General features: G+C 34.5%; 5 protein-coding genes across 5 annotated transcripts in view; all 5 read right to left on the bottom strand.

Moving 5' to 3' along the window:
* Nucleotides 1-2,649: 2,649 nt before the first annotated feature.
* LOC104905425 (AT-hook motif nuclear-localized protein 22) lies at nt 2,650-4,638 on the bottom strand. Its single transcript, XM_010693971.4, has one exon. It carries the CDS (start codon nt 3,807-3,809, stop codon nt 2,805-2,807), a length of 1,005 nt encoding a protein of 334 aa, XP_010692273.1. The 5' UTR covers nt 3,810-4,638; the 3' UTR covers nt 2,650-2,804.
* A 23,177-nt stretch (nt 4,639-27,815) lies between these two features.
* Nucleotides 27,816-32,522, bottom strand: LOC104905424 (NADH dehydrogenase [ubiquinone] 1 alpha subcomplex subunit 2). The gene is made up of 4 exons (XM_010693970.4): nt 32,358-32,522; nt 32,104-32,202; nt 31,860-31,966; nt 27,816-28,241 (listed from the first exon to the last, which is right to left on the bottom strand). Exons 2-4 carry the CDS (start codon nt 32,187-32,189, stop codon nt 28,138-28,140), a joined length of 297 nt encoding a protein of 98 aa, XP_010692272.1. The 5' UTR covers nt 32,190-32,202; nt 32,358-32,522; the 3' UTR covers nt 27,816-28,137.
* Nucleotides 32,523-36,773: 4,251 nt separating this feature from the next.
* Nucleotides 36,774-37,848, bottom strand: LOC104905423 (probable calcium-binding protein CML23). Its single transcript, XM_010693969.4, has one exon. It carries the CDS (start codon nt 37,538-37,540, stop codon nt 36,878-36,880), a length of 663 nt encoding a protein of 220 aa, XP_010692271.1. The 5' UTR covers nt 37,541-37,848; the 3' UTR covers nt 36,774-36,877.
* Nucleotides 37,849-43,800: 5,952 nt separating this feature from the next.
* On the bottom strand, nt 43,801-58,499 carry LOC104905422 (brefeldin A-inhibited guanine nucleotide-exchange protein 2). Its single transcript, XM_010693968.4, has 11 exons — nt 56,858-58,499; nt 52,868-53,185; nt 52,374-52,719; nt 51,433-51,855; nt 51,053-51,342; nt 49,767-50,040; nt 48,731-49,230; nt 48,327-48,648; nt 47,210-47,591; nt 45,939-46,621; nt 43,801-44,745 (listed from the first exon to the last, which is right to left on the bottom strand). The coding sequence occupies exons 1-11, from the start codon at nt 58,084-58,086 to the stop codon at nt 44,137-44,139; spliced, it is 5,376 nt and encodes a 1,791-aa protein (XP_010692270.1). The 5' UTR covers nt 58,087-58,499; the 3' UTR covers nt 43,801-44,136.
* A 13,483-nt stretch (nt 58,500-71,982) lies between these two features.
* LOC104905421 (LOB domain-containing protein 18) overlaps nt 71,983-72,089 on the bottom strand; it is a 6,214-nt gene continuing 6,107 nt past the window's right edge. Inside the window, exon 2 of the mRNA XM_010693967.4 lies at nt 71,983-72,089. This exon is cut by the window's right edge and continues 553 nt beyond it. The gene's annotated coding sequence lies outside the window, so the exon portion shown is untranslated.

Consider the following 72,089-nt stretch of genomic DNA (forward strand, 5'->3'; position numbering starts at 1 on the left):
TTTAACTACTTATAACCCAAATTTGTCACTCTCTTCGAAAACCCTCCTTTTTTTTTTCCCTTTCTTCCAAATATTCTTGATAAGGGACAAAATTTTAATTTATTCATAACTTTGAGACATTTGAAACACCCTGGTTTCTAGTTACTCTATTTTGTCATTACATTTATTGCTTATATTTATTTTATTTTCACAATCTTATTTACTTTAAAACTAATAATCCAAATTAACAATATCACGGTCAAAGAAATTTTTTTCCCATCAAGTTAATTAATATAGCATGTTACTCCCTTGATTTCACCCTATATTATTTATGCTTAATTGATAAAATCAAGCAAATTGGGGAGTGTTTTTATAACTTTTTCCCGGTAAAATTAAAATTGAGGAGTGTTTAGTATTTGGCGAATAGTTGTATATAGTAAATATATATCATTACGTGAAATTATGTATATATGATTATCAATTGTATTAAGTAAAAACAAGCATTATTAAAGTAACAAAATATTGAAAATATGCTAGGATAATTTATATAGCTTTAAGGGTTATGTATATATATACAAGCTACAAGCAAAAAGAAACAAATAGTAAACATTTTGGTAGTGAGCAAATAATTATATCAAAAGGACGAAAATATATCAAAAATCAAAAAATTGTATTTAACACTTATATAGAAATATATTGTCCCAAACACTATTTCAAACCATCTTACTACACTACAAAAAGGCTAAGTACCCACAATGGTTCTATTATAGGACTAGCTTGCAATTTCCAAAAACTTGGAGCTAGTAGCTCAACCATTAAAGGAAAAAGTAATTGATAGCTTTGGCATGATCTACAAAACTAGTAGCTTTGCTTTATCTTGGTTGACCCCAAAGCAATTTTACAGAAACTTTTGGCTGAAAAATGAATCTAAGAACCACGAGTGGAGGAACATATCAAAAAAATCACGAGTGATTTCACTAAGAGAGATTATAACTTGAAAATGTTGTACGTAACTTGAAAATCTGATGTGCCAAACAAAGTTACAGTAATATAATGTCTCTAGTGACAATCAAAGTGAGTATATTTAATTTTGAGACAAAAACAGTAGTAATAATAAGCTTTCATCCTGAGAGCCTCTCAATAGCAAACAACTAGGTCAGTAGTAAAGATGGTAAAAGGGACACAAATTCTGCATAAAGATTTAGTTATTAAGTGCTTAGCTGTTAACTTTGTTCAGGCTGTTGGGTGTTTTATACTAGCCTTGAAAAGGAACTATTATTATAATTATATCTTTCTGTTTTCTAATTATCTCTTCTCTCCTTATATATTGTTTGTTCATCACTTGGGATTGACGTGAGTAGTCAAGAGTCTCTCGTTCTTAACCAAGGTCTTGGGTTTGAACTTTGGATATGAAAAAAATTCCAGTTGGAAGAGATGTTACCCTTTGAGATACCCATGTAAACTCCCGCAGAGGATTAGTCCACTCATCGAAAATAGTAGCAAACTCCTAAAAAAAAATATTGTTTGTTCAGACGTTCAGAGTAACAGCGCACGTGTAATCCTTCAGTCACCAATATATTCACTCATCACTCTTTTTATCTTCTTCTATGCTTCCAACTTTCTCCAATCTTCACTCTAACTCATCCAACTAAATAAAAATAGAAAGTAAAAATAGAAAAATAAAAATAATTTGCCACTATCTAATATTATATAATTGTATATTGTGTCATGCTGCATGTCCATACCTGTTTGTCTACCATATTGATGCTAATTTCTATGATTATGGGCATGTAACTAACTTAAGCTTATACTTAACACAATGGCACATAATAATAATAATAATAATAATAATATAGTGGTATTATTTTTCTAATTAAAGCGAAGTTATGGGATTGAATGATGATAATGCGTGCAATGAGAAAAAGTTGGTGGGCGCTGAGTTGCATGTGAAGTAAGTACAAAGAAAGTGATCAAAGGCTTTCCCTACTTTTACTCTGCTCATTCATCATTTTCTAAATTAATAGCTACTATATGTTTACTGGTTTTTGTAAGACAGTATACAGTATGTTTTAAGGTTTCAGATGAAGCAAATTCTTTAGAAAAGTTGGATACTTACGAATATAATTCAACAAAAATCAGGTAATTTTTTTTTAAACAAGAAATTTCATTAATTAAAGGCCAAATAAAAGCAGGTAAAAATTTAAATAGCTATATAAACATATTCGAAAATATGTAAAATTTAAGTTGTTTGACCGAATATTTGGATAAATGACCTTCCTCTTTTTAGGATGAAAAAAGTTGATAAAAATAAGTATACTAGCTAGAAGAACATAAAAGTGGTAAAAAAATAAGTATACTACCTAGAAGAACATGAAATCTAACCTATAAGAATAAGAATTACCTTGGATGCTTGGAGGTATTGGAGGGAGTTTACTTCTTTCATCATATTCTTATATGAGTTTGAGAATATCATAAAATGAAAAATTGTAAAATTTTATGCATATAGAGTATTTACTTATTGATACTTTGTGAATTTGTTAATAATGCTTTAATTTGTCACAAGATAAAACCAAAACAATGATAATAATTGACATCCAAACTCCAAAGAAATGCAAGATTAAGGAAAGGAAAAATAATGTTGAAGCAAGCATATATAGGCCCAATGAAGAGTAGAAAAAAAAAGAGAGGGAATTGATTAAGAAAGCAGAAGATGATGATGATGAGAAGGATAAACTTTCTCTTGCAAATTTCTTCAAACAAAAGAAAAAACATTCATTTATAATCCATCCAAGATTCCAAGTAGTAAAATGTACTAGGTGATTTGATCAATAAGGAGTTCGATTAGGAGTACCCCAAAAAGCTTCAGGTGGTAAAGAATTCAACAAGTTTGGAGGTAACCCTTGTAGTAATCCTCCAGATCCTGAACCTGATCCTCCTCCTGATCCATTAGTACCCGGATCTATTACTTGTCCGGGTACTCCTCCAGGTGGCGGTGATCCTAAGGCACCGCCACCTGAAGTTACTCCTGGCATCGGGGCCCCAGGTCCCTCTTGATCTTCATCAAGAGGTAACCTTTCATAGGCCGCGTTCCCAAAGGACGCGGCCATAACAACTACAGGCCCCGATGCCAAAAGGGGTCCTACAACCCCGCCTCCTACGACCTGGCCTTGGCCTCCCGCTAGATAAATGGTGAGGCCAGAGGCTGCAGGGGGCGCAGGAGGCGGTAAAAAGGACCCTGATAGCGAAAGTATTTCAAACCTTCCATGTAGGGTTACTACCGCCCCTGGAGCACCAGGTTGACGAAGAGTAACATTTGCAACTGTTCCTGTACCATTCAAGATACAAACCCCTCTTTGTCTACGCCGTGCAAAGTTTGTTATGCTTTCCATTATATCACATCCATTTGCTACTTCCATCACATGAGATCTAAGTGCATTAGCACTATCCCTTGTGATAATGATAGGTGGCTTTGGTTTGTTCTTCGATCCAGCTGGCCGACCTCTAGGCCTTCTTTGGATCTCTCTATCACCACCATCTCCGCTTCCTCTTTCGCCGCCTTCGTCTTTGCTGTCAGCTGCACCTGACTCATCTCTTTCTCTCTTCAGACTTGATTTTAGATCGCTGCTACTTCCACTTTGCTCAGCTTCTGAGCTATTATGATGTTGCTGTTGTTGTAGCTGAAGATGTTGTTGTTGTTGTTGCTGTTGTTGTTGTTGTTGTTGCTGATGTTGTTGCTGAAAGTGGTGAAACTGATGATGAGGGTTAAGATGAAGATTATTAGAATGAAAAGGAGGTGGTAGAGGTCTTCCATGAGCTGTTACTTGATCCATTTTTCGAAGCTCGAAATCAATTTCTTCTTCACGTATTATTCTTTGGAATTGATCATGAATGAATCTTCATATTGTTCGCTGTTAATTAGATACAATTATTTTGGTTTTTGAGTTAATAGGATCTTTAGTTTAGTTTTGGTGAACTCACGTAAGTTTTGCTAGCTAGCTAAAGAAAGAACTGAGGTTTTAGGTTGATATTGAGTTTCTCTCTCTTTTGTTTTTGTTGGTGAGGGTTTGGGAGAGAGAAAGAGGAAAGAGGTTGAAGATTGGGTTTGGAAATAAAAGAGGGAATAATAATAACTAATAAGAGAGTTTTTTTTTTTTTTTTTTTTTTTGGTGGGGGTAAGAAAAGGGGGGGAAATTATGAGAGGTGGGTTAGGGTTAGGTCTTAATTTTTTTTTCTTTTGCTTTTTAAGGTTAAGGAGACAGAGTGGTTAGAAGATGGGTTTTGAGATTTTGTGTAAGAGAAGGGGAGAAAGGCAGCATGCGCATTGGGGTATGAGAATGGGGAGAAATTATGAGCTGTTGAAGGATTTTCATTATTTGTGTTCTACCTATAAATACAATAGCGTTTATGTGGGTCAATAACAAGTCGATAATAGGTGGCTCAGTATAATAGAAGAGTAATAATTAGTATTTATAGAAATTAAACCATACGTAGATGTTTTATTATCATCATATTTTTCACATTTTACAAAATTATTGGACTATATATATATAGTTAGGATTTCGTATTGGCTTCTGTAGTACTCTTTTAAAGATCATGTACAACAGAGCTCTTATCCCTTATAAACTCTTTAAAGTTGAACAGATCCTCAAACATATTTGGCTACCTTATGATATTTTTTCTAGATATGTGATTAGTAAAAACAATGCTATTGATATTGCATACAATAACTTATTTATTAGAATTATATATTAAGATCGTAATGGAAAGACTTTTTTTTTTTATAGAGATTGTAATGGGAATACTTAATGCATTTACAAGGTTGCTAATGATAATGGATGTATAGGGTTGTTATTCATAATTTGAATATGCGATGTGTCACACGTGAGGTATGCTATAACTTTACAGGAGCTTGCAACTCTATATATACAATTGTATATTTTCGAGGGGATTTATTTATGATATTTGTATATATGGCAATTTTATAGTTTTTATGAAATGATATGTTAGGGCATTATACAAGTTTTATTGAGAAAATGAACAAATTCTTTAAATTTATATTAACCTTTTTTATCACATAAGTTTGAAATTTTGTCCTAAAATCATGAGCTTTTGAAAGGGTAACATAAGACATGATTATTATGTGATATTGAAATTTTGATATTCATTTATGCAAGAGTACAATATATACTCAATTGAATCTATGAATTAATTGAATTTTGTTATACTCCCTCCATTTCCTAAAGATCTTCCCTCTTTCCGTTTAAGGGTGTTTCCAAAAGATCTTCCCTCTTTTGCTTTATTCCTTATTTGGCAAAACAAATTTCCCTATTTACCCTCTCATGTCACTATCATATGGTCCACCATTACATTATTAATCCAATTTTACTTCCTTCTCTCTCCTACTTTAACCCCTTTTATTTGTTTATTTATCTTAACACCTTTCTCTCTCCTACTTTACTCACACCATGCCCCACACAACTTGATTTTTCTTGGTATCTGTAGGAACAGTAAGTGGGAAGATCTTTAGAAAACGGAGGGAGTATGATTGAAATTTGAATTATTTATATGTAAATGAATTTTTGAACATGCTATTTGACTGTTAGAAAAAGTCAATTATGTGATTTTTTTTTTTTGGTTCAAAAAAAAGTATTTATTACTCCCACCGTTTCTTTTTAATTGTTAAACTTACACTTTTCACACATGTCAATGCAAAACTTTGAGGATATACTCCCTCCGTTTCCTAAAGATCTTCCTTGTTACTATTCCTACAGATACCAAGGAGGATCCATTTGTGTGGGGTGTGGGGTGGGTAAAGTAGGACTGTAGGAGAGAGGAAGGGGTTAAGATAAATAAACAAATAAAAAGGGGTTTAAGTAGGAGAGAGAAAGGGAGTAAATTGAATTAATAATGTAATGGTAGACCATATGATAGGGACATGAGAGAGTAAAAAGAGAAAAAAAATCCAAATAAGGAATAAAGTAAAAGAGAAAAGATCTTTTGGAAACGCACTTAAATGAAAAGAGGGAAGATCTCTAGGAAATGGAGAGAGTATGTCTCTAATTTTGTATTTGTAAAAATTATAAAAAGTACACATACTTATAAAATACAAGCTAAGACGAATCTAACAAGATGCCACATAATTATGTTTTTATTCACATATAAATCACAAACGAGGGTCAAAGTGCAATTTATGAATAGTGTAAAATGTCAGTGATGTAACAATTAAAAAGAGACGAGGTGCTATATCTATACAAATATATTAAAAGGCGTACATAAACAACAAACTGTGCCACATGGAAATTCCGTAATATAGGGGTTTGATCCCGAGACTTCAAGTATATATACTAAAGGTTTAAGCACTAAACTAAGTTATATTTAGTGTTATTATCATAAAATATTATATTAATAAATAAATTTTTTCTTACCCGGGACATAACCCGGACCTAATAATTAGTTACCCAATAAAAACAAACACTAATAATTATGTAATTAATTAAACAATGTGCCCCTCAACCCTCTATGGAATGGGTCCCTCCCACATACTCCAAAATTGTCCCTATCTTGATATTTGTTGAATGATTGTTGGATTGTTGACCCATATTATATTACTTTGACAACCCTTTTCTTCTTTTGAATTCTTTTGATTTTATGTGTTATTAGTTAATTTGGATTATAATTAATCACATTTAAATTATTCTTTTTAATTGCAAATTAATTAAATAAAAATTATTGCCTTTTTCCCCTCCTAATTGGTCTATTGTATGGAACCATTTTAAGTACTCAACTCAGTAAAAATATTTTCCAATATCTCAACAATCCATCCTCTGCCTTTCAACTAGTAAAAACTCTTCACACGAATGATACAAGAGAATGACCAGAGTAAAACCTATATAAATCTGATGCCTAATATATAGCAACTACCTCACATCCCCAAAGAAATTTTTTCCTTTTCACTCTTCGTTATAGGTCTTGTTAATCAATGAGCTTGTGTCTTACATGAGCTACTTAGAGCAACAATATACATCATATAACACTTAGTAAGTTCCCAAGATTTGCACCACACATATACTTTGAGCTATGTAACAAATTAAACTCTCTTGTGTGCTAGTTTAATTTTAATCTCGTGATTTTAGGACTTGTTGTGCATGGTCGACAATTATCAGGTCTTCCTATTAAAATATAAGATCAACATCGCATATAATTTCTAATATAGATTCTATTTAATCTGATCGACCTATAAAGTTACATCTATCCAATAGATACACTAGCTACTCACTTCTTACTGACTATTAAAATATAAATGTTGTTGAATTAATTTCACCGTCTATCGAATCCTATTAACTCTAGGCATTCTCGTGCTGAATAGATCGATTTTTTTCTCTCTTCAATTGAGAGCATATACATAAAATAGGCGTCGTTACAAGCTAATAAAGGTTTATATAAGCATTTTTTCAATAGAACGATATATGTTTCCTAAATTCCCTCAAAAAAATAATAAATAAGTTTCCTAAATGATCAAAACACACATGAGTGGAGCTCTTACAAGAAGATGACCTTATCTAGAAAAGATATAGTCCAAACTCATTGAAAACAATAAAACAGAAAGGATAGGCGTTACTTCATACATTTCCAGATTTAGAGGGGAAACTTGTGCACTTTTTATTTTCCTTTTTGTTGGGGTGGTGATAAATTAGAACAAAATATTGACGTTTCACAGTGAGATGTTAAAATGATATTTCAACACAAAAAGATAATTTTTTTTTTTATACCAAAGCTAAGTCAAAGTAGTATCAAAATAGAATAAGGGTTTGTTCTTTTCGGCATAAAACAGCTGAACTGAACTGTACTGAACTGAACTTAACTTAACTGAAAATGAGCTGGGGAGAACAGACCCTAAGTATTTTGGTACCAACTCTATTTTGGTATTAATTTTCAATTTGATACCGAGATTATATTTTGGTACTAATACTTTGACTTGATTTTAATATCAAATTTTTTTATCTTTTTGTATGAGATATTATTTTAACATCTTACCATGAAACGCCTATACCACCTAAATTAGATGGGTGATGAAGTTGTATTGCAGAAAGAGGGTAATGCATGTGAGGGAAGAAAGAGGATGGATGGGTGGATGGGTGGGCGTGTGATCATGGGAAATTGGAGCAAAGGACTCGTCTTTGGGTCTGGACAGAGTCAGGGCGTGTCTTATGGGGGTCTCTCTTAATTATGTGCGGCCTTTAAGGGTCCCACAATCAACACAATCAGCATATCATATGCTCACCACGTGTCTCTTTTCCCTAAGACACTTCCAGATTATATTGATCGTATTCGTATGGCCCTATCGCCAACTAGGGAATGTTGTCGCTATCAGATCTTCACTTTGGGTAAATTAAAAGATTGAGGTAGTACTAGTACTACCATGGTCAAAGATTTGTTTTTAAAGATAGGGAAAAAAAACTGAATTAGAGTAAAATATGGTGAGACGAAAGGAGTAGAAAAAATTATAGTTAGTTGATATCATTCGAGAAAAATGAGAGTAGGAATGTTAATGGGATGAATGAAATAGAATCCTGGCCACATCCTCGCTCTAGGTTTGGTGGGGATCAAGCGGAAATGAGATTGACAATGAAAACTTGACATAGGTGATAAAGTGGGGTTGGATTTTAGGTTGTATTCGGTTCAATCCCCCGCCCCCATCCCATCCCATTTCATCGATCTCCATCACGTTTTTATATTAAATAAAGAATAGTTCTTATTTATTTTGAATTACATAATTACATGTTGAGTGTTGTGTAAATTGAACCCTATTAGAATGTCTTTAGTTTTTGTCTAAAATGTATAATGTACTACTTTTGTACCATCTTATTTTATTTTCTTAAGGCGGGTATTAGATAGTGATGTGCATGGTGGGAATTAGGTGGCTATATATATCCAGGCAGGTGGTGGGGTAGAGATGATTTTACATAAATTTCTCATCGGGGCATAGATGGGGATGGATTTCAGACCTATGGTAGGGAAGGAGATGAGGATGGGAATGAAAATATTAGGTGAAGTTGGAAAAGGGAAAGGTAATATCCGCTCTCTCGCCTCATCGATATCCCAAATTGGGAAAGATGAATTTGAACATTTGGCCGAGACTTGATACCATATACAAGTTATCTTTCCTCAAATTAAACTCTTAACAAGCATATAGGAAAAAGGAATAATATTAAAATAAAACATGTTTTAATTTAAGTGTTAACTAATATTATCTTCGACTATTCCACAAAATAATTTTATCTTATATGTTTTCTTAAATTAAAAATCACTATGTCGCATAAATAATATTATCATATTATATTGAAAATACTCATATACATTGTATTTAACATTATAAATATTTTATTTTTAGAATAACAAAGAGGAAAAGTAATTTAAAAATAAAATTGATGGTCAAACATCAAAATATAACCTAAAATTTTTGCAAAAAGTTGAATAGCTTTCACTTTATGCCACGTAGATGGACAGCATTTATGTATAGGATTCAGGTGGTACGTGGTACTCCCTCCGTCCCATAATATAGTGCCTATTTCATTTTTGGTGGTCAAATTTTAAAATCTTTGACCGAATATTCTCATTTGTATATATAAAAAAACATATTCATGTAGGATCTTGTTAGATTCGTCTCAATGTGTAGTTTCATAATATCAACTTTTTATATTTTTTATTAATAAGGAATTGAAGAAATTAAAGGTCAAAGTTACGTTTTGAAGACCGTGAAAAAAGAAACAAGCACTATATTATGGGACGGAGGGAGTATTAGTTACAAAAAACAGTGAGGTTATTTATTACCCATGCACGTGCTTTAAGGATAGGGTAAAGTACTTGCAAAAAAAAAAAAATAGGGTAAAGTAAGTTAAAGCGCTGCGCATTAAACAGTATCACGCCCTTTCTTAGCTGTTTACGTTGCGTTTTGATCGCAGCATGGACGGGTCTGTCTGATCACTGATTCGCTGATGCATTGCATTTGCAATCTTTTTCACCTCGTCAATGTCTGTTATTACACGCTGCTTTACAAGCAAATACATCCAATGATGTTTTTCTTACTAATTTCTTTCTTCCATATACTTCCTTTGTTTTATATTACTCGATACACTTATCAATTCACGAATTTTTAGATAATTTTTGAAAAAGAGAGTTAGTAAAGAGTAAAAAGAAAACGGACACATGTGAGAGGAGAGAGATAAAGAGAGTTTATTGCCCAAAAAAAAGTATAGCAAGTAATATAAAACTTCCCACAATAGAAAGTGTAGCGAGTATTGTAAAATGGAGGAAATAATGTGTTATTGTGAAGTATTTTGTTTGGAACATATATAAGGAGCTATATCATGTTATAGCCTAGTGGTATGAACATTACTTTCGATCTCAATAATCGTGGGATCGAGTCTCACTTCATGCAAGGAGAAATTCTCAATTTTCCCTGGCCTCTACTTGCAATCCTCAATTTTCCCCTATTTACAAGAGACTTCATAACACCTTATTAAAAAAAATGTAAAAAGATTTTTTAAAAAAGTAAGTCTCCGTATAGGGCTGACAAAAACTGATCCAACCTGATAACTCGACCTGAAATTGACCTGAAAATTTCAGGTCTGGGTTGAGATTTTCGACCTGAAAAAAAAAAAATGGGTCGACCCAACCCGACCTGAAAATATAATGGGTTAGGTTCAGGTTGACCTTTTCAACCTGAAAATAACCCGAAATGACCTGATTTAAAAATAACTTATATTATGTTAGGTTAGCCTTTAGCCGCTTAAGTTATAATATTGGGCCAAGCCCAACTCACTTCAACCTGAAAATTCCGGCTTTGAATGTTGAAATTTAAATATATTACTTGTACATTAGCTTTTTGAATTAAGTTGACAGTTTTTTGATCATTGGGTATTTAGATTTTTATTTCAGGTCATTTTGGGTCGGTTTCGGGTCAACCCGAAAAATATAAGGTCGGGTTTGGGTTGAGATTTTCAACCTGAAATATAAATCAGGTCGGGTTTGGGTCAGGGGTAAGTAACTTGAAATACAAATCAGGTCAACCTGAAACTGACCCAACCCGACCTGATTGCCAGCTGTATCTCCGTAAAACTAGATATAAATCTACTTCATGTCTCATAATAATAAACCAGTGTGGAACTGTCCTATATTAGATTTACAATTAATAAGTCTTTCGCTAGTTCATTATATATACACTATAACAAAAATCTCTTTAAGTGACTAACAAAATTTTGGTTAGTGAAATAGTTCATTCTTTTCAATTTATTTTTGCTTATTATAACTTATTAGACCTTATCTAAATTTATTAAACTATCGTATTAGTGGATGTGTGCCAACCGTTATTTTTGTTTAAATCTGCTGAACTAAACTTAATTATTTGTACTAATTGCTACTTAGACCGTATTCATAATTATCAGAACTTATTCGTACTTGCTTATCTAAACTTACTTGATTTTTTTATAAAGACTGCAAATAAGATGAAAAAATACACCCAAATGCATGTGTTATTTGTGACCGAAGGAGACTAATGGACGCTGTATATAATTATATATCGATACATAATTTTTTATTGTTGATAATTTATATATACGTGAACAAAGGACAATTACTTCAAATATTATTTTTTCGTTATTTCAGTTCGTCACTTTATTATTAGTAAGATCATAATATTGTCTATCCATAACCTTGGATATCATCCAAGCCTTATATCTAGTCTATACAAATATATTAAAAGGCGTGCGAAAACAAGAAACTATGTCACGTGGCGCTCTCCATAGAGAGTTTTAGTTCATGTAATTCATGTACAATAAAAAAAATAAGAAATTGCATAGTATAGGATCTGATCCCAAGACCTCAAATGCATATACTAAAGTTCTAACCACTAAGCTAAGTTGTATTTAATGTTATTATCATAAAATATTACATTAATGAATGAATTTTTTTCTTACCCGAAGCATAACACGGGCTTAATAACTGGTTAGTATGTTAAATGTTGTGGTCTAGTACAAGTCTTTTTTGTGCGTTGTATATTTAGAGTACTTTCATATGGGAATTTTCTCTCAAGATTTTGAGGAAATTATAGCATCAATGATTTTCAACTACAACCATCATATAATAAAAAGTCTCACTACTATATTTTGAAATTTCAAAATGTATATTAACCTATACAAATTCATATTGCATAATACATTAGCTCATAAAGGTAATAAAATTACAAAGAACTAGCAAATGTTTTCCATTGATTCTCCTACTACTCCACATCAATATTTTCTTAAAGAGTATAATAATCAATAATGAGACAAACAATCGTTTTCAAGAAAGCAGTCAACGCCTCAACGGTGCATCTCATACATCTTTCCGCTAGCCTATAGTTGCTGAAATTCATGCCACATTTTATTTTTCATTATTGCTCTTTTTTAATTATACTTAGCTTTATCCTGTCAAAAGAAATTATAATTATACTTAACTTTATGCTTCTGAGTTAATGTCCCATGGTGGTGCCGTTGTGGAGTATTTCTATGATTCTTACGCCTACAATCTAGTACCCACATACATGCCACATTTTTCTTTTCATCACACATTTTTCTTTTCATCATTATATACAAAAGTTACCATTTTTCTCCCTAACCCGGTTCACCGGAGCTCTGCTCCGACTACATCCGAGTTCGACCAGAGTCGCACATCTGACTTTGGTTGGTAAGTCTCCCAACAAAAGTTTGGGCATACAGTGAGGCTCGAACTCGAGACCTTCCTGAAGCGACATCAATCTGCTTACCACTTGAGTCAACTCTTGTTGGTACATGTTAGAGGACCAACTCAACCAAAAGTTTAAGCTCGTGGTTGAGGCTCCGTGAATAGATTTGTACTCTATACATCACGCCCCCTCACGCAAGAGCCCTTTGCGCTTGAAGTGTGGATACAACACTAGCCTCCCTCATACCTAGTGCTAAATATTCAACTGAGAAAGGAAGGATGGATGAGATTCGGATCCATGACGACGTTTTTTGTCATGCTGGCAATTGATACCATGTCAAATGACCAACTCAACCAAAAGTTTAAGTGATGGTTGGAGTACCAACAATAGGTTTATACTCTATGACAAAAAGGTCACGGGTTCGAATTAATCTCATCCACCTCCTTTCTCATTGGAATATTCAGCGCCAGGTATGAGGGAGACCTGCGCTGCATCCACACTTCAAGCCCAATGAATAAATTTATACTCTATTAGTACAAAAGCTACAATATGGTAATATATTTGACAAACGAAATATGTTAATTTTTGTTTATTTAGGGTTTAGGCCACATTTTTTTATATGTCTTTTCTGACCTCTCACTTGAATCACTTTATATAAACAGATAAGAAACTATTGTTAATATGTTTCGAATTAGATACAACTAAGTATATAATAGTAATTGTCAATTACACATTTATATTAAGGTACTCACTTCTTTGTTTCTTAGTTTCTTTGATCAAACGCATTGTAACAAGTTCAACTTTAAGGTGCCACCATACTTGATTGTAACAATTGATTTTTGTCAAATTGGAGAGGCAAACAAGTATATAATGTATTTTGTCCAGCTAATTTATCAAGTGAGATATGTTTATCTTGAATTTATACTACAAGAAGTATATTTAAAAAGTACGAGTACATGTCATCTACTTTAATTGATAATGTCTTACCAAAGACATGAGATTAAATCTTATCTAATTGAGATTTCATACATAAATGCTCAAATCCAAGACTGTTTGCTTCTTATCACATGTTTCAAATATCAATCTGATGATGTATTATTAATTTATTAGTTTTTGAAACTAATTAATTATATATTAACTAGTGTGAGCTATCTTTGGGAGTGAAAAGTCTAAAGCCACTATTTTAAACCTTATAGTGTTATACGCTCACAGCCAAATTCCTATCACAACCTCTTTTCATATACCTGATACCCCCTCATATCCGTAACCATTAGCGTCAATGTGATGTTATCAAGCCTTCGTAACAGACTAACAGTACAAGTATTATCACTATGTACTAACTACAACATTATGTGATCTTTTGCTATATTATATACTACCTACATTTTATATTATTTACAACAATTCGACATAAAATGTAAGTAGAAAATCTCTAATCGTCGCAAATAATATGAAACGGAGGAAGTAACTTATAAATGATTCTATCACACGATCTGACGATTAGATTAGGCCTTTAGATAAACAAATAAATACATAGACAAATATTATCCCTAATAAAAAGGTATACATAATCCATGAAGTTTAAAACTTACACACGGATATTACAAAGTCAAGCAACATACATGTTAAAGTCAATAATTAGTCCGAAAATATTTTGTCAGACAGTCTGACACAAGACCGAGACCTATGTACGATAACCCTAGAAAGTAACCATTGATGATGAAAAGAGACACCAATATCTTTAACTTGGAGTTGATTATTGCCGACAAATGACAATACATGCAACTAATGCGTGGATACGTTATAGCTTATTATTGATACTGATTTTTGCTTTTTCAGAAAAAAACTCAAGTTTCCTCCATCTGAAATTTGAGAAAATACTCTCTTTAACACTAGCTTCACATATGGTTATTTCTCAATATGAAAAAATAAATAAATAAAAATAACTAAAAGAGGGAGGGGGTATATATGGAGAGAACTAGCAGCATAATTTTAGATGGAACTAATCTAGTTTGTGATATATAGCTATAAGTTCACATAAGTTTTGGTGATTTTAGCTGAGAATTTTATGGAGAGAACTAGCAGCATAGTTGTTGAAACTAAATTGCAACTCTGTTGGAACTTTTTTATAGAAAGTTTCCATTAATCTTCACTTAATTTAACTTCTTTTTTTTTGTTTAGTTAGTAATGGTCCGGCTACTGTCTCATACAAAAAGTTGTATAAAAGTATTACTTTGATAATATTTTCACTTCTCTCTCATTATAAGGATTCTGATCTCTTAAATATTACACTAGTTTTTTTTTATGCACGCTATTTTAGGCATAATTATTACTCAATAGTACCAAAAAACGAAAGTCCGTATCTAATTTCACCTCTATTTTGCGAATAAGAAAGATTGATATACTTACAAATAGTATTTAAAAGTACATTAATAAATAAGAATACGTAATGAAATTGCATTTCTAACTAATGTTTTTTGTCAAAACTCTAAACAACTTCATGAACCATGACAAAAAGAGAGAAATAATACATTTCTTTTTCTCTCTCTTCAATTCTTAGCTTCTCTCCCAATTCCCAAACCCATCTCTCAACTTTACGCAATTCTTTTTCCCTCTTTATTTAATTGAAATAATGCAGTTGTCACTTTTTCTCTCATTTTCATCATCTTTGTCAATTTCTCCCAAATCAAACCACACACTCGATTCTCATTTTTAGCTAAACATCTAGATCTCAATCTTCGCTTCTGCGGACTTCGAAGAGAAGCATTGAGTTTCTCAGTGAGTTCTAGCCGAGTTTAGCTCCCAAGTCGTCGAGTTCACTTTCATGAGACATTCGATTGTGATAGTGTCATCATTGGAGCTGAGTTTGGCTATCATGGTGATGCTCTTCATGTCGTCGATAAGGTATTTTTTAAATATCGAGTTGATGGGCTTAAATTCGATTATAGGGATAAATTTTTGATAGATTTTAATATATGGGTTGAAGTATTTTTTCTCTCAATTATTTTTAATATCTGGGCACAAAAACATGTCGTGTTGAAGTATTTTGTCTCAATTTTTGAAAAAGTTGGGCACAAATTTGTAGATGTTTTGACGAAAATTTGATTTTATTTCCTGTCATTTATGATGTAATTTTAATTAGAATCTCAACTATATTTGAATGAAATTTTAAATAAACTGTAATTTGAGTTTAACTTTTTTTTTTAAAAAAAAATCTAACACAACACATATTCGTAAGATTATTTACTGTAATATGAATTTAAATTTACTCGAACATAGTACATATTTTTAAGATTTATTGAACATAGAACATTACACGTACTTTTATTTTCAATAACAAATTGAGTACCTGATTAACAGTAAAGTATCCGCAAATTTGAGAATGTCATATTTGAAAATGTCGTGAAGCTCCAATCTATAAAGAGAACTAATTTTTTTTTTTAATTTGAAGTTTGTGTTTGTAATCGAGTTTGTGTTATAGAAAAATATATTTAAATTTGAATTTAAGTTGTCTCTTTAATGAGAATGTCATGTATTTTTTTTTGTTATTGTATGTAGTATTATGTGATAAATCTTGAATTTTTTTTATTGGCAAGTTTATGTGATTGAGTTGATTGGATTTAATAGAGCTTTGATTGAATTTTTTTTCCGCAAGTTTATGCATGAAATTGGTTTTGATTAATTGTTAGAGGTTGTATTTGGAAATTTGAAATGTAATATTTATGTTGTGGAGGGGCAATTAAGTGAAATACTAAGGGGACAAACACCATTGTTACCCCTTTGGCTTATATAATAATAGAGATTTTCATTCATTTCAATATGTCACTAAATTTTACGTGGCATGTTTTCTCTTTAAACTTATCTCATTTACCGTTAGCCTTATATACCATCTACTTTTAGTTCATATACGAGATACGGTCTAATACGCCTAATATTTGGAAGAGAACGAATCACATTTTCTGAATATGATGACTCGTTTAATCTATTTAGTAACCAATTGATCAATCTATTCAGTGACTAGCTAGTTTACTCCATTCAATTTTCATGTTCTTTAATTTGTTTAGTAACTATCCATTTAGTGACTAATCTAATCCATTCAATAAATTAGTTGTCGGTTTAGCTTTGAAAAATGTATGTTGTACATCAAAGGGAAACAAAGGGGGAGAACAGACAACTAAATTATTACAAGATGTCTAGGGATAATGTTGCATTAGAGTGTGATGTAATATATAGGCTTGTATTTATCTAATTTTATGTTAAATGACAGCATATTCTAATAATTAGTGTTTCATCTATAAAAGTATATGCTCTTTCTAGATCTTTCTAGGAGAGTTATCAAACCTAAAACTTCACCAAGCAAGTATTTTGAGGTAAAAGACTACCCTAATTTGTGTCTTTATCAACTTCCCTTTCATTGATCAAGAATTCTCAACTTTATTCTAATTTTTTTGATAATTATCTTCATAAGAGTGAAGAATAAGAAATCAAAGCCCATACTCCACTTGCCAGATAATAAATAAAAATTATGAATTGAAAGCTACTTTATCTTGTGCAAAGATACATATATATTGGACCACCTTAAGCATAAAAACACAAAAATAAGTTGACATGTGATGAGCACCTAATTAAGGTCCCTAGAATCTCGCATAATGTTGCATGTTCTTTACTACTTTCTTTAAATTAATTCTTGGCTGGAAAGTGAGTTTTGAGGTTGTTCCAAATTTCCCGCCCTTACCACTTATCCTCCAATTGAAAGACTTAAACTCAAAGTTGTCCTTTAATTAATTAACAAGGACCTTAATTAATTTTAATTTAATGAAAGTAAGGAATAATTTAATGTGCACTTGCGTTGAAGATTGTGAATAATTAAACAAGTAAACAACCGACCAAAGTTAAGGTGATGAGGTCTCCATGTGATAGATAACGATGGGATTAATTGGAATCATTCTAATCACACCTTCAACTACTACTTTATTCTTAAATAAACTAATTACTTCTATTTTATCAAGTTGATATTTGCTTCCGCAACTAGCTGCTATTTTGTCAACGAAAATTGTTGGAAACTTATCATAGATTCTTTTGTCGTCATCTTTATGTTTATAACAATTGCGTATAACAATTTAGGTCCATGTTAGAGTGAATTTTTGGCTTCAAAACTGTTTTTAACACTAGTGGAAAAATGAAGAAGGGTTGCGCTGAAAAAGGCCTGTAGGGCTGCGCTTTTTGATAACAGCCCTTTCAATAGCAGCCCTTCACATTTTTAGTAGGGCTGCGCTATGCTTTTTGACAGCAGCCCTTTCAATAGCAGCCCTTCACATTTTTAGTAGGGCTGCGCTAGAAAAGCACAACCCTTCACTGTGAAGGGTCGCGCTTTTTAGGTAAAAGCGCAACCCTTCATAGCTAGAAGGGCTGCGCTTTTACCTAAAAAGCGCATCCCTCCCTACCAAAAAAAAAAATAATTTTTTTTTTTGACATTTTTTACTCATAATCTCACATTTTCTGAAATTATACAGATGAGAAGAGAAACGAAACGAAAATAAACCCAAAACAAAAAAAAGAACGAAACGAAAATGAAAAAAAGGAACAAAAACTAATATACAGAAGAGAAGAAATTATAGATCTGAAAATACAAGAACATTAATCAAAACGAATATGAAAATACAAGAACATTAATCAAAACAAAGAGAAGTATGCAAGAACATTAAATCAAAACAAAAAGAAGTATACAAGAACATTAATCAAAACAAAGAGAAGTATACAAGAACATTAATCAAAACAAAGAGAAGTATACAAGAACATTATTAAAATCAAAGAACTACCTCCAAACATAACCTAATAATGTTTAAATACATAAAACAAAACCCTAATACATAATTAAGGAAAAAAAAATTCGAAAATACTTAAAATGCCTATTTGGAGGCTTAAACGAACTCGGATGGCTTAAAAAGCCTAAACGTCACGGCATGATTCGTGCAAATCATTTCAGGCTTTTTGTCGCGTTTGTCACATTTTCTGGGAGTTTTTGAGAGAGAAGAGAGGATGAGAGAGAAGGAGGAAAGGGAGGAGGGTCGTGAGAGAGGAGAAAGAAGGAGGAAAATGGATGAGGGACGTGAGAGAGGAGAGAGAATGAGGGATAATATATCTGAAGCCCGCTCAATATTTCAAAGCCTGCGATTTTTTTATTTCAATTTTTTTTAAGAAGGGCTGCGTTTTTCTTCAAAAGCGCAGCCCTTCACTAGTAGGGTTGCGCTTTTGTAGGGCTGCGCAACCCTTCCTTTTTTCCCCCTAGTGTAAGGATTCAAATGCCCGTTAAATTTGGCTCTTCAAACATGTGAATTAGGGCATGTTTTCCTCATCTTATTTTCAGTTCAGTTTAGTTCAGCTCTGGACAATACTTTGACTCTCACATATCAATATATCACTATTCATTTCAGTTCAGTTCAGCATGCCGAAGAGAACATGCACTAACAAGGGAAAAAACTATTATCTTGCCCCTCTACAGCTTTACTCATGGATTAGTCCACACATTATTTGTAAACCATGTAAACTTTGCTGAGTATTTATTCTTTTTATTTTTCTTATTAATTTCGTCATAACATGTAGCTTATCTATGGAGTATTGAGTACAAACTTACCATATGAAATTGTATTCAAATATAATCCCATTTTTCATCTTAAGGTTTAGGAATCAAACTTCATGAGATTTATTTGAGAAATTCCCTATCCTATCAAGTGAGACCCTTCATATAATTGGTAGATGACACTTTCTATATACAATGACCATATAAATTTTAATTACTATATATATTTGTTTTTTATTTATCCAAAATTACTATATACAATTGTAGTTCACCTTTAAGCTTTACATCCATGGCTACATTACCAATATAGCATTTCTTTGGAACCCTTAGAGCATTGCCAATGGTTGAACCCCAAGAGGTTTATGAGGAGAGAGAGTCTGAAAATATTAATAAAAAAAGAGGAAAGGAAGAAAAGAGAGGAAAGAGAACCATAAACAGTTCTTCCTCATAGACCGTTTATGGAGGTTTTGCAAAAAAACAAAAGTTGACAATTTGGGGAGGAGATAACATGTGGCATGATGCCATTGGGTATTGGGAGGATATATAAGGAGAGAGAAAATAAGAGAGATAATTGATGATCCTAAAAATAAGTCTAACCATTGGGATTTAAAAAAGTGAAAGTATTGGGTCAGACCGTCTGACCTAACATTTTCCGTCGGACGAAGCCGCGAGAACGGCACCGCTTCTCCTTCTTCATCTTCTTCCTCCGTCGCCGCCGGTGAAAAACCAAAACTGAGCACAACCATTCATCATCATCCATTTTCATTCATCTTCCATCACACTCAAAATTCTTACACATACATACATACAATTTTTCCAGAAAATATAAACTTCATTTAGGAGAGGAAAAAACAACAATGGATACAGCAGGTGGTAAAGGAAAGAAAGGTGCAGCAAGAAGAAAAAAGGGTGGAGGTCCTAGAAATTTGATTGAAGTTGATGAAATTTTGCCGCATTACTTGAAAAGGACCCGACTAAGGAGAAGAATGTTGATATCAGACAATTCGAATTTGGTTTACTTTCAATTCGAAGGATGGTGAGAATGTGGTGAGTGGTGATTCCTTGCTTATAGCAATGCCATGGTTGTTTTTATCAATTCGAAGGATGGTTGTTTTCAGGTTAGTTTTCTTTTCAGTTGGACTTTCTTTTCTTTCAGTTGGACTTTCTTTTCTTTCAGTTAGACTTTCTTTTCTTTCAGTTAGACTTTCTTTTCTTTCAGTTGGACCAACTGAAAGAAATAATGGGCCAACTGAAAGAAATAATGGACTAACTGAAACAAAATGAAGACTACCTGAAGAAAAATATAGACTACCTGAAAAAGAATAAAGACCAACTGAAACCCAAGTAAATCTTACTGAAGCACAAAAACCCACTGAAAAACAAAGAAGACTAACTGAAAACAAAATGAAGACTACCTGAAAAAAAATTGGAACCACCTGAAAAAAAATGAAGACTACCTGAAAAAAAATTGGAACCACCTGAAAGTCGTCCGACCAAGATTATGGTCGGACGAGTCCGACACAATACGTTCTCTTTAAAAAATATGGTCTTTTAAGTAAGTTGGGCATACGTGATATGAAGGAGAGAGAAAGTAATTAAATAATTGATGACCCCCAAAAAGAGTCCAACCATTGACAAGTATATCATTAAGGCTATTATAGTACATCCTTTGCTTTTCAGTACTTGCTTGCATTGCAATCATTTGACTTTCGTACTTGCTAATGCTCATGTTCTACCGTTAATATCCTTAATTATTTGATATTTGAAAAAAAAAAACATTTTACCTAATAATATTTTTGTTTTATACATAATAAAGAATTATAGTAAAAGTTATTGGATAAATTATGCAAAAGTTAGAGAGGAAATTACAAACAATGCATCTACAAAAAAACAATTATATATATATATATATATATATATATAATATATATATAATATATATATATTATATTATATATATATATATATATATATATATATATATATATATATATATATATATTATATACTTCCTCTTTTTTTTATGCAATATTTGATTTTGATGAGAATTTGAGGGAGAAAATATTACATCTAAAAAAATAGAGAAGTATATATGACAATAAAATATGAGAAGCAATGTGATTTGTTATCTAACAAATTAAGAAGAATGTGCTATAAAAATTAATGAAGAATGTAAGATGGCGTTGGAAGGATCGGAGACAGAATGCAAGGTAGAATACTGTCTAATTAGTTATGTATCAAAGAAATTAACATTATTATTAATATTTCTATTATATAAGAGAAGAGGGGAGGATTTGACATCCGTCTAAATTACAAATATACCATCAACTAAAAACAATTAAACTCATCTTTGCAAAAAAAAAAAAAAAAATTAAAAAAAGGTCAAATCATAAGGCAATTCTATCAAATACCAAGGCAGATTCTCTTTAATGCTTGCATATAAGATTACTATTTCCTCACTAAAGAATATTATATCTCATAAAAAATATTCGTTTGTTGCATTTAAAACAAAACGGATGAAATATATTATTTAAGTGAGTAGGGAAGAAATATAGTCTCCCACATGTCGCCCCCTCTTTGTCAAAGGATTAGATGATGTCATGTCACCTCACAATTTTTTTTCTTAAGTTAATAAGATGAAAGGATCCAGATTTTCAGGTCAAACTTACCCCAACTCCAATAAGCCTTTAGTGAAATTTGATCCCATGACCTTAAAGTCATGAGGCCAAATCATTACCACTAGGCTAAACCTTGCTTGATATGTCACCTCACAAATGAAGTTAATGTTTATAAGAGTTTTTTACCTTTTAAAATAATATTTTTTGATACTCATAAATAAAGCAAACGTTTACAAGATTTTTAAAACGAGGGATAGGTGGTATCTCATTGGAGTACCATCTCGAATTCCAAGATATTGTCCGGGATTAGAATATTCATTCGAACAATATGTTGGTGAATGTACTTTTGGGTTGTTTAGCAATTAGCCTTATACCCAGTCTATGAGTTGGTGTACCCTGTAGGCTAGTAGTCTATCAGAGGTTGGTTTTCCGACCAATTATCTTTTCTAGTAAAAAAAACAAGATTTTTAGAACGGTTGTCCTCTAACTTTGTAAGTTATTATATGACCACCAAATTATGACTTGTACTTATAACAAAATATTAAACTTAAACAATTTAAAATATCATATTTGTCTAATTAAATTATCTGGAGCATTGCTCAAGCCCAACATTACTTATAAAAGCTAGTGTCATATTAGATATATGTTTTAATTTTTGGAACAATTGAAGAGTTTAATTGGGGGATAAGGGATATACTAAATTTTTATCAGGAAAATGTTGTGCAATCCGATACTACTAGTATGTATAAATAGCTGACACAATTACTGCTTGCACTTGGGGATCTTATCTTACTCCCTGAATTTTCATACTATAGGTTGCCAATTGCTCAAGTATATATGATCAATTGTGGTGTTTTAGGATCTGTTATGTTCAACTTATTTAAACTTAGTTCAGAAAAAATAAGATAAGATAAATTCAGATAAGATGAGATAAGATAAAATAAGGGTATGTTATCTTCGACATAAAACAATTAAACTGAACTGAAATGAACTGATTGCAACTAAACTGAATTGAAATGAATTGATTGCAACTAAACTGAATTGGTTGCAACTACTGAATTGAACTGAATTGAAATAAATTAAATTATAATACAAATGATAATTGAAGTTGAACTGAACGGATTGCAACTGAAATGAACTGAACTGAATTGAATTGAACTGGAAATAAATTGGGGGAGAACAGACCTAAGTTGAATCAAATGTATCCTTAGTTGTTGCATTGTAATTAAAACTGACTAGTAAATGTATTGGGGTAATTCAAACCAACAAATGTAATGGTAAATGCATCTCAAATGACTTATAATATCGAAACAAAAGTATTAGCTAAGTGATCAAATAATATGGAACTAGATGCAATACTGTTATGAAAAACACTAACAATTTGTTCGTAAAATAACGTAGGAGGAATCGGAATGAGAGAGGAAAGATGGAGCTCCATTTTCCTTTCAAATTTCTCCAATTTGGGGGAGATTATGTTTATTGAAGAAGGGAAAATAGATCCTTCCTTCCCCAATCCCTTTTCCATACAAGGAAAATAGATCCTTCCTTGCCCTCCCTTTCCCTTCCTTCTAGAGATGACCAACAATGTGCGTCAATCCAGCCCAACCAGCCTCGTGTGTCGTCTGAGTCGAATTCATAAAAAGCTTGATCCAGACCGACTTGACAAGTGAAATTTGTGTGGGGTTGTGGGTCGAATTTTTTGAATCCAACCCTTGAAAGCCTGCTACTAAAGCCGTCCAACCCGGACCACGAATCAGTCCAGCCCGACTTATGAATTAGACCAGCCCAACCCAAGTAATTATTCAACCAAATTGTCTATATATTAATCAAATTATATATATCTTAATCAAATTACATAAATTATAATTCAATCAAATTTAAATTATGAAATTATTCATTAATATTATTATTTATATATATTTTAATTAATTTTGTAGGTTTTATGTAACAATAATAATGAATAATTTCAATGACTAAATAATTTTGAAAAAAAAGCAAATCTTTTGCCGGCCCGCCAATTCGATCTAGCCCGTTAAGCCCACAAATCACCAGATTCGCTTCTCGAACCGTGAAAATCGATACGAGATCGGTGTGGGTCAAGATTTTTCAACCCGCAGACCAGCCCGTCCAACCCTAATTCACGGTCCAATCTTGAGCCGTGAAATCTCAGCCCGTCCCGCTAGGATCCACGTTCTGGCCCGCACGAGTGGCCTATCACAATTTCCTTTCCTTTCTCTTAATTTCCTCCCATCCAAAATAAGTATTAATTACCTTACGAGATAGACAATTCAATATTTTATGTTTGTGATCATTTGAACAGTACTAGTTGTTAACTTCCCATTATTAATTAGTTAGCTAGCTGTTCATACTTCATACTATATCAGTCCACAGTTTAGTTACATTAAGATTAGACAACTTATCTAATATAGAGTTCCTACTTATATGGAAGTGTTGAAGCCTTTGGAACCTTCCATTAATATAAGATGTATCCTATATGCATACATGCATTTTCCAAGCAATTAATTATGCAGTTAGGCATAATATATATAGGCAGACCTAGCGACAACTTTATATAACTTATTAAGAGTACGTTATATTTGTCCAATATTTTACCAAAAAAACAATTATTTTCCTCTGAAAAGTACTACAATTAGATGAACAAGTGATGTCTCTAAGCCATCAATATTCTAACAATGGATAAAGGTTAATCATTACCTTTGACAATTGATCAAAGTGTTAATTAATTGAATTGTATATCTTAGAAAGAGAGCCAATATTAATCAAATTCTTTATACATCTTATCAAAATTACAAAATAAAGGAGCTTGATCTAGTCTTAAGCAACTGACAATTTTTTAACGAATTGGTTATGAAATTCTTTTTTATGGAATAAATAATGCAGTTTACTCTTTAAAAAAAAGATAGAATAAGAATAGAAGTTAGCTCAAGTGGGTAGAGCGCTCCGCCTTAGCCCTTGAGATATGGAGTTCGATCCTTACTCCAGTGTTACACTGGGGTATTTCCTTAGCATGTTATGCATGCCTTACCAGCCAATGTGTTGGTGTTTCCTACAGACTAGTAGCTTTGTAGGAGTTAGCCCTTGAGCTAATTACTCAATTTCCTAATAAAAAAAAGTAAAAATAAAGAAAGATAGGATGTATGAATATAGATATCTAGAATATTTATTTAGACAATTAATTCCCTTAAATAGTAACCAGCAATCAGACAAGTACCCTTTTGTCGAAAATGATCAATTCAATTTATAAAACTAAGTAGAGAATCAACATTAGAATTTAAAATATCACCAACTAGATGTGTTACTACTGGATATATAAAATGTGTTACACATAGATCTAATTCCCATCTTGGGAATTGTATATTAACAATTTTGTGAACATAAAGTGTAGCTGAAGGAGATGATCAATAATTTATTATGCTTGTAATTAAGCTATAATAAGGGTGTGACAATGTGTTGGACAAAACCTTTATTCATTATTTGTAGTCACGGCCACACGAGGAACTTTTTTACTAGTGGGTATATTTTTTTTAAGACTTAGCAATTAGTCAAGATAATAAAAATAATTATATAAGTATTAGGTTACAGGTATTGAATTAGGTTTTGGTGTGAATAGTTGGAGCTTAGCTTTTGTATGAGTTTTGTTTTTCTTTGTATGTGTTGTATGAAAAGTTAACTTACACGAAATTTCATAAAAGCTAATTCGAGCTTTGTTCTAATTTACCATATTATTATTTTTTTATTAGGAAAGATAATTGGTTTGATAACCAACCTTTGATAGACTACTAACGTGCATGACACACCAGTTTTGAGGTTGAATACAAGGCTAAATAGCCTGAAAGATGACGAGCCTGAAAGCTCATTGTCACCTTAAGATTAATCTCCCCGCAAAATTCAAACCTAAAATTCAAGGTGTACTGTACTGAACTGCTGAGCTATCACTTCTATCTCAATCCACCACATTATTGAACTACACTTTCATATATTTGCATATTTTAAGTATGTCAAAACTCTAATAATCTATATCTAATATTTAAAAAGATAATATTCCAATTTCTTTATAAAAAAATCCCAATCCAAAAAATATTAATGTCATATTCTTATAAGGTTCTAACTTTTTGGCTTCTGCCCAAATAAGGGTAAATCGTTTCCACTAAATAGCTATGAGTACCTTAGACTATTTTATCAAATACCACTTTTCATCTTTACTAGAATTTTGAGTTAGTCAAATTTCTATAAGCTACTTAAAAAATTGTTGACTAACGTACCCTAAATAAAAACATGACAACATTGATATAGCTATTGAAGACATATTGAAGTAGTCATAACCATGAGAAATTGTTAAAAGTATTCAATTTTCTTCGTTTTCATATGTCTACAATGACTACAAGAGTCCTTTCCTAGTTGCCTTTTTTTTTCCCCATGACATCAGGATTTATACATATACATGGCTGTTACATGCAACCCTAGTTACTAAATTCAGCATCTCAAATATATATCTTACCTCTCAATAACTTACTCCTATTCCTTATTTTGTACTCTCTCCGTTTCCTAACGATCTTCCCTCTTTTACTTTATTTCTTATTTGGAATATTTTTCTCGTTTTACCCTCTCATATCCTTATCATATGGTCCACCATTATATTATTAATTCAATTTTACTCCCTTTCTCTTTCCTACTTTAACCTTTTTTATTTGTTTATTTATCTTAACCCCTTTCTCTCTCTTAATTTACTCACCCCACACCCCATACAATTGGATCCTCCTTGGTATCTGTAGCCTGTAGGAACAGTAACAAAAAAAATCTTTAGGAAACGGAGGGAGTATTGTTCAACTTTGCAATCTATTTTCATCTAAGCTAGAGTCACTTCCTGTAAAATGTCCAAAAACAAAATAGATAAATAATAAAGTACAAGAGAGTGTTTAATTGGAAAGAAAACATTTTTCTAAAAGAAGTTATAATTTTTGTTTGGTTTATAAAAGGTGGAAATTGACTTTCTTTGTTGTAGAATATTCTCTAAAAGATGGAAAATGTTTACTTATTTAAAGGCAAGAATGTTAGTTTATTTATCCAAGTTCCTTGCCATCCTTAAAAAAAAAAAAAAAAATCAAATGTTTCTCCTTGAAAAAATGTTTCTAATAAAATTAATGACTTTTCAACGAATTTTTCGACCAACAATACATGATCTTACTTAGTAAAATTTATAAGTAAAAGAGTGAAGTAAGGGTGGTTAACTCTTTATGTGTTACTTGAGTTGGGCCTATGCTTAACTGTCAAGCCTACTCTTGGTCTTGGGCCATGAAATTGGGTTTTCAGCCCACATCCCAACTTGTACCAGTGATTGTGGGAAGCTTGAGTTGGGCCTATGCTTTACTGACAAGGATCTATGGAAATTAACTTATGGATTCTTTCTGCCCTCTTAACTTTCTCATTTACTACCAACTACCAAATATTAGTATATCGTTAATGATTTTAGCTAATTAAGGACCCTACATATTCCCTAATTATTGCTTTGTTAACTTTGTCCTTCTTTTGGTTAAAATTGGTTTTAGAAGTACTACCTCCGTTCTTTTTCTACTGCAATAATAGAATTTTCACGCTTGTCAATGCACAACTTTAACTATTACTAATATCTTTAATTAATTTCTAGTAAAATATATATAGATTTAATATTTTGAAAGTATAAATCGAAACAAATCTAACAAAATCCCACATGGCTATATTTTTCCTTGCGTAAAAATAAAAAGAGATAGTAAAAGGATGGTGAATGAATAGTGTAAAAATCTCATTGTTGCAATATAAAAGAACGGAAAAAGCATATCGTAACATTTCAAAATTTTCATACTCACGACCGGTGTGGGCAGTAAGAGTTGAGACTAAGGAATTTTGCGGGCAAAACTCCTGAAAGTGATTTTGGAAGTTATTATAAATTTAACAAGTCCAAGACACAGTCTAGTACTTGAAATCTTGAATAGTTAGCAGTGAATTTCCAGGATGATTATTACAGTAAGGAAAAACTCAACTCTAAAACAATCGAAGGGGCAAAAGTTGAAGAGTGGCCGTCGTCGCCTGATGCCCTCTTGCTATCTATCATAGAGGATGAATGCTAGTTCATTCAAATGATACAGAGAAAGAAAATGGAGAGACAGAGTGCATTTCACTTTCTCTAGGTATGGCCAAAGCAAAAGAAGCAAACTGATGTCCAACTGTTCGAAGGAGAAGGCTCAAGCTTTGACACCTCCCCCGGCTTTCACAAGATCCTCAAGCGCCTTCGATATCTGTGCCTCATTCATGCCATCCAGGCGAACACCTTTTTCAACACCAAAGTCTATAGAAAACATTGAAAGTATGTCAAATTAACATCAGAAGTAGCCAAACAAAATGTGAAAACACAAAATTGCTGGACCAAGAATGTCACATATGAGAAAAAGCTGCATTTAAGACGAGTTATCCATCCTCCAAATCCAGTTCCAGACATCAGATTCAGCAGCCACTAAACTTCTTGCTAATTGCTAAATGACATTATAACGACCTTTCATTTGCAGCAATTTCCTTCTTGGGACACACGTTCTAGCTTTCCTTTCTACTTTTCCTCTAATATTGGGCCCATCCACTTTTATCTCTCTACTTTTTCGCTCATTACAAAGAGTGCAAAAAGGCAATGTTGCAAAAAAGTACTACGAGTAGAAGAACATAGACAGCAAGCTGCTTAATTCTTCATTATATGAAAGTGTCATGTCAAATTTAATCCAAGTGCTTTTAACTCATATGATAAGCTAAATGCAGGTACTATATGTTAAGGTCTGTCTTATACTCCCTCCATTCCAAAACACTTGCTACATATTCCTTTCTTATATTTCCCGAATTAGCTGTTACTGTGTTACATACCTATTTTGGCAAGTGTTTTCTCTCTACTTCTTTGAAATTGGACCCTACACCCACCCACACTTTTTTTCACTCTACTGTTTTACTTCCCTAGATTTGTGCCAAAAGCTAATGAGCATTTTTTTGGGACAGAGGGAGTAGCTTGACAGAAGTCTATGACTGTTAACTAGCAAATAGATAATTCCTTCCCTACATATCCAGATAAACCCTAAAACTGATCATACTCCCTCAATAAGAAACGTCCAACAACTTTCTAGAATACTTGAAAAATCCAAAATAAAAGGTGATAAGGAGAGAAACTAAGGGTCTATGTCAAAGTTTAGATAGCGTTAAAAGAAAATATGGAGAAAGAAAGACAGCATATTCCCAATATCAGTCGATTCATAGCTATAAGTATAAAATATTAGTCTGAACATGTGCATTGCAATTTGAGAGGGAATGAATATAGTTTCTTTACTTACTATCCCAAGTAACAAAGATACTCTACATATAGCCACTTCTACTTTACTCATGAAATTCCACTTGATGACCTCAAGTTATCCCTCTTGTTATTCCAATCATGTGCTATCCTAGAGGCTCCAGCCAGGCATCTATAGGCATCTCCAATGGTCTGGCAAGATCACTGACTTTGCCTCTTCAACATCTTCACTCTTCCGATACACTAGCTACAAGTTTCTTCAGGTGAGCTACAATACATGTTAGCTTTCATGGGCCCTATGTATCAGTTGATGCTTCGATTTTATAGAAAGGCAGCCAAGTAGCTAGTTATGGCTAGTAGCTGAGTGAAGCTACAACCTTCAAGGCCCGTTTGATAGTCATTAATAAATAGTGGTAATGAGAACGAAGTTTAAGTGTAATATTACAAGGGAAGCACCCTTAAAATATCCATGGGGAGGCAATTTTAGCCCCCTTTGTGTTTTTTTCTCCATAGAGAAGCAATCTCACCCCTAAGCTTGTGTTTTTTTCTCCAAGGGGAAGCAATTTTCATTACCAGTCATCACACAACCTATAAGGTGGTATTGGATGGGAATGAAAATTTAAGAAGAAAAAGAGACACTTTAGGATAAATCAACATTACAATGGGAATGAATAATGATTTTCTTCACAAATTTACATACAAATTCATTCCCATTACCACCATTTATAACTAACTATCAAAAGGACCGTCAATGCTTGAAGAATTTCAAACTACAACAAAAGGCCACTATATGAGTTGCCTAGGGTCAAGTGAAGATATATAAATTTCTGAAATGTTACAAACTACAAAAGGAAAAAATGAGAGTGAAATGATAGCGATATACACATGTTTATGTAGCTTTCTACTAGTGTTTATATTTCATTTACACGTGTCCACATGCACTTTTATGGATCTGCTAGTGTCTTAAGGTTTGGCTAGGACTACATAGAAAAAATACACGACCAGTTGTGACCATGGCTATGGGCAACTTGGGAAGCCCATGGAGTCCACAATCATATTCCCCCAAATCTGTTGGACAATGACATCCCTTAAAGTAGATTGGGACCATGACTAGACATATTCCAAAAGTTGAGTTGCAAAATAAATAGGAGGAGTATCAGACTGCTTAGCAGAGACACACAAATTTTCTTAGTGGGATTGGCTCCTCAAGGCAACATCCCCACTATGCATGCTTAAAACAGAGACAATCCTAATTTATCTATATGTATGACTAAACCAGAAGACGCTGACCACATTACTTCCACTTGGTGCTTTCCCCTTTATTGCTTTCTCAATGAAAGATTTATACAATATGCTACACTACCTGACAATAAAAATCTGATGTAATCTTTTCTTCACCAGAAAAAATCTTATGTGATCTTATCAATACTAGGAAATATAATGAAGGCGGTTTGGGTAAATTACATCAGTATTGGTGAAAGAGACTAGATGTAGCGTTAATGCTCAATCAACCAATGGAGACGATCATTATAATCTTAGAGGGCTATGCTAAGTCAGAGCAAAACAGAGTACACGTTGTGCAACTTCAGTAATGAGAGAGAGTCAATCGAGTTTTAGAGGAATTGAGATATTGATCAAGATGTAACTGAGAGGATACAATGAAGATAGTTCAATTGGAGAGGAGCAAATAGGACTTTGTGAGACTATAGCGTACATAAGAGGTTTTGGCCTGATAGGAATTGCAAAATTGTGGAAATCAGAACTTTGCAGGTGGAGCAGGCGCTCTGCGCCTCTGCCTAATCTGGGGGAACTCAATAGTTTCTGCCTGATCTGCTGAACTTGCCGGACCAAGTAAGAAATCTGCCTGTCTGGGCATATGGGCTCCTACTCCTGCTCTTTCTTTGCTTCTCGCTTCTGCTTGCTCGACTGCATAGTTGCTCTTTTGAACTACCATCTCCACCATATCCCAACAAAAAACACCAAAGATACAATCTTGACTCATGGAGCCAGACCAGCCAATTGAGATTAAGATTAAGGCTATGGCATTGTTGTTGTTGTTGTTGTTGTTTGGGTTAACTGTTAAGAGACTCTACTTATCTTATTTATTAGCAAAAGTCACATTTTATTAGTTTAGGAACTGTTCCTATTACTTGATATTGCATCACACGAGCAATTACCTAGTTCTAGCCTAAGTGAAGTGCTTTGGCCAACATCAAATTGGAACCTGTGAAGTGGGAACCATTTGGCTATGACCAATGGCACGCACAAATACAACTACATAAGGATCATGGTGAGGAGCCATCTTAGTTCAACTACGGAGAATGAAATCCATATCTCACATCAACGAATGTCAAAGCAAAGTCTGTTGGACAAAAAACAGAGACAACCCAATCAAAAGGCTAGTTTTTTCACATAGTAGTAGAGCATAAAAAAGCACAACGATAAGAAAGAAACTCCAGGAAAGGAGACAAATAGTCTTCTCCTACCCTTCTCCAGTATAACTGCACATAAACAATAACATACACAACACAGAAGAATCAAAGGGGAAAAAAGAGCTCTCACACCATCATGAAATAAACAGTAATCGCACAACGGTAGGAAATATGAAAAAGTTCAACTACACATTTCAAATGCATTCCTTACCATATCTGGCCCAAAGTTGAGGCTCCACGCCACGGGCCTCACGAATCAAGATTGGCAATTTGGGGTTCAATGTCTTCAATTCCTTGTAATTTTTCTCAACAAAAGCTCTAACACAATTCAAAGAAAAATGACTCAAAACCCTAATTCGTGGTAAAACAGCATAAACGCAGAATTCAAAAAAAAAACACACAAAATGAATCGGAAAAATAATCAACGATCACAAAATCAAAGATAAATTAAGTACCTAGCTTCAGCACTTGCAGGGGAAGTTTGGCAGAGAAGAACACGAAGCTCCTTCAAGTTCTTCGATAATTGTGCTCTCCAAGCCATGATTAATCAAACCCTAAATTTCAATCCCCAAAATAAAATAAAAATAGTATTAATAATAATGTTGATTTTGCAGTAGTGAATCTAGGTTTAATTGAACCCCCAAAATTTAATCCTTCCTTGAATTTGTGGAAGATCCAACTTAATTTTTAAAAGTAGGGCTAAATATACCTTCAGATTTTGGAATGTCGAAGTTTCAGATCTCGTAGATAAAAGTTGGCCGGAATATTTCAAGCTTGGCCGGAATGTTCTTCCGCTCACTGTTTTTATGTGTTCCTCAAATTGGAGGAAGATGAAATGAGATCGATTAACGAAATTCGTCAACTCTTTAATTGGAAAGCATAGAGGGGGGAATTAAACTCTAACGAAAATGACACTCCGTAGATGGTACACACGTTCGTATGGTGAGAAATGTGCGTAGATGTACATAATTAATAAGTTAAATGTACCTGAATAACAAGTCAAATAAATACATGTACATAGCTAATAAGCCAAATGTTCATATGTATAACTCTGTTAGTATATGTTATTTGGTATTGGTCTTCATGTTCATAACCTAGGGTGTGTTCTTTTCGACATAAAACAACTAAACTGAATTAAATTAAACTGGACTGATTGCAACTAAACTGAACTGGACTGATTGTAACTAAACTGAACTAGACTGAACTTATTGCAACTGAAATGAATTAAATTATAACTAAGAAATAATAGTTAGAGTTGAACTGAACTAATTACAACTGAACTGAACTGAAAATAAGTTAGGGAGAACAAGCCCTAGTGCAGTAGTGCTTGATGTTCATTTTGCGCATCTTCCTCACCATACGGAGGTGTCACGTGTGCACCTACTAATTTGCACGATAATGGCTTTTTCGTAATAAATCTCTGATAATATATAACTATCTATCAAATCAAGATCTCAACACTTACGACCCGTTTATATAAAAAATTACGGTGTAGTTATCAAAAGTTATTTTTTAACAAAAAATTTGTCTCCCCTCTTGGCACCAATGATCCTAATTAGTTCAGATTGAATAAAAGCAAGCTTAATACATTTTTGAGTCCAAAAATATGTTTTAAAGCTCAGTTGACATAAATCCCAATTTCAAAGCTAATTTCAATTTCCAATAATTTTTTTGAAACGAAAAGAATAACAAGAATAACAAGAATAACAAGAATAAAAGCATTCAAGATCATATAAAAATCACAAAAGGGAGAATAAGAAGATTATACAAAATATAAAAGCTCTACAATCGAGTGTGATTGCAATTTATTTCTTACATCATGACATAGAAATTAGTAAAAAAAGAATTAAAGTGGAATTGACCTTTATGTATTATACCTTTGTCATATAGGTCTAACTGTAACGATGTCGAAGAAATTAATTAGTAAAAATGAATGCATTTCGTTTCAAAAAAAAATGCTTTTATTCTTGTTAATGCTTTTTTAATTGCAATTGTATGATCATATTATATTATTTGCTAAACCATATTTGCAAAATAGTTAAATCACACCTAATAAGATAATTTGGACAACAGATCTAAGAAGTTATTAATCTTGTGATCGCAATAATTAGGTCTTATGTGTTAAAAAATTGATCTTTAACATGTTTGTCTTTTTGTGCAACTTAATCGAATTACGTCCCTTATTTGTTGCAATTAAAATATTTTATTGAATGAGTTAAGGATATTCGCTCTGAACCTAAAATCTCTTCTATTTTTGGTTTTATTAGTTTTTCCTAAAAATAATTGATGACTCTTGTTTTTGAATTGGAAATATCAAAATTATATAGGCTAAAAAATAATTTGTATATGCCTACAACAAGAAGCCAACAACGCTACATGAACATCCACAATCAATTGTCTTTATATGTCTCAAACTTACCAAAACAAAACAAAACAAAGTATGCATCCAATTTCCAAAGACAAGCCAAAAGTAGCACATCTGATTAAATTTTTATGAGTTTGCAAAAATATGTTGGACTTTTGAAAATCCATATAGCTTTTCTCAATAGCATATCCCACTCTATATTTTATCCTATCTTTTAGTAAAACACGAATAAAAGCCTTTAAAATTTTGGAAGAGTGGTAACTATTTTTGGGAAGCAATAATCCAAGGGAAAATAGTTTTCACATTTAGAGACTAGCAAGAAAACTACAAATGAGAACGAAAAATGTTATTTCTTGTAACGAAAAATCAAATTGTGTTAGGATTTGTCTCAAACTGAAATAATTTGGTAGATGAAGTGATACAATTAGTAGATTATACACCAAGGTGTAGGATGAGCATCCTACACCTTGTCCAAAACTACGTAGTTTTGATGGTTTTAGGGGAGCCAAAAGTTAGCAAGCTTTTGGTAGTATTTATGAAAGTGGGTCAGCTCTTTCTCTCTCATCACTCACTCATTCCCTCCCTTTCTCTCTCATTTATTTTTCAAGAACCATTTCAATTATCTCTCTCATTTATTTTGTTCTTCATTTATTTCTCCCTTATTTTCATTCATTTGTATTATAAATTTCCAAATGTTGATATTTGATTTTATTTTATGTTTTGCATTTTTAAAACTTTTTTGATGTACAAATGCATAGGTTTGATGTACAATAATATACGAGTGTACATTTGGGGATTTTCAGTGATCAAAGTAATGACCATCAGTGTACATTGTGATTTATCCTTATTTACGTTGGTTGCGGTACCTTTTTTATTATTATTAGCTCCACCTACAGTTGCATGTACATGCACGTACCTAGCATGTACACTTTGTTGACATTCATGTACATTAACTGGGTTAACGTTACAATCATGTTGTTATTGTGTTGACCTTTTGTTTTAATACTCGTATTGAGTTTTTTTTTGTTTTGGATGTCTATTATTGTTCATTGTGTGTTATTGACGATTTTATGGGGGATGTCATTGTACATTTTGATTTTGTTAATGAACAACCACGAAGCCAAGAATGTAAGAAACATAATAGAATAAAAGTAACCCAATTCCTAAAGCTGATGTCAAGTGAGTAATTTGCAATCTTTGTACACTGGTGTGTTGATGTTTGTTCGCTAATGAAATTCAATATGTACAATTACAGTCCTATACCTCATAGTGCTCCAGGTGCCACAAAAAAAACTCAATATGGGTATTAAAACAAAAGGTCAATACATAACAACATGATTGTAACCCAGTTAATGTACATGAATGTCAACAAAGTGTACATGCAAGGTACGTGCATGTACATGCAACTGTATGTGGAGCTAATAATAAAAAAAGGTACCGCAACCAACGTAAATAAGGATAAATCACAATGTACACTGATGGTCATTACTTTGATCACTGAAAATAAGGATACATTATTGTTTGATTGAATGTTCACTGGATATGACTCAATGTACAATTATTCTAGCAAGATTGTTCAATTATTAAGCCTGAATGTACAATGTTGTTATGACTGAATGTTCAAGTTATTTTATAGAGCTGACTTTGTTCTGTGTACATTAAAGTTGCGTTAATGATCATTGTGTATGACTAAATATACATTAGCTTCACTAACATGCATGCATAACATATTCTATAGACACAAACAAAACAAAAAAAAACTCAATATGGGTACTAGATTAAAAGCTCAACACATAACAACATGATTGTAACCCACTTAATGTACATGAATGTCAACAAAGTGTACATGCAATGTACGTGCATGTACATGCAACTGTAGGTGGAGCTAATAATAAAAAAAAGGTTCCGCAACCAACGTAAATAAGGATAAATCACAATGTACACTGATGGTCAATACTTTGATCACTGAAAATCCTCAAATGTACACTCGTATATTATTGTACATCAAACCATATGCATTTGTACATTAAAAAAAGTTTAAAAAATGCAAAACAGAATATAAAATCAAATATCAACATTTGAAAATTTAAAATGGAAATGAATGAAAATAAGGGAGAAATAAATGAAGAACAAAATAAATGAGAGAGATAATTGAAATGGTTCTTGAAAAATAAATGAGAGAGAAAAAGAGGGAATGAGTGAGTGATGAGAGAGAAAAAGCTGGCCCACCTAAAAATTCTGTCAAAAGCCTGCCAAATTTTGGCCCTCCTAAAAGCATCAAAACTACGTAGTTTTGGCCAAGGTGTAGGTTCCTCATCCTACACCCTGTTGTAGGATCTAAATTGCGGAAGTGATAAGCATCTCCCAACGAACATGTCTTGTCAACTAGACAACTTTTTTCACTTTCTGAAAAATGAAATTACATAAGAACACAACTTCCTTAATAATGTTACTCTATATTCCATCAAACCTCAACTCAAACTCTTAATACATATGCTTACGTTTAAACACATTACTGAAGCACGAACTTGACTCTAACAAAACCAAGACAACCAAAATGTGACACCTTAGCATTTTCCTATCAACTTAAAAACAAGAAACATAAATTACAATCTATAAAGCTGCTAAAAACTTCTGTAATCTAGTGAGAAGCAAATAAACTTATATGCACAGTTATATTAGTTCATGGAGTAGTATATAGATACATATGTCCATGCAATAACCTCTAAAGCTCTTCCTCATCATAAAGTACAAAACCCCTACTAAAGACATACGTTTCATTTAGAACAGAACGGAGGAAATACAAAAACTAACTGATAAGAGGAATGAAGTAAGCATATGAAACATGTACACTCAGTTGGTCATCATCTATGATAACCCATCATCATAATTTTGAATTCTTCAAAATTTACAAATCCATCCCCATCTTTATCAACACATTTAATCATAAGATTACATTCCTTAAGACTGCAATTAGCAAAATCTAACCTCTTCAATACATGGTGCAATTCTTTAGCTGAAATTAAACCATTCTTATCAGAATCAAAAACAAGAAAAGCATCCCTAAGATCATCTTCAAAATCAACATGATAATACCCATCATCATCAACAACATCAACATGATCATGAACACCATCATCATCATCATCATCCATCATGACTACATCCATGTACTCATTCAAATCAATAAAGCCATCTCCATTAACATCCAAGTATCTTAACATGCCATCAGCTTCCTCTGCCACTTTAGATTTATCAAGGCCAAGACACAACAAGAAATCACTAAGTTCAAGGGGAGATATCTTACCATCACCATTTGTATCAATGAATTTGAACACTAACTCTAATTGTCCACTTAATTCCATGCTTGCAAATGATGATTTCATGCCATTAAACCCATAAAATGTTCTCTTGGGTTTGTTTTTCTTCCATATTTTCATCACTTTCTTGAGGATTTTGAGTTGATGAACTAAACTTTTGGGTGAGTTTTGTAAGGAAATTAAGCACTTTTTGATAGAACTTAACATGGTAATTAAGATATATGAGAGTTCAAAAAATAAAATAGAGAAGTTAGGAAAATCAAATATAATTAAGGAGGGTTTTAGTGAGAAAGTTGAGGTATACAGTATTTTCTTTGAAGACTATATATGGGCTATAAGTGGAATAATATTATTAATTGGGTGATAAAATGCTTAGTAAGACTTTGGATATGCATGTGAGGATTCCATGTGCTGTGCTATAATAGTCTGTGTTCTTAAATTTCAATAATTTGATAGATAGCTATGACCCACCAATAGTGTAATCTAGAAAACTTCAACCACTTAATCTAGTACTTTTGTTTTTGGGTCCTCTATTGAACACATTAACTTATCATAAAGAATGAAAAATTCTTGTTTTGAAAATTTAGACTTATATTTGATACTTTGTGTACTCTGTATCTATTACTCATGATTGCAGCAGTAGTATGATTGGGTTCAGGAAATTCTGTTTTGAAGTAAGCAAAAAAAAATCTTTTTCTTCCTAGTGGATTTTCCACTTGGAGAAATTAAAAATTGCAATTAATTTTTTTAATAGATAATTACTAGGTCATTGAGAGCCTATTAGACTTTAGCTAATTAGAATTCGAGTCTAAACAAGTTTGAATTGACATGAATTTTCCGAGCAAATGTTGTTGCATTCCTATGTACTAGATAATTCAAACACTTATCAATTTCGTTTTTTAAATGTAGGAGAAACATAAAGATAAAAAAAGGATGATCAGTATTCTTTTTATTTTAACTTGTAAGTATGAGAACTTCCGTCAAACAAATGTGAACAACCAATGGAAAGTTCGATTTATCATCATAATATGTCCTCATTAATGCTCCCTCTATTTCAATTCAAGTTAAAGTTTTCACTTAAAACTTTATGGAGAACACAGAAGCATCTATCCATGCTAGTGCACTCAAATTTTTGTAAGATTGCATCAATTAAGTACTTTGTAAACAATATACATAGATAGTTCGTTTTGAATAGCAATATAATTTTGTTTAAATCCATGCACCTCTATAACACTTAACTCTTGGAAAAATAACAAGGAACTCTAAAAGCCTTTTGACTCTTTAAACCCTCCCTCCTCTTCTCTTCCCCACAAGAAAAAAAACCTAAATCCCTTACATCTAAAGAAATAAAATATTCATATATCCATCTTTTTCTTCAAAGAATTAGTGAATTTAACCTAAAAAAATTCATGCTTAAACCCAAACAAAAAAAAAGAACTAATATATTTCACATGCACATTAGCACGAGTAGTCGAGTACCATATAGAGTTACTTTAAGGTGCATTTTAAGTTTAACATAAATGAAATATTGTGAGTACTTAAGTAAAATACTAGAAGGATTGGAAATTTATTATGGGATGTGTTTATGTCAATTTTAACTAAATAACGTCAATTGATTTGAAACAAGAATGACTAAACTAATGGCCGATGATGATTATGCAAATGAATGTGAAAACAAGTAAAAGCAAGGAAATGAAAGATACAAGAGATGATTACGTGGAAAACCCCACTGAAAGTTGTAAAAACTGCAGGTGACAATAAGTCCAATCAACTAAGTAAGCATAAAGATGATCAATTTGGTCGTCGTGGACATGGTTGGACTCGCGAGATTCGCTCCAAAAACCAAAAAAAAAAAAGAACTACCTAAGCATCCACCACCAAATATTTCGTCGCCAAATAATGTCACCGATATAAAGTAGAGATGAAATGGAATAAATTAATATGCTAAATACACTTGTAAAATTTCTCTAGTAGTAAGAATCGCTAAAAGATAATAAATGAGTTGTTGAATGAGTGGTTCGGGTGCTTCTCCTCCTTGGCTTCTTTTCTTTTATAGTTAAAGGCTCAATGGATCTCTAGTTGCACACTCCTTTAGGATGCGTTCTCTTCACCTGAATAACTCTGAACTGAACATAACTTATATGAATTGAACTTATTGGATCTGACCTGAACTAAACTAAACTTATTGGACCTGATCTAACTTATTGGAACTAATTGAACCTAATTGGAATTTATTGGACCTGATTGAAACTTATTAGACCTTATTGAACATGATTGGAACTTAGTTGACCTTAATTAACAAAAATTTGATGAGTAATAACATAAATATTAATACCCTAACATAAATATTATCTCTCAAAATTTATTATAACATAATAATCATTAAAATTTATCCTTCAAAAAAATAGTAATTATTAGTTATCTCTTATGATTAATATTTTAACAAAAAAAAATACTATTTATATGCTTGCCTATACACAACTTTCACAACTAATATATCTAATAGTGTCGCTTTGATTTCATAAAGCACTAGTAGGAAATCAATTAATAACATTTATATCTTTCATTGTTATTAGTAACGAAAATATGTTATACTTAGTTATCTAAAGGCGGATTGCAAAATATTATAATTATGAAGATTATTTTTGTTAACCTATTTGATCAAGATTATAATAAATTTTAATAATAACATAATCAGCCAATAGTAATATGAGTAATAAAATAATAGATAATAATACAAATATAATATTATATAATCATAGCGGTCCTTTAATTAAAAAAATTGATAATAACATATCAGTTAATCGTAATATGAACAATAAAATAATAGACCATTTTACAAATATAATACTATATAATAATCATAGTGGTAATTTAATTCAAATTTTAATTCAAATTTATTGATCATTGATTATTTGAACCTTACTGGACTTGATTGTAACTTATTACACCAATACTGAATGGATTGTACCTAAAATTTAATTTATTAAGATGAAGGGAATTCACCCTTAATTTTCAGAGCTTGTTAAGATATTTTTGCTCATTTTCTCTAGCTGGTCAAATAATGGTCAATGCTATGAGCAACTTCTGATCATGCCTCTCCTTGCAACAAAAAACATGCTAAATTTAAAACGTATCTTTGCCTTTCGTATTTATAATAACTGTATTATGACGACATCTTCTCTCGGGAAAACTTAATTATGACAAAAAAAGTATGTCATAACAAGATGTACATATAGATTAATCTATCTCAATCGGCCAAGCTTATTATTATCAATGCCATTCTGGTGGGGCAATTAGTTCATTACCTATCCATCTTCAAAATTCCAGCTACTATCACAAACAAGCTGGACATTTTGTTTGCCAAGTTTTTTTGGAAAGATCGACATGGCAAGGGTATTCACTGGAAACAGAAATGCGTTCTTCAAAGGCCGAAGTATTTGGGCGGTCTTGGAATCCGTAATGTGGCTATCCTCAACAATGCACTTTTATTGAAGAAGAGAATTAAGCGAAATCCTTCCCTTTTGCTATCAAAGGTTTTCTATGGTTCCCGCCTCCCTGGTCAACCCCATCTTATTCACAAACGAAATCTCTCCTGTGGGCATCGGAGTATTCGGATGGCCGACAAACTACTCTCCAGTGTCACTGGAAGGTTGGCAATGGACGAAATATCAAAGCCGCACATACGAATTGGCTTGCCGGCCATGAGCCTCTTTTTCGGGATAACACAACCTTGGAATAGGCTAATATTCGAGTAGCGGATCTGATTCTTCCCAATATACAACGTTGGGATTACTTGAAAATCTCTTCTCTGTTTGTTCAAGCTACGGTGAGTCGCATTAAAAGTATTGAACTTCCTCCGGATTCACAAACTAGTGATTTCTTATAGTGGCCATGTACAATTTCGGGCGAATATACAACCAAATCTGGCAACGACTTACTACTACATCAGTAACATGATATCTATAGCATGACCTCTCCCCTTGATACGAAGTTTTTTCGAATCATTTGGAGACTGAACATCATGCCGAAATGGAGACTTTTTTTATGGAAGCTCTGGCACAATAGTTTGGCCACCAATGCCAATCTACATAACAGAGGTATCATCTTGTCGAGCGAATGCCCCATTTGCCTCCATGAGCAAGAATCATTTCAACATCTCTTCCGGTTTTGTCCCCTGGCCTTGGAAGCATGGAAAAAGAGTCAACTTATCACAGAGAATCGGAACACGGTCTCTCTGTCGTTTCGGGAATGGTTGCGATACTGGATTTCTCATTATCACAAACAACCGATTTCTATAGACTCTAATATCCCGAATTTTATTAGCACTCTTTGGACGATCTGGATGGTACGAAATTCTCAAATTTTTCGTCACCAGCGGCCTTCGGAAAGATCTATCCGTATAGCACACCACCAGAGCATACAACAATATTTGTGTTTCACTCAACAGACGCACGACCCAACCAGAAATCCTCTAGATCCTTCCTCCCCACCTGGGTTCCATGGAGTCCATATTGGCCGACAACATAATAGTTTCTCCTCTTTAATTATCTCTGTTGCAGGTACCAAGTTTCGTGGCAATTATAGGTGTGGTATCGCTTGGGTAAGTTATGCAGGGGACCAGGGAGCTACAATGCAGCACGGAGATATCTGCTATTCTTCGTCAACCGTTCAAACGGAAGCATTGGCTGTCCTAAGAGCTTTATCTTGGGCTAATGACAAAGGGTACCGCCGGATCAAGCTGTGCACGACCTCGCAGGTTTTGGTTCAAGCTCTCCGGTCTAAAGGTTCCCACGCGATTTCAATCCGATGGACATTAGCAAGTATTCTTAACTTAGCTGCCTTTTTCGATTCATGTCTAGTACTAATAGGTGCCTAAACATCAAGTTGCCGAGGCTTGCTCTTTGGCATATCAGTGTAGGAAAAATAATCTTAGTTTTTAGGGCCTTTATTTTTCGTGTATGTTTACATCGATGTCAAAAAAAAAAAACAGTTTACTCAATTGTGTGATCGGAAATTCTAGGAAAAATATAAAGATTCTCTAAAAGGATTTAAACAAGAGAAGTCGCTTTATTTCCCTTTCCAATTTGTCTGAATAGTGAATACATTATATCAATAACAGCTTGAATGATATAACCTGCGAAAGCGGAGGCCAAATTGCCTCAACTTCCGTCCAAATTCACATTTTATGATTCCATCATGATTCATGCAGATGCAGAGACGTGTTCCCATTTCTTAGTCTTTATTTTCCTTCTCTATCTAAATCATTTTCCTACTGTTTACTCAGCCACTCTATAAGACTTTAATCATTTAGATACTCTATTTGAAAGAAGCACATAAAATGATTACTGCATATGATTAAGTAACCAATTATTTGATCAGGCAGTTGACAACAGAACCTCTGCTGCTCAAACTGATTACCCTTTCAACAATTTGTAACAAAGCTCAAAATGATTTAACTATCTATACAATATATTAAAAGGTATGTATAAGTATAACATGTCTATGCGTCACGTGACACCTTCCTTCTGTTACTAAAATTTTGTCATGTCTCTATTAATTAACAATAAGTCAGGTGATCATTATTTTAAATATATATATATATGTTAAAACTTGGACTCAAACCCTTGACCTTAAATTTCTAAAGACTCGCCATCTCATCTAACATCTTTTAGTGATTCAAAATTTCCACAAAATTATAGATATGTGTTGTAATTAGTAATGTGGTAATAAATTCCTACTTCTGCCACAAAGTTTATTTTTATTATTTGATTTCTTTTTTGCAGTCATCCCCTTGCTCCATCTCCCCTTTCGAAATTCACCATGAATGTGAGTGTTCTATACTTCATAACTAATGGGGTTGTTTTAAAAATTATTCTTGATGCTAATCAAATATTGTTGTTGTCTGAGAATATGAGTCAGGAGATGGAGTTTAAAGGTCAGTGGACAACCCCATAAAGAAGGCCAATGAAATTGATAATCATAGCACAAATTCCTTGATTGCGCATATAATTTATTTCATGTGTGTTTTTATGTGCCATGTGGAACCTTTCCTCTTGCACAGTTGCACTAGAAATTTATCATGTGTTCAATGAACCCCAACAGTAGATTGGTCATCATATTTTTTGAAAGAAATATAACGATATTTGAATCGACCACATAACCTATTGATAAGTATTAAGATACATTTACCGCTACACCAAATGATACATGGTGTAATTATTTTAATATTAGATTATTAACAAAAGAAAAATATAAGTACCCAAAACATAACAGGAACCTAAAAACTAGTTAGTATCAACAAAAACTCAAAGACAATATTGTCCTTATTTTACCCAAAAAAAAATTGAAACACAATCTTGTCCTTAATTTACAAAAAGACGAGCTTTTTTCACTCTACTTATTTTACACCTAACAGGGCTAAAATAACCTCACTGAATCATTGCGATGTTTTCCACACAAAAATGTTAACAAAACCTCTGTATGCTCATTGAAGAAAAATCATTTTTACACCGAATGTCTTCAAAAAAATAATTCACTGAAGATCATACAACAAAGCTCCCCATGTATCTAAATTGTTATGCCTGATATATACCATCCCTCAGTAAGATATCGCACGAGGTAAGGAAGCAATAGGTCATGGAAATCAACAATACTAACTATGATATAATTACTACCAAAACTACAATATTAACTCAACAATTAGTAATATTTTGAAACAAAGATGACAACAAAATCTTAAACTGCAACACCTGGGGAAGGATATCATACTTCTAACTCTGCCAAATAAAACCCAGTAATAATCAACAGGATCGCAGCAGCAAGGGGCCCACGGATACGTTAAGCATTTCACTCAAAGCTACCTGGACATCCTTGGACCCATGTTCACAGCTGATCAAGGTGGAAAACAGAGGAAAGAACCGTGATAGGTTCCTCTCAAATGAAGTCTCAGCCAAACTGCATATAGCTTGAAGAGTGGCCACAATAAGAGGCGCACGTCCAGCCAACTCTCTACGTCTTCGGGAACCCAAGAGTATCTTCCAATGGGCCCCATCACCAGCGGATGTCTCACTTGTGTGTCCAGATGAAGCTTCAATGTAGAATTGAAGAACCTCTCGGCACAAATTAACAAGGTACGATTCTGTTTCCTCTTCGTTGAAGTCTGCAGGTCTATCGAGCATAAGGTTTTGTAGGAGTGTGAGGCACATTTGATAGGACTCATTTTCGAGTCGTAGAAGTGGAGGGTCTTGCATTTGAGTAATGGATCCAATCTCTAGTAGCTTTGAACATAGATTTGCATCACAATTTATCTTATGTGCATGTGATGCCACTGCACGCAAAGCGTCAAATAGAACACAAACATTTTTTGCTGACATCTGAGTCCTATACAACATGTAGATCTCCATGGCAGCCTGCAAATCCATGAGTAACAGCTTAATAAAGTTCTGTACTTGTTAAAAAAATAGAAAGTTATGTAGTCATTATCAGATCCAGATTGCAATTTGCTACAATCAGCATTGAAATCTTTCAAGAACTGCAAGTAGTATCATTCCCTCCTCCGTACCCCTTTTTGCCGCAAAAAGTTTTTTGCTCAAAATTAGCAAGGGAAAAGGTTAAAAAAAAAAAAACAAGTAGGGCGGGTATAGGTGGGGCCTAATTCTGCAGAAGTAGACAGGAAATAATTACTAAAAATGTTATGTTGCAACTGTATTGGGACCAAGGAGTATACAGAACCTACCAACCGATTACAGTTATAACAGTCGATAAAAGAAATACGCGGTCACATGGAACCGAACTTATGCAACCAAAACAGAGTTGGTCAAAATGGACATACAAGCCATTACATAAGGTTTACTCTATTTGATCATGAAACTATTCAATGCTCTTCGATTCACACAATATTAGTTTTGTAATTTTCAGCATGCAATATGCCCTGCTATGAGAGGCATAAACAGAATGCTAAAAATAGAGTTGAAGGTAAAATGGAAAAAGGTAAAACTTCAACACTATCGCAGAAATGCATTCCACTGACAGCAGATCCCTAGTAAGCGACAAAATGAGAAGCAACATAAGCTATGGTGTACAAACACGCTCATGAAGATCGTGTTTCTTGTTTTGGTACCTAGGAATCTCATAAGCTCAAAGAAATCGAAGGTTAATTCTTTATTCGAATGGCCAACAATTTCTTCCTCAACATCAAACTTTTCAAGTACCGAAATGAGAGAGAGAGTCGAGATTCAATGAGAAGGATCTTAAATGAGAAGGGTGTGAAGGATTAATGTGCACATTTTTTGAACTAAATGTGCATATTACAGTTTTCAAACTGTAAGTATACGCTCTTGATATATGAGATGCACATTCATTCAAAAAAAATGCTGAAAAGTCATATGACTAGAACAGTGTCTTCATTTATTACTAAGACACGATCTAATTTTATGTTTACGACCAAAACTATTAGTAAAGTGATCAAATTTTTGCTATCCCACATAGCCTGATCTTTTTCAAGAAATAATGTTTTCACGCTTATTTGTTACTTAATTCCATTTCTGTGCAACATAGAATTTAATATAAATTGAAAATTAAAAAATAACCATTCAATTATTACCTGGATCAACAAGAGCTGAACAGCACAACGGCACTTGACATCAGCTACAGCAGCATAAAACTGCTGCGTTCTCAAACTGTCTGCATCATGATGTGTACCAGTCCCAGTAGACTCAGCAGGATCTTGTCTGCTAATTGATTCTTCACTACTCCGAACTGAACTATCCCCAGCCAAGACAAACGAAAAATCAGGAAGGGTGGAAACGGCCGCTTCTTTCAATGAATAGACCACGTCAAGCCATTTGTCATCCGAGAAGAGGTCTCCAGAATTGCTAATTAATCGAACATATGCAGCAATACCAATTCCAGCAAGGCTCTGGTGAGGGCGCTTGATGAAGCTCACTAACAGCATAAGAACTTTCTTCAAGAGAGGATTAACAGTTGAGTAGAACTTGACAAAAAGATCCACAATTAATTCAAGAGACAGTGTACAAGTCTCATACAGCCATGAATCTTGATCAAACTCAGCTATATCACCATGAGCACCCTCTCCAAATGAGTTTTCTGTGGACGGGTCAATTGCATGCCGAACATAATCAAACATACGAAACAAGACTGACTCGAACACTCGCTCCCAAAGGGGTAGCGAAAAGTGCTGGCCATGGTTCCTTAGAGTGTCAAACAAAATCTGAAGCGCACTTTTTCTGATTTCTGGTCTTGGATCAAAACTAAGTTCTGACAATCCTGCAAAGGAGACAAAAGAGGCAATAGTCAACTTTACACAGACAAGCTGCCAAACATAATCACAAACATAATCAAAACAAGATATGAACAAATTGAAGCTATAAGAAGATTGGTGCCAAAAAAACTCCTGCTATGATTGATATTGAAAGAATTGGGCTATATAATTTTTTATCTATCACCTGATTAAATATCTGAAAGTGACTTGTCCTATCTAGCATGGACAATTGGGATTACAGATACGGAAATGTCCTAGAACCCAGCCACTTTAGGCTTCATTAGTACGGAATCAGCTGGGGTTACGAATACAGAACCAGAAACAAAAAAAAAAACTTCATATCCCAGGAGCTTCCCCTGTTTTTTTCTCTCGGTTGACCCCTTGTTCGAGGGTTTGTAATTTACCAGGTTTAGATATCAAACATGTTAGTTGTATAAACTTATTCACATTAAATTACTACTTGCAGCAGATCACTATACATCATTCTGCTGCACGATTCCATGATTTTCAACTTTACAGTCAGTGACACAAGTTAAAGGATAATACATGCTATAGACACAAGTCCATACAGAAAATTGGAGCATATTTCTTACCAGCCAACAATGGGAACCAGAAATATAGTTGGTCCACCTTGTCAGTCAACTCTCCATTTTCTAGTTTTCCATCCTTTGCTGTTTGAGATACTGAAGAAGAGATACTACCCAGAGTTTCTTGATCCTTAATTTTGCCAGAAGACCCAAGATCTCCTTCAGCAAGCTTCTCTGCACAGTAGCGCAGGAAGCCAATAGCACTAAGACTAATGTCCTTGTTGAATCTGCTATTAGTAAATGCAACGAGGCAATTTACACAATCTGTAAATGTAGTGGTCTCAGTCTCAGTGATGTATGGGAAGTAGTCTCGAACAATCTTCTCCATTATCTCAAAGGCCAAGAGAACTATATTTTTGTGATCATCATAAGCTGCTGTTGTGAAGACCTACACACATGCAGATGACAAAATTCATTTATATATTCAGCAATATGGTTATCCCACACAAAAACCCAATAGCAAGTATGAAGCAAGATTATTCATATTGGCCCTCATTCAAGGTAAGGAATTGCATATCAGATCATAAACAACAGGAATCATTCCACATAGCCCTGCAGACATTAAGATACACTTACTAAGCAATGAAAGGTAAAAAAAAACTAGAAACTGAAAGGTAAAAAGATACTAGAAACTGAAAGGTAAAAAGATACTAGAAAACTATCTTTGACAAACTCTCCGTTGCATGTAAGCAAATATAGGGGCATCAGAAGTAATATATGTCACCGTTCACTGCTGTGAAAACCAGCATCATCCCACATGCTTGATATCAGAACAAAATCTCAGGTCCACCATCCTCATGCATGCAAAGAATGCAATACAAAGAAGAATTACAAAACCAATTGTTGGCTCGCATTTCATGTAAAAGATGGGTAGAGCAACCCAGAGAATTGGCAAGGATATTAAAAGAGGCATCACAGTCAGTGATGATCCGCTGATAGTGACTGACTGAGCTGTTTCAGAAATGAAGTGGATTCTTCCCTTATTTCTTTCCATGCGAGACAAAATATACTTTTGATGATTGGTCATATGAAACCCAAGAGCAGGGGGGACATTACAACATATGTATTAAAAAAAAAAAAAACATTGCACAGATACTAGTATCTCTTAAGTGCAAACACATACCATGAACATGCTCTTCCATCCAGACTTGACATTGTTTACTCGGGATAACACCATCTGAGACACACATCTGATGATTAATTCCCTGATCTCAACAGCACTACTCCTCCGCATCACAATGACAAAGGGCTTCATAAACTCATTTTGGAAATTATAATTAGACAATTCTTCCCGTTCCAAAAACTTCATTGACAATTGACGCAAAGAATCCATAGCAAAAATTGCTATTGACAGATTTTCAGAACATCCAATTGTCACAAAGAAGTCAGAAAGCACATTCCAGATGCTTGACCATACAAGCCTAATGCGGTTCATGTTGTAGTGCCTGTTTTAAAAGAATAGAGCATATTTTACCCATTATGGTTAAAAAAAATTCAAAAAATAATACAGCAAATTCAGATGCTTACGCAATCTCAACAATCTTTGTCAGACTAAAAACTCTCGGATCAGAGGCAGATCGCAATTCCTCCATTGATACCTTACACAGTGCCTTGACAAAATCTATTATTCCTTCACTATTGAGCTTTTGACTTCGAGTAAATATCCGATTCATTTCACTGCTTCCAACTTGTTCAAGCATGTTCAAATTGGAGACTAAATTATTCATCTGTTCCGATGTAACAGAAGTGTTGCCACCAATGCTAGCGCTATCATAAGAACCTCTTCTCACAGCGGCTGCAGCATACTGAATTTTTCCAGCACCCTTTTTCTTTAAAAGCGGAAGAATATTAGACTTGGTCTGTTTTGATTTCTCTTGATCACTTTGAGGAAGAGCAAAGAAAGCCGCATCAGGAGGAGCACCTTCCCCCAGTAGGTGCAAGTGCTCAAAACGAGAAACACATGTCAATATGTGCTCCCAAGCTTCTTGAAGGTAGTTTCCATCTTCATCTGCAATTGTAACGATTGCCTGTGGAACATAAGGCAAAAGGGAGGCACACAATCTGTGAGCAAGTGATCATAGAATTTCTTCAGTGAGACAACTAAAAAAGAAGAGTAATCATTGAGGTATATCCCGAATGGACCAATGCACATGTCCACTATTCCGTCATTAAAGATGGGGAAAAGGACAAGAATTGAATAGATAAGTTCAAAATTGCTTTAAATAAATTGCTCTGTTATTTTGGATGGTATCACTTTACGCCATTCCAGATAACAACTATACCATTGCAATACCACAATGCCTTTAAAGGATGGGGTCACATTGCTAATTGCACAAACATTTCTATTAGATCCTTGATCGGAAATGCAATTAAAACATCACTACTTGACAACAGATATTTCATTTGATACGACATTTCATTGATCCACTGTTATCCAAATTCCAAAGTGGTTACCCAATAAGCCCACACATTAGTTTTCACAGTAGCTAATCACTGATGAATTTAGCAAGTATGAATACACTAATTTGCTATGATTAGCTTCTATATCGAACCAATAACTAACCTTAATAGCATATATATTTTTTTGTTTGATATCAGCCGGTGAGTGCAGAGAGGTAAACTTGGCAAGTGACGTCACAAATGCATCCCTATGAGTCTTCATGGACATCACTGATGTAACATGGATCGCATGACGGAAACCATCAAGACACAAGGATATGATTACTTCATCATCACTTTGATCAAGTGGAACACTGAAAGCAGCAAGCATAGGAGCCCAGCAGGCCTCAATCATGAATCGGAGGATTACGACGTCCGTTGCAGCATAATAAGCTGACCTACAAATGGCTACACAATGTAAATAACTGAAAAGAAAGCAAGAACTCTATGTACCAAATAAACTTCACTTCTGACAAATAAAGTAGCAGAAATATACTTCCTCCGTTTTTCTCTTTACTTACACCATATCAATTTTTGGCAATATATGATTATATTATCTCTTTCTCTCTCCTAGCACATGAGGTTCCTTTTTTATCTCTCCTCTCCTAATTTCTTGTGCCAACATCCAATAGTAAAAGTAGAAAGAAAATAGAGGAGGTATATTAAATTTTAAACGAGAAAACCAAAGAAATGGAAGTGCATCATTATAAATGACAAAAGACATCCCATGCAAAAGAAAGTGGCAATTAAAACTAAGATCCATCCATCATTTGTCGGCACAAGAAAGGATGAGTTGCAAACTGCTAAGCATCATGAAGCATGGATCCAAGCCTCCAAGAATACCAAAAAGAAAAAAAAATATCATATTTTGCCTCATACATCTACTCGTTTCTTACTTTATTAAAAGGAAAAAGATGTTTTGAAGTTACAGTTTGAGACCAATTCTAAGAAAGGTTGAATTTGGCTAAACCCAAGGGTACCTAGTGAAAAAATCCCAATAAACAAGCTCGAACAATAATCTTACTCTCAATTAGTAGATAAGCCAAATTTGTTCACCAAAAAAAAAGCTAAGTTCGTGCAACTTCGCATTCAACTCGTAAATGTTTGCAGACAGCTCGTTAAGTTCATTATAAGCTTGGTCATTTCGTCTACTACTCGTTTAGCCTTCCAAAAATTCAGTTCTGTAAATAAGGTAGATACTTTCAGAAGCGACTCCAATAAGCAGTGTTTTTTTCAAATTGTCACCAAAAGCTGAGCTACATCAAAAATCAGGAACAAGACGCTCAAAAAAAAAAATCAAAGTAGGGGCAATGATGATACAATTTCAGCTTAATCATCTCAAGCTGCCATACAAGATACATTATGTGACTATGAGAGAACAACGAAATTAAGCAAGATAGATACACTTACTCGGACTTGCGAGCTTTTTCTTTAAATTGTTCTTGCATATGCCTTATCAGGTCATCACTGGACTCCATGTAGTTCTCATCTCGCTTACGAATCACAATATTTAAGATACTGTCCAAACCTAAGATTCTGTTGGGATTCATAGATTGCTTTTGCATAGAAGCCAAGTCTTCTTCCTTCATCTTAATCTCATTTTTAGTTATTCGTTCATACAAGGATCTCATATACTCCTCCGAAAGATCTTTTCCATCATCAATACCACGATTGTTTCTAATGAAATCTTCAGCAGACATCTGCATAATACAACCACAAAGAAAAGAAGACTAAGAGGCAGCTGACAATGAACTGATGAGTTTCAAAATGGAAAGGAATACATTTAACACCTTATTCTTGACCATAGGATTGTGGGCATCAGTGTTGAGCATTATAACTGAATAGGCAAGGACATAAGCAGTGTCTGCGCTAGAGAATGCCTTTGGATTACATTTCCAATAACGTTCAGCAAACTTTTCCATGATCCTATCAATCTTCTGGGCTTCACCAGGCAACCTGAAGCCTTGCAGAAAGACCCTAACTGCTTTATCTAGCTCCATACCTTGGAAATCAAAGGAATCTACATATGCATGCATCACTTTCAATGACATTTCTTCTCTTTCCCCAAGATAATCACCAATTAAAGTCTTGTTAAGATCAGAAGCATCTTTGAGAAATGCTGCTACTTCCTCTGCTGAACTGCCCACCTTATTAGCATTAATCAGGAACTCAATCCCCTTTTTCGGTTTCCTATTAAAAAGAGAGATACCTTCCTGTCATAAAATTATACATTAGCACAAGGACCCAAATGCCAATACCAAAAACACGACTACATAAAACGAGGTTTGATGTTTAGTAAAAATAAATAAAAAAGAAAAGAAAGAAAGAAGAATAAGTGGAAGTGGACACAAGCAATAATAAACAAAAGATTTTTTCCGGCAATTAATCTAAATATGACCAGATGAATAAAAATGGTTTGAAAATTTATCTTTGGAGTCACAAAATAGGTAGGAAAGGAAAAGAGACATCCAACCATCACCCAAAACTTGGGCATGTTCCTGGTGACGTATCATAATATCGGTTTGAGGTTTAAGATTTGTTGACATTTTAGATTAAAATCTATGGATGACTTGGGTATAATCAATGACACTTCTATAAGACCTGTTCATTCTAAGAATAAACAGGATATTCTTAGGCCATTTACCTCCCCTTTAGACCACTAACTTCCCCTTCCTTTTCACCCTCTTGTCTTCCTATCCAAACTCAGAGAAAAGTTTATCCAACACTTTACCTGAAGTTCCAGCTTGTATGCCCGGCGCTGCTCAATTGTTTGCGCATCGGAAACATCAGTTGAAGATTCAGAATGACTATCAGAACCTTCTGTAGGCTCATCCCCATGACCATTCACCAAGTGAGGACTACCAGCTTCAGGACTGTTATCTGCTGGTTCATACTTTTTTGCTGAATGAGGATCTGGGATTCGTAATTGACGATTCATCCAGTCTCCCATTGACTTTAAGACAGCGATCAAGCATTTCATTGCTTCGAATTTCAGAGTTTCTTCTTGTGGTGGCAACAATGTAGTGGTTGCACCAGGTGGCACACCTTGAGCTGTTTTGAGAAGGCCATTGACCATTCTGCAACATTTAGACAAAGAATACAAAATTTCTCTTAACTGAAATATAACCAAAACACTTCAACCACATTTATTAAATTTTTTAGGAAGGGATTTTCCAAGAATGATATTGCCTAATTATACTTCTAGCACCAGCAACCAGGACATACCTCTCAAATATATTCGATGAATTGACATCACAATCATAGTTAATGAATATGTCCACCAAGATCTGAGAATCTTCACAAAGTTTTTCCAGAAATCGCAGCACTATAATCTTCTGCTGGAAATTAGGTTGAGCCACATTTTCCAATACTCGAAGAACTATCATAGGGAAGAACACCCCAATCTCAGCCTTCAACCCACCTCGAAATCTCGCTACCAAACTCATGAATATAGAGCATGAAAGCTGGAAGACAATCATCAGAGTTGAGGCGCTGTTCTTAAGCAATGATAAACATAGATATTGCTTGATAGCACCCAAAAATCTGCTTCAACACAAAAAGTTCAGAAATGACAATGTGGACAGAGAGCATAACAGAGAGGTAATCAAGTAGTATACCATGTATGTGGAGGGGAGAACAGAATAAACATTAATAAGACACAGATAGAGAACCATTAACTTGTAAATTTGACCCCAAGTCTACTAATATCATTTTTTTGCGGGGAAAACCAAATTCATCCTTAAACAATGAATTAAGAAGCTGGACATAGGGGTTAGGGCAAAATATTCATAACAGGAAGCTCGCATAAGATTGAACTCACAAAACCTTCTGAACAACAAAAACTATTAAATTGACCACAGCTTGGAAAATCAAAATATCTATCAATTGTATATAATTCAGTAGTTCACGCCCTCATCCAAACAATAACCAACCAGAATTCGATGCGTAGCCAACACCAAAAGCAGGAATGTGCTATGGCAATGTATTCCAAGACAATGTGGCTTCAAGTCAATAGAGAACTGGTTTTGTCCATCACCAATTTCCAATCACACATAAGTAACTTACATAATGTTTCAGAAAGCATCATAATGTAAAACTAAATGGGGCATTGTTAAAAGTTATAACCATTGGTCACTAGACCATGGTCACGACTAAGGATGGCCGAAATGGAAAAAAAAAATTGAAAAGACTGCAAAATTTCTACAAAGATTGAATAAAAAACTATTTAAAAAAAATGCTGGTAAAATATAATACTAAGAATCAAGAAATTAAGATTCATCTAGTTTAGAAATCAATTCTAATACAACTAAGATAACAATATTGACGCATAGCACTAGTATGAGGATAAGAGCTAATTTACAGAAGGAAGTTGTGAGCCTTCAACTGCTTCAGCCAGCCAATTACTCCCAGGTTTGACCGGTCAACACAGTGCTCCCTGATTCACAGTACGAAATTGGCTACCAGGACGCAATCCACTATCATTTAAATATTAGCCCGAAAGTATACCGCTTGCAAATACCAATTCGCGTTATTTCAGGTCACAATTTGCGGGGAGTTCAGCATATCAGGTATACTGGGTCAAAACCAAGCAAGCCAAGGGGAATTCACTGGTTTGCCTGACCATCAGATAACTCTGGGAAGGATAACGAGAAAACATAATTTAGGAGGAGTGTGTTTTTCTTTATCTATTAAGTGTCTGTACTTTGTAGTCAGAAAAAATGCTGTCTTCTCGTGGCAGAAATGATACAGCAAAGCTTTTGATGCTCGCCAAGTGTTAGGCCCTATTCGGAAATATCAAATAGGCAATTGAACTAACAGATAACAAATTTTATCCACCAGCAGCATGATAAATGGCAGACTCTCTACAGATACCGCGTCATATAGTACATTTGATGAGCGCATAGTAGATACCAGATATATTGAAGGGCTTGGTAAATTAGCAATTCATGATTAGAGGTTCTTTTTTGATGTAAAATTGACACATAGAGACATACATACATTTTGTTTTACATAGTGGTTCAGGGTTAACAATTAGTATTTATAAGGCTAATAATTAATTATATATATAATATGGATTAAAGTACTTCTACTCTTCAATAGAAGATTTGACATGGACACATAGAGAAATAGGTACTTTTGTTTTACACATAAATTCAAGAAAAATAATTAATATAATAAGGAAGGCTAATCATGTATTTATATTTTAAAGGTAAATCTACTGCTCAAGATTCACCCTAGTCTACTACTCTTCACCTAACACCACCACATAGGTAAATTAGCTAGTCAAATCTAGTACTTTGGCATTATATCTACTCATTTCGACCACATCATTGTTTACCAAACACCCTTATTAGCATAGCATATTGGAAAAGTATAGATTCACCCCAATCTACTCTCAACCAAACACAATCAATAAGTACAATAAGTCAATAACTAGTATAACTTACTATTTGGAGTTGAATCAATGAATCTACTCTTTTCCACCCCCAATCTACTCTATACTAACTACCACTTAATCTTATCAACTTACAAATGGATCGGTGATTTATAACCCTAGTATCATCATATCTGCATTCGTTCCTAGAATATATATAGACCTCTCTCTTTGCAGTTCTTAGATACTTCAAACAATATTTAATAGGAATATAGTAAAAAAATATCCTTAAAAAGGGAGTGAATCGATGCCAAAACAAATCTGATGGACCGGAATACTACCATGCCCTGTCGTGTGAGATTGCTCAAAACAGTATTTTGGGAAACAAAATCCAAATACTTCTCCTGATTCCAGAGGAATCTTCACCGAGTCGATCACCAGCCACCTTGGATGGTCAATACAGCAGCGCAAGAAACTCACATGGGAAGCACACATAATTTAGCCCTTAAAACCCAGAAACTCTCATGGTAAAGGACTTGGCTTCCACATACAATAATAGCCCAACAGGCCACATGAAAATAACTTCAAAAAGAGCACTTAATATACATGATTACACAAAACTTTATCCTCAAAAATTCATCTGTTTGTTAACTTAATGAAAACTGAAAACCACGTAATTGCCAAAGCAGCCTATATAGGCTATGTTCTCTTCACCTAAAAAAACCCCGTATCTGAAATTATCTAAGCATACTTCTATTTAAAGATTGAACTTCTTAGCCTTAATATCTAAACTGATCTCAACTTGTTCTAACTTAAACTAAAAATTTATTAACTTAGAAGAACAAGCCTTGGACATTTTGGATAAATTAACGAGATTGAATCATAAACTGGACACTAGTATAAATATTCTTAATTACTAGGAAAAAATTAGGTAAAATGAGGCAACGAATTCCAGACGAGCAACATGTAGAGTGGCTTTTTGAAACATGTCCAATTATATGAACAAAAATGGGGATGTTATCTTGACATACATAAACTGCATATTGACAATTTTGGAAAAACGAGGGCATGGTCGTTTCCATGTACTCTCCCCCCCCCCCCCCTACACACACACAAAAAAAAAAGGGGGGGGGGGGGGGGGAGAAAAATCTCAGTTTTCAACAGGTCCTGCAGTCATCTGGACTCAAAAGGAGCTCATAAAAAAGAGATTGTCCAGAGAGTTGCCTAATATGGCTTCTTATCTAGAATCCTGCTTATAGCGTTTGTAAGACCTCCAAAGTTCGCAACGTTTTCATTTGCAAGGCCCCAAATATTATGCCTGTCTATATGTTTGTTTGATTGCACACCATTCACATATATCACTAATTATAATTAAGGGGTTAATTAAAGGATGTCAAAGACAAAGGCATGACATTACAGTGCAAATATTACAATTTTGCATGTTCTTAGTATCAATGGCAACTGTGCGAGGACAACAGATAGATAGGAAGTAGGAGAACAGATGATATCAGATAAATTTTGTTGTAAAAAAGAATGCAGATACTTCAAGGCAAAAGAAAATCTTCTCCCAAATGAACAAGATGGTAAGCATGATGTAGATATGGTTGGCATTGACCATAATAATTTGTTGTAAATCTTGTAATGAATCCACTGCAGAATTAGCGAGTTGGAGCCCTAGTGGGGTTTCTCTTCTAACTATAGAACATTTATATAGCAAAATGCATGTAATCAAGTTACATATATCTACCATGTCATAAGCTCAAAGCATTGAACACCATAATTTATTTTGTTTGGTGCCATAGACAACATAATTGAGAGCAGAACCAAAACAATAATTTTACCTGTCACTGGTCCTAAAAATTGTGCCAGCATTCTCCAACAAAATCTTAAGCAACTCTAGAGCCACAATCTTCCCCCTCATAAGCTGAGGATCCGACATTGCCTCTTTGGGAGGCGTCTTCATTGACAACTTACAAAGTGCACGAAACACCAAGAAAGCATCTCTCCTCAACTTATTCCCAATCTGAACCTCTAAATCATCATCTCTCTCCATGACTCCAACCCCTTCCACAGCCTCCCCATCCGCTAACTCCCCCTTCCTCCCTTCCAACGCGGACTTATACATACTAATCTCCCAATACTTAGCATCCAACATATCCTTATCAGTAGAATCCAACAAATCCGCCGGATTCGTCCCCTCCACAGTAGCATTCACCCTAGTCTCAAACGCCCCATCATGAGCCGCCCCACCACTACCTCCACCACCCTTATCACCACCTACATTCACTGTATTCAATACCCCATCAATATCCTGAATTATCCTAGTAATAAACCCCTGCACTTGCTGAGTAACACCGGGATCAGAATCCGACTTCTCAGGCGGTTCCATTAGCTCAGCCACTACAATAGGCATAACAGGAACCGACGATGAATCCGCCTCCATTCTCCTGAAAACAATCACAAGCATCTGAATCAACGATGCTTTCGCCGTCGTCTGATTCACCACATTCTTACTCCCTAAATATATATCATAACATGTCCTAACAATCTGCAATAAACAATCACCATGAATCCTAAGACTAGTCGAAGTAACAGCAGAAAGTAGGGTTTTCAACACAACAAGTTCCATACTCTCATCATTGTTAACCTCATTACACTTACACACTGAGTCAATAACTCGTGACAACAACTTCGACTCAGGATTTGACCCACTCGAATCTGCCTCACCTCGGATATATCCATGAGAGATAAGCTTCTGCAAACACGAAATTCCTGCATCGCCGATCTTAGGGTTTGACGACGATGCAGCGTTGATGAAAGGAGAGAGAATTAGCTCGGAATCTTCTAGAGAGTATTCATGGGTCCCACTGTCGACAACTGGACCAATGGTGGAAGACGGAGATTCAGGGGAGGAGAGAGAGTGTAAATTCGATGAGTTTAGCTTCTCTAGAAGAGATTTACACTCATGAACAAGCTTTGAATTCTTCCGCCATGAACCATTTTTTATGATCTTCTCTAATGAAGGCACCAACACTTGTTTCAGCCGGGAATCGGCTTCCGAGGAAGCCATTCCCGATCAATTTCCGAGATCTGACTTAAAAATGGAGGTTGAATTCAAGATCACCGGTGAAATTTCCGGCAATTGATCGGAAAAAATGGTGATCGGAGGAGAGAGATAAGATGAAATTAGGGATTTGATTTTTTGAGATCGAGAAATTTGGTTGGTTTGTGTTTTGTGCTTAGTGAGATATGAGTGAGGAAGTGGCTTAGTTAAAAGTTGGAGTTTTGATTGTTTTCATGATTTTGTTTGTCAATCACTCAGAGGGAGAAATTATACATTTGTTTGTTTTTGTTTAATTATTCTCTCTCTTCCACATGTAATTAGGGAATTTATAAATGCACCCATCAAATATATAAAATTGTGAAGATTATGGTAACTTTGTTGGCATTGGTTAATTGATAGCTAAATGAAGGTTGACGATCTTGGATGATGGGAGCTTGAATGTTGCATATCATGAATGTGGGGAAATATGTTTTTTTAGGGTGTTCAAGATCTATACATTGTCTTCACAATAGTTTATCATGTGAGTAAATGTTTAAATAAGAACATTTAGTTTTCTTTTTCTTTTTCCTTATATATGATAGATCTTGTCTTCACAATATATAGTTTAACATTGGGGATAGGAGGATTGTTAAACGTCGTCCAAAAATTACTTAAAATCGTCCCAAATTCATTTGTATAGATCATTTTACCCTTCCTCTTTTTCACACCACCCACCACCATCTACCTCCCCACTGCCAACCGCGACCTCCACCGCCATCACCTACCTCCCCATTGTCACCCGCGACCTCCACCGCCATCAACTACCTCCCCGCTGCCACTCGCAAGCTCCTCCACCACCCACCAGACGATCGTGCCATGGATGGAACGTCCATGTTGGACGTTCGCCCACGGCCCTAAAAAAATTTCGCCTGTTTTGCGTGCAACCACAAAAGAGAATAGGAAGAAGCTAAAGGCCCGATCTTCTAGCTTCAGTCCATGAAGCGAGACCTATGATTTCCAGGTTTAATGGTGGAGGAAGAAGAAACAGGGGGCTGGGGTTTGATATTAAGGAAGAAGACACGGGGGGTTGGGGGTTGATATTGAGGATGAAAGAGGAGGTACGAAAGGAGCAGTAATAAGGGGAAACGGGAGGTGAGGGGTGGCTGGTGGGTGGCTATGGCAATGAGGTGGTGGTGTAGGAGGTGGATGGTGGTGGAGTGAGGTGGTTAGTGATGGGGCTGGTGATTTAAGACTTTAAGGAAAAAGAAAGAAAATGTTAGAAATGTAATTTCAACTTTTTTGGGGGGGGTGATTTTAAGTAATTTTGGGGTGAAGAATAGAAGTTCAGTTCTCGATAGTGTTAGTAAAAAAAATTTATGTTCATTGGTTAAAGGAAGTAGATTAGGTCCTTTTAACTAATAGCTCAAGGCTAGTAGAGTTTTGGATGTAGCATGTAATGTAATTATGATGTTTCCCATCTCCCTAGTGATTGTATGAACTACTATTGCAATTTGTAACTAACACTTTATTTAATTTAAGTTCTTTGTTCACCAAAAAAAAAAAAGTCCTTTGAACTATATAAGAGTATTGGAATCCTCTATCACCAAACTTTTCAAGTAGTGAATCTACTACTTTATATTATAAATAGTGTGGATTAAAGTATTGTCTAGTTCCTAACAATTATGAAAAAACTGAGTTCATAACATTGACTTATTGGGAAACAAAGAGAAAAGTAGGGTGGAGAGAATGTAAAAATTATAAGAGTAATTCATTTGAGTTAAGTTCATATTAGAGAGCTTTTGTTCTGAATTGTTCCTAACCTTATATATATATTAGCAAGTATGGGTTTTTGATGCGATATAAAAGGGTTGCTCTTGTGTCACGTTTATTGATTTGGATAGGCTAGTGTATTTACACTATTGACCTACATGAATGTGATCTTGTAAGATGGTATGTATCATCATCAACCACATATATAGATTCAAGATTGGAAGTTGTAACACAAAATGTTATATGAATTACATTTGATAGCTTAATAGTAATTGCAAATGCGCATAAGAAGCGTGAATTTGTAAGCTGATGTGAGGTTCAAGAATCTGAGGAGGGTGGGATATGATAAATCAAAAAAGGGTGAGGTAAGATGAGGAAAAATATACTACCTCCGTTTCTTTTTAATTGTTACACTTACACTTTTCACACATGCCGATGCACTACTTTGAGCCTTTATATCTCTAATTTTGTATTTGTAAAAAATATAAAAACTACATATTAGTAAAATACATACTAATACGAATCTAACAAGATCCCACATGACTATGTTTTTATTCACGTATAAATCACAAACGAGGGTCAAAGTGCAATTTGTGAATAGTGTAAAATGTCAAAGTGTAACAATTAAAAAGAAACGGAGGTAGTATTCAAGAACAATTGCTTGTTTGTGATTTGGAGGAACACGCGCTATGAATTAGACCAGCACATACACGGGTGCATAATCATTGATGGGAGACACAAGACTTTTTGTAGAGAAGATCAAAACAATTACTCAACTCTAATACCTTGATAAAATTATGAGATAAAATAACCTATATCTTATTATTGATATCTAAAACAATATGTTTACAAGGTACAATAATTTGGATAATAAGAACAATTATAATCATAACAGTATACTTCCTCTGTTTCTTTTTTCTCGCTACACTTCTCATTTCACGGACTCCTAGGCAATTTTTGGAGAAGAGAGAGGTAGAGAGTAAAAAGAAAAGGGACCCATGTGGGAGGAAAGAGATAGAGAGAGTTTATTGCCCAAAAAAAAGTGTAGCAAGTAATGTGAAATTTCCCATAATAGAAAGTGTAGCGAGTAAAAAGAAACGGAGGAAGTATATATAATTCCTAAACCTAGTGAATATTTAACACAAGTAATATTTTTTATCACATGCATTATATTCTAAACATACATGAAAAAATCGCCATCTTTTCATTATTTAGAATATCTAAATTGAAATATGGTTCATCATTCTCTACTTTGAAATTTGGCTTTCACTATATTTGCCTTCATGGAATACATGGTACTTTTTTTTTTTTTTTTGATACGGAAAGAAAAACCTTAAGCTACCCTCCCTAATGGGGAGGCCAACCTAAAACATCCTTACAGATAAGAAGGGAAAAATCAATACAATAAGGAGGAGTCCAATTTAACCCATTGGGGAAGAGATGACCCTTATGCGCCATGAAATCCGCCGCACGATTAGCCTCACGGTAGCAGTGATGGATGACCACCTCATCGAACCGAGAGATAAACACATCTGCATCACAAATAATATTAGCAATTATCCAAGGAGGATTAGAACAGTGCTTGATGGAGTTAATAACCGTAATATTATCGCCCTCTATAATTAAGTTTCTAATTTGGAGAGACAAAGCTCCTTTAATGCCTTCATAAAGACCCATAGCCTCAGCCATTAGAATACTAAAATGATCACCCAAAGCCTTGGCAGAGGCCATAAGCACCTCACCTAGACTATTCCTAATGACAAATCCATATGAAGCTTGCCCATTAGAAAGCTTGAAGCCATCAAAATTAAGTTTACAAAAATTGTCAGGAGGGGGGGCCCAAAGCAGATTAACGCCTGTGCGGGGGGGAAGCTTCTTCACTGAAGAAGGGGCAAGGCGGACCGGATGGTCTACAGAAAGGACACAGGAAGCTTTATCCCAATTCTTTACATAAGAGTTAATAATATGGCTGGCTTGGTGAAGGAAGTACTTTCATTATTGAAAATCACTTTATTTCTAAAAAACTAAATATGCCACCATACAAATATAAAATACGTCAGATATGATAATGAAAGATTCGTGTGGCACACTTCTAAGATGGACCGAAAAGAAGAGAGCTCCAAAGAGTTGACCCAAAAAGGGAGAGAAGGCCACTGAAATTTATCTACCAAGCAAGCAAGAACATCAATTGTGAAAGGACATTCAAAACAAAGATGGCATAAAGTTTCCGAGGGGTTATCACAAAAACAGCAATTTTGGGGTACAAAAATATGGCTTTTTTCCAGCCGAGATGAGGTAGCAATCCCATCATTGCACGCTTTCCAGAGGAAATTTTTTATTTTCGGGGGGACACATAATCCCCATATCCAATTATACTCAACTTTCTGTGAGTTAAAACCAGAACTGCTTTGAATAAGGTCGGCTCCTGACTTTACAGAGTATTCTCCATCCGACGTGAGACCCCACACCAATTTATCATTTTGGGGAGACAGGGGAATAAAAAGGGAGGAAATAATTTTGGAAATGTAAGGAGGGACTAGAGTGAGAAGCTTACCATAGTCCCAGACACCAGACTCCGTAATGCACTCACTAACCTTTAGATCTTCCGACCCAACCGTGGGAGTGAACTTTGAGATAAGAGGAAACTGGAATACCCAGTTGTCTGACCAAAACTTTATACTATGACCATTCCCAATAGTCCACCTAAGCCCTTGGACAAATACCGTCCTATGGGCCAGGAGTTTTTTCCATTGCCAGGAAGCAGAAAAAGGAGTTTTATAATTAATAATATCTTTATTCCAAACATATTTCCTTTTCATTAGTTGCACCCATAAATTATCATCTGAAGAGATAAGCCTCCATAATAATTTCAGTTGCAGCGCAATATTATTTACCTCAGCTTTGTGTAAGCCTACTCCCCCCGCACTTTTCGATTGGCAGACTTTGTTCCACCCTATCAAATTGGCAGATTTGGCCGAATTAGCTTTGTTCCAAAAAAAATTCATGTACGTAGCATCAAGCTTAACAAGAATTTTCTTAGGCAGCGAGAAGCTTTGCATTTGAAAGCTAGCTTTGGAGGCTAGATTAGATTGAATTGACACTGTTCTACCAGCTTGTGACAAGGAATTAGCTTTCCATTTAGCTAGCTGGGCTGTCGACTTGTCAATGACCCCTACAAAGGTCTCCTTGGTCACCTTTGATACTATGATTGGGCAACCTAAATAATCTCCCATTGATTGAGTCTCTGTCATTCCAAGAATAGAAGCAAAATTTGCTTTACTATTATCAGAAACATTGGAGGAACATTGAAAGGCATATTTGTGGTAATTTACGAGCTGACCAGACATGGAACAATATTTGTCCAAAATTTGGCGAATTTTCATATAGCTACTATCTGTAGCTTTAGCAAAGATCATCGTGTCATCCGCAAAAGTGAGGAATGGGATCCTCACCTTAGATCTACCAAGCGACACCCCTATTAATTTCTCTGGACAATTACTAGCCTGAGAAAGTTCACGTGCAAGTAATTCCGCACAAAGGATAAAGAGGTACGGAGAAAGATGGTCACCTTGACGGATCCCCCTTGAGGGAAAAAATCGGTCACCCGGAATACCATTAACAAGAACTGAAAAAGACGTTGACGTAATGCAACTCCGAATCCAATTTATCCAAACTGGGCTAAAACCTAGTTTGTCTAGCGTTGCTAAAATGTAGCCCCACTCCAATCGATCATAGGCTTTTTCCATATCCAGTTTAATTGCTATCCAGCCTTCTCTACCTGATTTATTCCGAAAAGAGTGAAAGACCTCATGGGCAATAAGAATATTATCCTGGATCAATCTCTCTGGAACAAAAGCTCCTTGAAGAGGGTGAATAATCTTCCCCAGAATAACTTTAAGCCGATTAGAAAGAACTTTGGATATAACTTTATAAATCGTAGTACAGAGGCTTATTGGTCGAAAATGGTTGGATGTAGAGGGATTATCAATTTTAGGAATGAGCGCAAGAAATGTATGATTAATTTCCTTAAGCATGTGCCCTGAATGGAACAAAGCTTGGACTGCCCGGCATACTGAATTACCTACTAACACCCAATATTTTTGAAAGAAGAAAGGAGGAAAACCATCAGGGCTAGGAGACTTATCCGGAGCAAGGTCAAACACAGCTTCTCTTATTTCTTCCCTACTAACTGTAACACCCCTCTGGGGACCACGAGCCCACTAGTAGATATTGTCCTCTCTGGGCCCTAGCCCGCAAGGTTTTGCTTTGGAGTGGGAACGGCCCACCCAAAAGGCCTCTACTAGGTTGAGGTATCCACCTCTATATAAAGAAGGCTTTGTTCTCCTCAACTTCCGATGTGGGATGGCTTTTACTCCCTTTCCCCACCCCCTTAAAGGGTGTCTGCGTCCTCGAAGGCACGACAGAACATCGAATCGGGCCCTGGCTCTGATACCACTTGTAACACCCCTCTGGGGACCACGAGCCCACTAGTAGATATTGTCCTCTCTGGGCCCTAGCCCGCAAGGTTTTGCTTTGGAGTGGGAACGGCCCACCCAAAAGGCCTCTACTAGGTTGAGGTATCCACCTCTATATAAAGAAGGCTTTGTTCTCCTCAACTTCCGATGTGGGATGGCTTTTACTCCCTTTCCCCACCCTCTGGGGACCACGAGCCCACTAGTAGATATTGTCCTCTCTGGGCCCTAGCCCGCAAGGTTTTGCTTTGGAGTGGGAACGGCCCACCCAAAAGGTCTCTACTAGGTTGAGGTATCCACCTCTATATAAAGAAGGCTTTGTTTTCCTCAACTTCCGATGTGGGATGGCCTTTTAGAGGACAATATCTACTAGTGGGCTCGTGGTCCCCAGAGGGGTGTTACACTAACAGTTGCTATTAAAAAATTATTATCTTCACTTGAAACAATAGGAGAGATGAGGTGAAAATCCTCATGCGTATCAAAGTGGCAACTAGAATTAGAAATAAAACGCTCCTTGAATGCCTTAGTGATTTCATGTGCTATTAAAGAAGGCTGAGAGATAATTTGCGAATTTGCCGTTACAAACTCTTTTATTTGGTTACGATTCCGCCTTATCGTTGCATGAGTGTGATAGAATTTTGAGTTGGTATCACCTAGAAGCATATAATTAGCTTTACTTTTTTGTTTCCAGTACTCAAGGTTATACTCCATTAGTTTTTTTCTTCATTAAAAAGATGTCTTGTTTAGATTGGAGGCTCTCATCTTCAGGGTGTATAATTAGGAGAGATTGGATTTCAAGAAGTTTACTATCCACCTGCCGCATTTGACGGAAAATGTTACCAAACTGGGTTTTATTCCAATTCTTATAATTGGTTTTTAATAGCTTACACTTTTGAGTTAGGTTATACATATGAGATCCATTGAATCTTCGACTCCAAGTCTTTTTAACAAGCACATCATAATCCTTCGTTCCGTGAACACCACATTTTCTCAAATCTAAAGGGTGGGGCTTTACAATTTTCCTTAGGTAGATACTCTAAGGACATCTGACAATGATCAGAGGAGGTGAAAATATGATGTTTAACTTTGGCTTGTGGAAAAATTCCAAGCCAAGAGGAACTTGCTACTCCTCTATCCAGACGTTCAAGAATATTATTAGGGCCTGCTTTTTTCTTTCTCCAAGTGAATCTTTGGCCAATAAAGGCTATTTCAATGCATGGAACACTACTAAGCAAATTCTGCATCACTAACGACCTGGAGGAATTATATTGGGCTCCTCCCATCTTATCCGATACATCCGAAATTTCATTAAAGTCGCCTAAGATTATAAAAGGGAGGGATAATGAATTTACATAATCAATTAATTCTTTCCAGAATTCTAGTTTCCATTCCTTTCTTGCTGGAGCATAAATGAATATGGCAATATACTGGATATTTAAATTTAAAAGGCTAATTTCACACGCTAAAAACCGCAATGACTTATAAATAACTGATAATGAGAAGGGATATTTATTACAATTCTTCCAAAAGATCCAGATACCCCATCCAAACCCAAGCGTAGGACTTGAATCAAAATATTGAAAACCAACCTTACTGGCAGTTGCTTGGGAGGGAGGGATCTGAGATTTAACCTCACACAACATTAAGATATTAATGTTGTTACTAACACAAAAGTCCCTTGACTCTTCTAATGCATTTTTTCTTACTCCACCACGGGATATTCCAAAAACCTATTGACATGGATAATTACAATACAGCTCACATCACACAAATTTTGCTAAAAAATAACACCATGTCTAAAATAAAAAGGGGCTGGGGTTAGTTCCTCTTCAGGGCTGAAGAGGCATCGTCATCACACTCGTTGTCTTCAATTCTCCGTTTTGCTGAACCAGAATGAGAGGAGAGCTCCACAGGGAAGGAAGGATCCATCCCCATATGCTGAAATCTGCCTCACAATAGAGCTATCTGACTGAATTGAATGAAAGGAATTTTCCGCAAAAGCATTTAGCTCACCCAGCTCATCCGATTGCACATCATCCAGAAGAAAAGTGTTCTCATTTTCCAGATTGTCATCAGGGTTAAAACTTACCTGGTTGGTCCCCTTGACCAAGTGAAGTATCTGAGACTCATCATCATTGTGGGAAGGAATATTTGTATGCATAGAAGACAGAGGCAGTGAGGGGGGCACTCCCACATCTATGGAGCCCTCCATAGTACAAACAGCAGCAATAATAGGAGAAGAGACATGAGTGTCTAAGAATAAAGCCTCATCATCAGAGGAATCACTGGAGACAAATGGTTCAGACACCACAAGCTTACCTTTCCCTTTCCCATACACAGGAGGGGGGGACACTTTAGAAGCATGACCAACAGATTCTTTAATCACTATACCATGATTAGAGTTCTTCCCAAAAGGAAGGGGGGGATACCAGAAGCATTAAAAGGCAACACATTTTTAGCTTTAACAGGAGCAGCAACTGGCTTCTTGCTAAGGTGCTTAGGCTTAACACACACCACTCTTGCTGGCTCAGCAGTGGTGTTGTTAGGGACTTGCCCAGCAGCCATAGCAAGAGTTTTATAGAGAGTATGTTGTTTAGGGTTCTTCAAGAGTTGAATAGTAAGATCTTTTTTAGGGGAATTCAGCAATGGGCAAACATCAATTAAATGAGCAATCTCACCACAAAAGGAGCAACCTGAGGAGAAGTCTTCGTATCAAATAACATAGCCATTCACAAGATCACCACTCCTACTAACTTCAACAAATTCCAAGAGAGGACCTTGAATATCTACCCGGACACAAGCACGAGCAAACCTGATTTTGTTTCTTAACAGGGACCTTTGATCAAGTTTGATCAAAGCTCCAATATCATTAGCAGCCAACATATTAGCAATTGAATCAAAATTAAGAAGCTCAATGGGTAATCGAGGGATTCTCACCCAAAGATCCACCCACCTGATTTCCTCAAGGTATGGGTCAAAAGATGGTTTCCAAGGTTGGAGAACAAGCAGGTCCCCCTGGATATGCCATGGACGTTCACTCCAAACCAGAGCAAGGTCCTGGGGATTGGCAAATCTCAGGAGAATCCACCCATTTCCCATCTCCAAATAATCCACATCCCCTTTCACAACCCTCCAATCAGCTTTAGTACGAGAAATTATAGTGCGAATGTCTAAAGGAGCTGACAGCATTTTAGCTAATAAATAAGACTTTGATAACTCAGAGATATCCTTTTGAACCTGAGGGAGGTCATCGAGGACACAAGATTCTGTGAAAGAAGGGGGGTCTTGCACAGAAGGGGAAGACAAATCTAAGGGAGTGGCAGCAACATTCAATTGAACAGGACTCATACCAGCAGACTCACTTACTGGACTAAGGTTGACATCAAAGAACCAATAGAAGGCAAATTATTTATAGGTTTAGGGCTACCAAGCAAAGCATTCTTAAAAGAGGGAGGGGTACTCATATTAATTTGCAAGAAACAAGTAGGAATAACACAATTATAAATAAAGGAGATTTTTGGTGTGTTGTAATAACTCACCATAACTCTCCTTTTATAGACGAAATAATCCTTCACCAAGGAGGGGGTATGATAGAAGACCAGTAAAATTTCTATAGGGAGAAGTTCTATCACATTTAATGCACTGACAGATGAAATTATACCTTCTTGAAGAACTGATTGAGCAGAAAATAAAAAAATAAGCTTCACCATGCGCCGGATTACACCTCTGAACAGTCACTCTTACCCACTTTTGATTAACCAACTCAACTTTAGAGAGAAAATGAGGATTAGCATTTAATGCTCTGAAACCCAAAACCCTAGAATCACCAGCTGGATTGAGACCAAATTGGAGAATTTTATATCTAATACGCCAAGCAAGTAAACTCTGCTTTGAATTATAGCCTTGAGTAGCTCTAGAATCTGCTTTAGGGAGGAACTATTGAAATTGTAATGATTTACTAGGTCTAGTTATGGCAGAGAAGTCTTCAAATTGAATTGGGGCTAAATTGGAAGGGTACAATACTTTATCAGAAAAGCAACAAATAACTAGAGGTAGGATACTCATCCATGCGCAGATAACGAAGAGACTACTCGCCTGTAATTTGGAGCATTGAGATGGGGGATTTAATGTACGGCTTTGGGCTGAATTATGATACTGGTTTTCTACGGTTTCAATGGTTTTGGTTTTCGCTTTCTTTTTCGCCTTCTGGTTTTCTCGGTCTTTCTCTCTCATCGGATTTTTTTTTCCCCATTTTGTACTTGGAATACATGGTACATAACACCGTGTTATGTATCATTGTATTTATTTGTACATTGTACGTTAACAAGTCACTATCTTATGTAGGGATGGTTTTGCATCACGCCTAATAACAATCTATACAAATATATTAAAAGGCGTTATTCTCAAATAAAACTATACGCCATGTGGTACTGTATCTTTAATTATTTCGTTCCATGTCATCAAAATACATTAAAAATTAGAAATATGTTCATACAAGATTTGACCACATGACCTCCAGTTAATATAGTAAAGTTTTAACCAATGAACTATGCAACATTAGATGCTCTCTTTTAACATGAAAACTAGTTATTAGGCCCGGGCTATACCCCGGATAAGAAAAAATTTCATTTATTAATATAATACTTTATGATAATAACACTAAATATAACTTAGCCTAGTGGTTAAGACTTTAGTATATATGTACTTGAGGTCTCGAGATCAAACCCTATACTATGCAATTTCTTAATTTTTTTTATTGTACATGGATTACATGAACTAAAAACTCCCTAGGAAAAGCGCCACGTGACACAATTTCTTGTTTTCGCACGTCGTTTAATATATTTGAATAGATAAATAGATTAATAACAAGGGACTTTGCCCAGACCTAATAACTAGCGATTCTATTACAACTTGAACACAATTCGTAGCGGAACATATAAGCTTAGTTTTCATGTCTCGCAACATGTGCATTAGTGAACTTATTGTTCATTATATATATATGTATGCATATATATGTATGCATGTATATATATATGTATGTATATATATGGTCAAGATTCGGTGAATATGGTTATTTATGTGAGAACATATTTATGTTTAGAACACACGCAATACTTTTTAAAAGATATGCAATATTTTTTAGAACATACTTAACATTTTGTTTTTAGAACATGTTTAACACTTTTTAGAACATATGTAACACTTTTTAGAACAATAACTTATAGAACATCTCTATGATTTTTAGAGCATAAATTTCCAAAGTTTAGAACATGAAATAGCACAATCTAGAATATGAAATACAAAATTTTTGAACATGAAATTCAACCTAAATAAATCCAACTTTTCGTTAAACTTGGTAAGAACACTTATTGAATTCATGTAAATTTGTTTATTTATATATGATGAACTTTGTTGATTTTATCTTCAATTTGGTGGAGTTTATCTGAGGAGAGAGAATGGGTATTCTTGAGTAGTGAAATATGAAAATGGTCATCTTGAGAAAAAAGAACAAACATGAATTCATTCTAAATAAGTGAAATCTTTTATGAATAATTTAGAATTTGACTGAAGTTGAACTTGGAGCTTCAAGCCTTCAACGACTACTTGAGTAAAGAAAATGGATATTCTTGAGGAGAGAGAATTAGTCTTCTCTATAAGAGAGATAAACGAAATAAATTCGTAGCTAAGGAATGGAGCTAAATAAATTGAGTTTCTGATTATTTAATGAAGAATGTAGTAAAATTTGTGAAGAACTTGGTTGAATTTGAGTTTGAAATTTTAATGTAGTCTTTTTTAGAAGAAGAGGAGATTTAGAACATATCAATTATTTATATAACATAGGATATATTCTCACATAAAAAAGTGTTCCCACATGAAAGAGGTATTCTCACAAGAGCTTTCCCCTATACATATATTCATACTAATTAAGTTGCACTTAGTTGATATCTTCACTAAAAGTTTAGTTGACGTATTAACATTTTGAAATCAAATATCCATACACAACGTGAGTAAAATAACTGAAAGAATGTTAATGGTAGATCTATATATAAACGGTCGTGTAACATTCTCTTATAATAAGTATTTTTGGTGTTAGAGAGCGAAAAGGCGCAATAATGTAGACGAGTTCGATCTTGGGTGCCACCTCTATAGTACCTTACTAACTAAATCAAATGACATTCACTCTTAAAAATAAAAATGAGCGTTAGGACTTGCAATGACGGTCAATTGTATATGACCAAATATTATCATTAATAGATATAAAAAAGCATACTCATGTGAGATTTTGTTAGATTTACCTCAACATGTAGTTTCATAATTTTAACTTTTTATATATTTTCATTAATAAAGAACTGAAGATATCGAATGTCAAAGGTCTATTATGAAACGTATGAAATATTAAGATAAAAGAAGAGTGCTAAATAAAACCTCTAATTTTAATTTGATGGACCGTAAGTCAACATAAGAAAGGGGAAAAAGCTACATTTCGAACAAAACGATGCCTAAAGTTAGTGTCCAAGAGACCAAGACAAAGTAGGCGAAAACCAAAACTCATTTAGCTGGGCCGTCTCGTTTATTTAGAGAAAGGAAAAGTGTACACAAGAGTTATGGGTGTTGGGCTTTTATACCAAACCAAGAAAGCGGGATGTAATTTCGAAAGTGAACAGAAGGAGATAATACAATGTTCGAAATTGTGTTTCCAATTCATGCAATTATAATATGCAATACGTTGAGGTTGAGAAACTTGAGATGGTAGAGTAACATCACTTCACATCTAGTATCACTGAGGTGTAGGGATCAAATTTTGTGGAATACATATGAGGAATTCGCCATATCTCCTCAAGTGAGCTCAGACGTGACAGTCAGGTTATTTACATTATCGCATCATTTATGGTCGAGATTGTTCTACTCATTTTGTTTCCATTTTGATTTAGGTATACTATTTTCAACCAAGGCATGTCAATGTTAGGTTTAGATCAATGTTATGTTGATTAAACACTTGAATTCTCGATTTAAATCACATTTTTTTAAATTTCTAGTATGAATCGATGTTTCTAGGTTTGGTTAATTTAGGTTGGATTTAGTTCATTTTAAGTTCTAGATTAACCTTAGGTTTTCATGGTCGATTTAATTAAATTGATTTTCATGTCAAATTGATCAATTTAATTAGCCAAGTCTACATATGAATATTTGGGAATAAAGCACGATTAGTGTCTTAATCAACTCCTACTTAGTAGGGATGAGTTTTAAACTCTCAACCTCAAGTGCTTTACAAGGTGGACAATACCTTTGATACAAAGTGAAGTAATTATTAGATAAGACTGTTTCACACAAAACTCATCTATGATATATATAAAAGGCCACTAATACAGTAAATAATATTGCAAAAGTTACCTTAATCGTTAATACGAAGTCATATTAGACCTTACTAGCTACCACTATTTCCACATGCTAATTGTTTTTTTTTTTATCCATATGAATCACGAAGGTAGCATAAAGAAGGGGGAAGATTCGAACTTGTGACCTGTCGTTTACAACACCTCAATTTTAACCAGTAAGCCAAGATATCCTTGATTTTCCGCTAATTGTTGTAGCAATACTAAATCAAATCAGTAAGTTCAATACGTACGCAAACCAAATTACTCGGAGAAGGGAGACTTGCACAGTATTAAGATGTACGTACTAGATTATAATAGTATACCTATATTATGTTATTAATTAACGAAAATCTGACCTTTTCTTTCTAGCGTTTATATATAACATAAAATTCCATTAGACAAAGGAAAAGAT

Source organism: Beta vulgaris, chromosome 1 (genome assembly GCF_026745355.1).
Source record: "Beta vulgaris subsp. vulgaris cultivar EL10 chromosome 1, EL10.2, whole genome shotgun sequence".
NCBI lineage: Eukaryota > Viridiplantae > Streptophyta > Magnoliopsida > Caryophyllales > Amaranthaceae > Beta > Beta vulgaris.

Excerpts from the sequence above, each read along its gene's own strand:
- LOC104905422 (XM_010693968.4), bottom strand. The coding sequence starts at position 58,086 with ATGGCTTCCTCGGAAGCCGATTCCCGGCTGAAACAAGTGTTGGTGCCT. Across the intron at positions 51,856-52,373 it reads CATACAAGCTGGAACTTCAG|GAAGGTATCTCTCTTTTTAA; the intron begins GTAAAGTGTTGG and ends ATTTTATGACAG. Across the intron at positions 47,592-48,326 it reads GATGGAAGAGCATGTTCATG|GTCTTCACAACAGCAGCTTA; the intron begins GTATGTGTTTGC and ends GCATGTGTGTAG.
- LOC104905423 (XM_010693969.4), bottom strand. The coding sequence starts at position 37,540 with ATGTTAAGTTCTATCAAAAAGTGCTTAATTTCCTTACAAAACTCACCC.
- LOC104905424 (XM_010693970.4), bottom strand. The coding sequence starts at position 32,189 with ATGGCTTGGAGAGCACAATTATCGAAGAACTTGAAGGAGCTTCGTGTT. Across the intron at positions 31,967-32,103 it reads CCTGCAAGTGCTGAAGCTAG|AGCTTTTGTTGAGAAAAATT; the intron begins GTACTTAATTTA and ends GAATTGTGTTAG. Across the intron at positions 28,242-31,859 it reads TCAACTTTGGGCCAGATATG|ACTTTGGTGTTGAAAAAGGT; the intron begins GTAAGGAATGCA and ends TGTTTTCTATAG.
- LOC104905425 (XM_010693971.4), bottom strand. The coding sequence starts at position 3,809 with ATGGATCAAGTAACAGCTCATGGAAGACCTCTACCACCTCCTTTTCAT.